Source organism: Narcine bancroftii, chromosome 2 (genome assembly GCF_036971445.1).
Source record: "Narcine bancroftii isolate sNarBan1 chromosome 2, sNarBan1.hap1, whole genome shotgun sequence".
NCBI classification, from domain to species: domain Eukaryota; kingdom Metazoa; phylum Chordata; class Chondrichthyes; order Torpediniformes; family Narcinidae; genus Narcine; species Narcine bancroftii.
In genome coordinates this window covers 372,348,170-372,409,117 of record NC_091470.1, presented here as the reverse complement: position 1 = coordinate 372,409,117, position 60,948 = coordinate 372,348,170, and the positions used below count along the sequence as shown (strand labels likewise).

General features: G+C 42.8%; 1 protein-coding gene across 1 annotated transcript; it reads left to right on the top strand.

The window, feature by feature from the left end:
• The first annotated feature begins 13,789 nt into the window (after positions 1–13,789).
• On the top strand, positions 13,790–27,778 carry LOC138752241 (zinc-binding protein A33-like). Its single transcript, XM_069915212.1, has 6 exons — positions 13,790–13,845; positions 13,965–14,202; positions 21,357–21,584; positions 22,723–22,745; positions 24,378–24,514; positions 26,502–27,778. The coding sequence occupies exons 1-6, from the start codon at positions 13,790–13,792 to the stop codon at positions 27,119–27,121; spliced, it is 1,302 nt and encodes a 433-aa protein (XP_069771313.1). The 3' UTR covers positions 27,122–27,778.
• Positions 27,779–60,948: the final 33,170 nt, after the last annotated feature.

Genomic DNA, 60,948 nt, shown 5'->3' with positions numbered 1-60,948 from the left:
CTCACTGAATCTGGTCATTTTGTCGTCTTATCATTTTTATTCTCATTTTAGGGGGTGGAGGTCCGAGGCGAGCCCTCTCTATTGTGTTCCATGTACGGTTTCAAAATTTATTCAAATAATGTGACTTTATTTTTTAAATTATGTTATTTTTTCCAATGGAATGCATTTACTCATTTCCATTTACCATTGCTGTATACTCGTGCTCTCTTCCATTTTCCAAGTTGACATGATACATTTTTTTTGCTATCACTAAGGCTATTGTAATGAATTTTTTTTGCGCTTTATCCAATTTGAGGCCTAATTCTCTACTTCTTATGTTACTTAAAAGAAATATCTCTGGATTTTTTGGTATGTTATTTTTTGTAATTTTATTTAGTATCTGATTTAGTTCTTCCCAAAACGTATTCAATTTCATACATGCCCAAGTTGCATGTAATGTTGTTCCCATTTCCTTCTAACAGCGAAAACATCTATCTTTTTTTTTGAAATTTATTTATAGTATCTCCATACATTCATTTCAAATTGACTTAGTATAATATTACATAATAGATACTAAATAATTTTCAAATTTTCACCCCCCCCCACCTCCCCTAACCCCTTAGGAAACCACCTTGTGGTGGTTAATTCCCAAAAACCCAAATGGCTGTGGTATAAACCACAAGTGGCATATGACTTTCGGGAGAGAAGTACCACTCCCTCCCCCCCCCACAGGCAGACAAAATACACGTATAAACTGAAAAATCATCATTTCTTATATCCATAAAACCCTGGTCCATCAATTTAACCAATCTTATTCATAAACTCTTTTTTTGAAAATCCAAACTTGATATTAAATTTTGCACCCTTTCCACCCTCCCAACACTGAGTTAAACACTGTTTACAATCAATAAAAGTTTTTTTTTCAAGTCTTCCTGAATTTCATCCACTGAATTAAAACACCTCTGAACATCCCAGTTCCATTCTTCTCAGTCTCAAGTTGAATTTGTAGCTTACTTTCAAAAAAAGTTTTTTTCAAATCTTTTAAAATTTTCTTGAACATAATTCCTTTGGTCTTGATCTTCTAAAGCATCAATGTTATTCAGAAGTTCTTTCTTCTGTGTTTCCCAATTTAATACCAAATTTTCCACTTTGTCAATCTTCTCAATGTTAAGTTGAAATTATTGTTTATTATCAAGAAAAACTTATTCAAAATTTTTAACTCTTCTTGGACATTGCTCCTTTGACTTTAATTTTATAAATTATCAATTTTGTTCATAGTTTCTTTCTACTGAATTTCCACATTTAATAATAAAGTTTCCGTTTTTTCCAATTTTCTCAATATTAAACTGATCTTGTTGTTTAGTTTAAAAAAAACCTTTTCAAAACTATTAAAATCTGTTTGCAATGTATGCATACTCACAGATAATAAATTCACTCTTCCAATATTCCATCCAAAAAAAAAATCACTGATAAACCTTATTGCAGGTCAAGGAGTTCCATATATATGTTTATCTTCAGAAAATATTTCAAATATTTCAAATCAACATTCGTCGCCATCTTTCAAAAAGGAGTCCGAAATCAACTTTAATAAGTTCTGTTCTTGAGAAAATTCCAGCACCAACTCCGGCTCTGTCTGGGCAAATAGGTCAAATTTCTTCCAAAGTCAAAGAATGTAATTTTGTTCTGTATTTATAGATAATAAATTCATTCTTCCGATATTCCATCCAAAAAAAATCACTAATAAACTTTAATGTTATCTGGATTTTTAAAACTCACGGGCAACCAATGCCAATTACTGCAATTTATCTTCATAAAACACTTCAAATCAATATTCATCACCATCTTTCAGAGGGGTGTCCAAGACCAGCTTATCCGACAGTCCAATTAATGAGCTCCGTTCTTAAGAAAATTCCAGCCTTGACTCCGTGGTTCTGTCTGGGCAAGTAGGCCGAGTTTCTTCCAAAGTCGGAGAGTGTAGTTTTGTTCTGTATTTGAACTCTATTTTCCTTAATCTTTGTTGCCATTTTAAACTAAAAACAATTGATAAACAAAACAAAGACTTTTAACAGAAAAGAAATATTCTTAAAATGGGTATTTATATAACTGGCTGGGGGAGGCCGGGAATGCACGTCCGCTCCCTACACCATCTTGCCACGCCCCCCCCCCCCCCCAAAAACATCTATCTGATAATGTTGATTCCAATTTTTTTAATTTTTGGGGCGTGACATATACCCTGTGTAACCAATTATATTGTATCATACGTAACCTTGTGTTTATTATATTCTTCATAGTTCCAGAATGTAACTTTTCCCATGTTTCATTTTTTATCTTTATGTTTAAATCCTTTTCCCACTTTTGTTTGGGTTTATAGCTTATTTCATCATTTTCCTTCTCTTGCAACTTAATGTACATGTTTGTTATAAATCTTTTAATTATCATTGTTTCTGTAATCACATATTCAAAGCTGCTTCCTTCAGGTAATCTCAATCTGTTTCCCAATTTATCCTTTAAATAAGCTTTCAGTTGATAATATGCAAACATTGTTCCATGAGTTATTCCATATTTGTACTTCAACTGTTCAAATGCTAATAAATTATTTCCCAAAAAACAATTTTCTATTCTTTTAATTCCTTTTTTCTCTCATTCTCTAAAGGAAAGGTTGTCTATTGTAAAAGGGATTAGCTGATTTTGTGTCAATAATTATTTTGGTATTTGGTAATTTGGTTTTTTCCTTTCTAAGTGAATCTTCTTCCATATATTGAGTAAATGATGCAATACTGGTGAGCTTTTATATTGCACCAGCTTTTCATCCCACTTATAAAGTATATGTTCCAGTACCTTTCCCCTATTTTATCTAGTTCTATCTTAGTCCAGTCTGGATTTTCTCTTGTCTGGTAAAAATCTGATAAATACCTTAATTGTGCGGCTCTATAATAATTTCTAAAATTTGGTAACTGCAAACCACCTTGATTATACCTCTCTGTTAATTTATCTAATGCTACCCTTGATTTCCTCCTTTTCCACAAGAATTTCCTTATTATTCTCTTTAGTCCCTTAACGAATTTTTCTGTTAAGGGAATTGGTAACGTTCGAAATAAGTTTTGTATCCTTGGGAACACGTTCATTTTAATGCAGTTCACCCTCCCTATCAACGTTAGCGTTAATTCTTTCCAATGTTCTAAGTCTTCCTGCAATTTCTTTATTAGTGGCTGATAATTTAATTTGTACAAGTGGCTTAAGTTATTTTCTAACCTGATCCCTAGGTATCAGATTGTTTGTGATTGCCATTTAAATGGTGATTCTTTTTTAAATTATGTATAGTCTGCGTTACTCATTGGCATCACTTCACTTTTATTTGCATTGATCTTGTACCCTGATATTTCGCCATATTCCTTCAATTTCTTATGTAATTCTTTTATTGATATTTCTGGTTCTGTTAATTATACTATGATGTCATCTGCAAATAAGGTGATTTTATACTCCTTCTCCTTTATTTTTATCCCTTTTATTTTATTTTCTATTATCAGTTCTGTCAAAGGTTCTATTGCTAAAGTGAACAATGAGGGGGATAGTGGACATCCCTGTCTAGTTGACCTACTTAATTTAAAATGACTCGATACATATCCAGTTACTGTTACCTCCGCTAGTGGTCCATTATACAATGCTTTAATCCAATTTATATATTTTTCTGGTAGATTGAACCTCTGTAATACTTCAAATAAATAATTCCATTCTACTCTGTTGAAGGCTTTTTCTGCGTCTAAAGCAACAGTCACTGTTGTTTCTTATTTCCTTGAATTGCATAAATTAGATTAATAAGTTTACAGACATTATCTGCTGTTCGTCTTTTCTTAATAAATCCAGTTTGATCTTGTTTTACTATTTTAGGTACACAATCAGCCAATCTGTTCGCTAATAATTTCACTATTATCTTATAGTCTGAGTTAAGTAGAGATATTGGTCTATATGATGCTGGTGTTAATGGATCCTTCCCCATCTTTGGTATTACTGTAATTATTGCTGTCTTACATGAATCATTCAGAGCCAGCTCTTCAGCGCTTGACGTCCTGCTTTGCGGAAACTTTGCGGAAACTGCCAAAATGTTTGGCCTGGAAGTCAGCCTGAAGAAAACTGAGGTCCTCCATCAGCCAGCTCCCCACCATGACTACCAGCCCCCCCACATCTTCATCGGGCACACAAAACTCAAAACGGTCAACCAGTTTACCTATCTCGGCTGCACCATTTCATCAGATGCAAGGATCGACAATGAGATAGACAACAGACTCGCCAAGGCAAATAGCGCCTTTGGAAGACTACACAAAAGAGTCTGGAAAAACAACCAACTGAAAAACCTCACAAAGATAAGCGTATACAGAGCCGTTGTCATACCCACACTCCTGTTCGGCTCCGAATCATGGGTCCTCTACCGGCACCACCTACGGCTCCTAGAACGCTTCCACCAGCGTTGTCTCCGCTCCATCCTCAACATCCATTGGAGCGCTTACATCCCTAACGTCGAAGTACTCGAGATGGCAGAGGTCGACAGCATCGAGTCCACGCTGCTGAAGATCCAGCTGCGCTGGATGGGTCACGTCTCCAGAATGGAGGACCATCGCCTTCCCAAGATCGTGTTATATGGCGAGCTCTCCACTGGCCACCGTGACAGAGGTGCACCAAAGAAAAGGTACAAGGACTGCCTAAAGAAATCTCTTGGTGCCTGCCACATTGACCACCGCCAGTGGGCTGATAACGCCTCAAACCGTGCATCTTGGCGCCTCACAGTTTGGCGGGCAGCAACCTCCTTTGAAGAAGACCACAGAACCCACCTCACTGACAAAAGGCAAAGGAGGAAAAACCCAACACCCAACCCCAACCAACCAATTTTCCCCTGCAACCGCTGCAATCGTGTCTGCCTGTCCCGCATCGGACTTGTCAGCCACAAACGAGCCTGCAGCTGATGTGGACTTTTTACCCCCTCCATAAATCTTCATCCGCGAAGCCAAGCCAAAGAAGACATGAATCTGGCAAGTTTTGTGTTTCTTCTACTTGGTTCATTACTTCCAGGAGAGGAGGAATTAATAACTCTTTAAATGTTTTATAGAATTCTATTAGGAATCCATCCCCTCCAGGTGTTTTATTGTTCAGCAGCTTTTTTAATATATCCTGTACTTCCTCTATTTCAAATAGTTTTATCAGTTTGTTTTGTTCCTCTTCTTGGAATTTTGGCAGTTCAATTTTAGCTAAAAACTCTTCTATTTTATCATTTTTCTCCTCGTTCTCAGTTTGGTATAATTGTTCATAAAATTCCTTAAAGTTTTCATTAATCTCTATTGGGTTATATGTAATTTGTTTGTCCCTTTTCCTTGATGCCAATATAGTTCTTTTAGCTTGTTCTGTTTTAAGTTGCCAGGCTAATATTTTATGTGTTTTTTCTCCTAGCTCATAATACTCTTGCTTTATTTTCATTGTTCTTCTCCACCTTGTACGTTTGTAATGTTTCGTATTTTATTTTTTTGTCCGCCAATTCTCTCCTTTTCATTATCTCATCCCTTTTTACTAGTTCCTTTTCTGTACTTACTATCTCCCTTTCCAACTGCTCTATTTCCCGATTCTAATCCTTTTTCATCTTAGTTACATAACTTATTATCTGCCCTCTAATGAAGGCTTTCATTGCATCCCATAATATAAACTTGTCTTTCACTGATCCTGTGTTTACTTCAGAAAAAGTTTTAATTTGCGTTCAATAAACTCTCTAAATTCCTGCCTTTTAAGTAGCATGGAGTTTAGCCTCCATCTGTATGTTCTCGGTGGGATGTCCTCCAGTTCTATTGCTAATAACAGGGGTGAATGAAAAGATAGTAATCTAGCTTTATACTCAGTGTTCCTGACTCTCCCTTGAATATGGGCCGACAACAAAAACATATCAATCCTCGAGCAAGTTTTGTGCCTACTCGAATAATATGAAAATTCCTTCTCTCTTGGGTGTTGCCTCCTCCATATGGCGAGCTCTCCACTGGCCACCGTGACAGAGGTGCACCAAAGAAAAGGTACAAGGACTGCCTAAAGAAATCTCTTGGTGCCTGCCACATTGACCACTGCCAGTGGGCTGATCTCGCCTCAAACCGTGCACCTTGGCGCCTCACAGTTCGGCGGGCAGCAACCTCCTTTGAAGAAGACCGCAGAGCCCACCTCACTGACAAAAGGCAAAGGAGGAAAAACCCAACACCCAACCCCAACCCATCAATTTTCCCCTGCAGCCGCTGCAACCGTGTCTGCCTGTCCCGCATCGGACTTGTCAGCCACAAACGAGCCTGCAGCTGACGTGGACTTTTACCCCCTCCATAAATCTTCGTCCGCGAAGCCAAGCCAAAGAAAGAATATCCATAAGTTTAATTTCCTGCATTGACTTAACCATAAATTTGGCTACTTTATTCTTTTTACTTATCTTTTGCCCAGTTTTATCTCACATTGGGTCCAATTAAGGTTAAAATCCCCTCCTATCAATATATTTCCTTGTGTATCTGCAATCTTCAAAAAAATATCCTGCATAAACTTTTGATCCTCCTCGTTAGGTGCATATATATTGAGCAAATTCCAGAATTCTGAATATATCTGACACTTTATCATTACATACCTCCCTGCTGGATCTATTATTTTCCTTTCTATTTTGATTGGTACATTTTTGTTAACTAAACCTCCAGCTTTTGAATTATATGATGCTGCCGTTACGTGCCCGACCCAGTCTCTAATAAATGTGTTTCCTGCACAAATGCTATATCTATTTTTTCCTTCTTCAATAAATTAGTAGGCTCTTCCTTTTAATTTGGTTTTGTATTCCATTAATGTTTATAGTCATATCGTTCAACATGGCCATCTTATATCTTCCATCCACCTCTTTGTCACCTCCATCCCCCTTTTCCCCATTTTCATCTTTTAGTTTTCTCTTATTACACTTAATGTACGTCAACACATTTAAGACATAAAGTACCCCCGCAGTTCCCACATCCACTAAAACTTAACCCCAAAAGTTTCCTCCCCCTCTCTGAGTTGCCCCATATTCCTTGCCGGGCAACCACAACTCCCCTTTTCATTTGGATTGCGATCTTGTCCGCAGTGTCAACCGATTTTACAATGACGGTTATTCTCCCTCCACCCAGCCCTCTCCAGAAAACACTTTTTTTAACACATTTAACAAAGCTCTCTCTCTTCCCCCCCCTTTTTCCTTTCTTTCCCTTCTCTTTTCCCTCTTTAGTTCTTTACATATACATTATTTTTACATCTTTATATACACTTTATAGACGTTCTTCATTCTTGTAACATCTCTTCAACTCTTCTCCTGTCCTGCAAATGTTCTGCAAATTCTTGCACTTTCTCTGGATCCGAGAACAGTCTGTTTTGCTCCCTGGGTATAAATATTTTAAGCATGGCTGGATGTCTTAATATGAATTTGTAACCTTTTTTCCATAAAGTTGATTTCACTGCATTAAATTCTTTCCTCCTCTTTAAGAATTCAAAACTTATGTCTGGGTAAAAAAATATTTTTTGACCCTTGTATTCCAATGGTTTATTATCTTCTCTAACTTTATTTCTTGCCCGTTCCAGTACATTTTCTCTTGTCGTGTATCTCAAAAATGTTACTAAGATGGATCTTGGTTTTTGATGTATCTGTTGTTTCGGAGCTAATGCTCTGTGAGCCCTTTCTACTTCCATTTCTTCCTGCATTTCTGTCATTCCCAGGACCTGCGGGATCCATCCTTTTATAAATTTCTTCATATCTGTGCTTTCTTCACCCTCCTTCAGGCCCACTATTTTTATGTTGTTTCACCTTCTATAATTTTCCAACATATCAATTTTCTGAGATAACAACTCTTGTGTCTCTTTAATTTTTTTGTCACTTTCTTCCAATTTTTCTCTTGTCATTTACTTCCATTTCTACAGCCGTTTCCCGCTCTTCCACATTCTCTACTCTTTTCGCTATTTCTGTCATTACCAGTTCTAACCTTTGCATTTTATCTTCTGTTCTTTTCCTTTTAATTGCATTAAACTCTAATAATAACCATTCTTTTAGTGATCTCATTTGTTCTTCACAAAAGACTTTATCTATATTCTGTCCATCAGTTTTACCTTCTAGTTCTCTGTGAAGATCTTGGTCTTCTTCTTCCTCTTCTTCTGTGTCTGTACCTGTGTTTGTCTTCTTCTCTTCTTTGTGTCTGTGTCTCTTCTGTTTTTCCTGATGAGCTGCTTGTATCTCTTTGTCGGGCCTCTTCTTGCTGGGCCTCCTGTTGCTATTCCTCCCCTCCTGGGCTGTTGTGCTTCCTGACGTTGATCTTCTTGTCGATCATCCCTCCGTCTGTCTTCCACGTCTGTTTCATCGCACCCTCTTCTGGTGTCTTCCTTATCCTCCACCTGAGAGCCTTGGTGTCGGGCATCCTTCAGCTGCTCGGTCTGTGACAGCCCGCTCCTCTGCTGAGCCCCCCTCCAACCGGTGTCCCCTTTCTCCTTTGATTGCACACTGCGCACTTTTGTTTGGCTCTGAGAGCCATTTTTGCAGTGCACTGGCTGGTGGGTCACAACTCTGTTAGGCAGGTACTGATCTTGAGGGTCAGGTGCTCCTCGTCACCACAGCGTCCTGTTCCTTCCTGCAGGTAAGGCCTTCTTCTTTCTTCTCTGGCGACATTTTTAACTTATTTTTTTCCAATTGTTCTTACTTTCTCCTTCTTGGAGGCCATCTTCTTTCTCTTCTCTGTAACTTTATCTTCTATTTTCTTGTACTCTATTTTTGTTACGCTTTGCTTTTTCCTAACTTTTTTTTCCTATTTTCCTGGAGAGGGCTTGTTTTCCCGACCGGCCACTACTCCATCACATGACTCCTCCTGGTGGTGCGGATCCTTGATGATTGTTGCTGCTCACTGATGGCAGCGTTCCCTGTATGTGTTCTTATTTTTTAATTTTTTTAAATTTTTCACACTATGAACCACACTGACCAAAATACACACAAACATTTCCCTCTTGAATATACACAGTGTCACTTTCCCCCCCTTCCCTCCCTCCTTCACCCTCCCTCCCCACCCACTCAACGTTCAACATATACAATACAATAAAACCATTAAACAACGTCATCACACAATGAACATAAACAAGAAAATTGTGTCATCTACTTTTACAGACTGGATCAGTTCATTTCGTCTTCTTCTCCTTCTGTCATTTTAGGGGGTGGAGGTCCGAGGCGAGCCCTCTCTGTTGTGTTCCATGTACGGTTCCCAAATTTGTTCAAATAATGTGACTTTATTTTTTAAATTATATGTTAGTTTTTCTAATGGAATACATTTATTCATTTCCATGTACCATTGCTGTACTCTCAGGCAAAGTTGACATTATACATTTTTTTGCTACAGCTAAGGCTATCATAATAAATATTTTTTGCGCTTCATCCAAATCGAGTCCAAGTTCTTTACTTCTTATGTTACTTAGAAGAAAGATCTCTGGATTTTTTTGTATGTTGCTTTTTGTGATTTTATTTAATATCTGATTTAGATCTTCCCAAAACTTTTTCACTTTCGTACATGCCCAAATTGCATGTACTGTTGTTCCCGTTTCCTTCTTACAGCGAAAACATCTGTCTGATACTGTTGAATCCTATTCTTTTAACTTTTGAGGCATGATATATAGCCTGTGTAACCAATTATATTGTATCATGCGTAACCTCGTGTTTATTGTATTTCTCATAGTTCCGGAGCATAGCTTTTCCCATATTTCATTCTTTATCTTTATGTTTAGATCTTGTTCCCATTTTTGTTTGGGTTTACAGCTTGTTTCCTCGTTCTCTTTCTCTTGCAGTTTGATGTACATGTTATAAATCTTTTAATTATCATTGTGTCTGTAATCACATATTCAAAATTTCTTCCTTCTGGTAACCTCGGCCTGCTTCCCAATTTGTCCTTCAAGTAGGTTTTCAGTTGGTGGTATGCAAACATTGTACCGTGAGTTATGTTTATGTGTTCTTGATGGTGGGGAGGGTTTTGCCTGTGATGTCCTGGGCTGTGACAACTACCTTATGGCTTTACACTTAGGTGTATTGGTATCCGTTTTGAGTTTTGTGTGCCTGATGGCTGGTTGTCATGGTGGGGAGCTGGCTGATGGAGGACCTCAGTTTTCTTCAGGCTGACTTCCAGGCCAAACATTTTGGCAGTTTCCGCAAAACAGAACGTCAATCGCTGAAGAGCTGGCTCTGAATGGGCAACTAAAGCGGCATCGTCTGCAAAGAGTAGTTCACGGTCAAGTTTCTCTTGTGTCTTGGTGTGAGCTTGCAGGCGCCTCAGATTGAAGAGACTGCCATCCGTGCGGTACCGGATGTAAACAGCGTCTTCATTGTTGAGGTCTTTAATGGCTTGGTTCAGCATGGCTGCACCATTTCATCAGATGCAAGGATCGACAACGAGATAGACAACAGACTCGCCAAGGCAAATAGTGCCTTTGGAAGACTACACAAAAGAGTCTGGAAAAACAACCAACTGAAAAACCTCACAAAGATTAGCGTACACAGAGCCGTTGTCATACCCACACTCCTTTTCGGCTCCAAATCATGGGTCCTCTACTGGCATCACCAACGGCTCCTAGAACGCTTCCACCAGCGTTGTCTCCGCTCCATCCTCAACATTCATTGGAGCGCTTTCATCCCTAACGTCGAAGTACTCGAGATGGCAGAGGCCGACAGCATCGAGTCCACGCTGCTGAAGATCCAGCTGCGCGGGGTGGGTCACGTCTCCAGAATGGAGGACATCGCCTTCCCAAGATCGTGTTATATGGCGAGCTCTCCACTGGCCACCGTGACAGAGGTGCACCAAAGAAAAGGTACAAGGACTGCCTAAAGAAATCTCTTGGTGCCTGCCACATTGACCACCACCAGTGGTCTGATATCACCTCAAACCGTGCATCTTGGCGCCTCACAGTTCGGCGGGCAGCAACCTCCTTTGAAGAAGACCGCAGAACCCACCTCACTGACAAAAGGCAAAGGAGGAAAAACCCAACACCCAACCCCAACCCACCAATTTTCCCCTGCAACCGCTGCAACCGTGTCTGCCTGTCCCGCATCGGACTTGTCAGCCACAAACGAGCCTGCAGCTGACGTGGACATTTACCCCCTCCATAAATCTTCATCCGCGAAGCCAAGCCAAAGATTGGTATCCCCAGACCAGACCGTGATGTAGCCAATCAACACACTTTCCATCACACCTTTGCAGAAAGTTGCCAGGGTTTTTGGTGCCGTATCAACCCCCCCCCCCCCCCCCGCAAACTCCTGAGGAAGTAGAGGCAGTGACATGCTTTCTTCACAATGCCATTGGTGTGTTGGGTCCAGGAAAGATCCTCTGAGATGGTGACTCCCAACAACTTAAATTTGCTCACCCTCTCCCCCTCTGATCCCCCAGTGATCTCTGGATTGTCAACCTCTGGTTTTCCTTTCTTGAAGTCAACAATCAGCTCCTGAGTTTTGGTGACATTGAGTGTGAGGTTGTTGTTGGACCGTTCAGCCATGTGTATCACTGGCAGATTTGTAGATGGTGTTACTGTCGTACCGAGCTGCACCGTTGTAGGTGTAAAGTGAGTGGAGCAGAGTGGGGTGAAGAACACAGCCCTGTTGGGCTCCAGTACTGATGGAGATTGTGAAGGAGATATTCTTACCGATCCTCACTGATTATGGTCTGGAGGGGAGGAAATCCACAATCCAATGACACAGTTACTAGGTGTTATCAAACTGCTTGTAAAATGGGGTTAACAGGCAATTTGCCCGGTTCATGCCCCATTCATAAACTTGCAATTAAAACAAGTCATAGTTTTGAAGATGATTAACCTTTTTTCAAAAATGAGGTAACTCTATTCAATTCACTGCTAAATATCAACTTGAAAATGTAAAACAAGGCTTCCAAATAAACTGAGTAAGATGTTGTTACTGTAATTTAATCATTGAGTAATGACAGATCACACAGCACCAGCCCTCCCCTGTGGCAACTTAATGTATATATACACGTGTGACTGTGCTTCCTCGATCCTGTTAGTCAAGATCCTTATATTCCTGTCAAGATTGAAAGAAACTTCCCTAACCATTTGCCATGAGTCTGGTGTCTAGTCAGGGGAGTATTCCCAGCAGCTCTGGGGGCAGTTCGGATGTGCAATGTGTGCTGCATAGCCAGAACCTCATCCTCTTCTGCAAAGACTGTGTGGAGTGCGTGTGCCCTCGATGTCTGGTGGGGAGCAGGCATAAGATGCACAATTTCTTGTCCTTTGAAGATGCCTGCAAGGAGCAACGAGTAAGTACCTGAATTTTCTGAGATTATTCCACGGTCTGTACGATAGAACCAGAAGGTGGAGTACGTGATTAATCACAGCGTTCTTGGCGGTGTGGTGGAACAGGGACCAGGACCATAAATCCCTCAATATTGCCACGCAAGTTAAGATGGGGTACGGTGGGATGGAGTTCAAGAACTGAGGTAGCGTTGCACTCTGTTTGGGTTGCTTCATTACAGGAAGATTAGAGAAGGTGCAAGAGGAAATTTACCAGGATGTTGCCTGGATTGGGAGAACATCTTGTTAGGTGTGATTGACAGAGGTCGGACTTGTCTCTCTGGAGCCAACAAAGGTTGAACGGAAAGTTAAAGGAGGCGTACATCATTATGAGGGGCTTAACTTTTTTCCCAGGTGAGAATAGCAGAGGGCATTTGTTTCAGGTGAGTGGAGGGGGGATGTCAAGGTAAGATTTTTACTTGCCTTGGGTGCCTGGACATCGTTGCTGGGGGTGGTGGAGGCTGGTGCAATGGGGATATTCAAAAGGCTCTTGGACACATGGATGTAAGAAAAATAGAGGATTATGGTTGTGGGATAGTGAAGGGTTAGATTGTTGTGGAGTAGGTTTCCATGGGTCAGCACAACATTGTAGGCTGAATGGCTTGCACTGTGATGGAATGTTCTGTTTTTGATGAGTACTTGCTGCAGGGTGAAGGGATAAGCAAAGTCTGTCGGTAAAAGGTACCTCTCCTTGCTCAACGTCCTTGTGGAACAGGGCTGTTGATGGGAATCTGTGGGAGTTCGTCTGCACTGTTGATGTCTCTGGGCAAGAATGGTGTTTTTGTCCAGTAGCCGTGTCCTCCAACTAAGTGGGTGAGGGCAGTTCCAAGGAAATCAGCCAGAGTGGGGCTGGCATGTTGGTGCAGCACCATTCCAGCGCCAGTGACCCAAGTTTGAATCCACAGCTGTCTGTAAGGAATTTCTACGTTCTCCCTGTGTGTGTGTGTGTGTGTGTGTGTGTGTGTGTGTGTATGGGTTCTGGGGGCTTAGATTTCCTCCCACCCTTCAAAAACATTCGGAGGTTGTAGGTTATTTGGGTGTAAATGGGTGGGATAGGATTATGGGCCAGAAGGGCCTATCACTGTGCTGTATGTCTAAAATTTAAAAAGTCTACACTGTGCCTGCTGTGGAGAGGGGACAGCGCTGCTTTAGTCAGTAAACAGGTAGCCCAGGGTCCAGTGGTATCCAGCTTCCTCCTGTTGGTTCAGCAGTGAGGATAATGTTCACATTATGTACATCAAACATTTTTCCCAAAATTCTTGCATCTGCTGCGCAGGTATTTTCTACAAAAAAAAATCATAAAAACAATGAATCAGAATTTATTGTCATGAACGAGTCATGAAATTTGTTGTTTGGATCAGCTTCACAGGGCAAACATTTCTATAAACCACCTTACAACAATAAATAAAAATAGTCCACGAAAAGTGAAAGTGAGGCAGTGTCTGGGGTTCATTGATCGTTCCGGAATCTGATGGCGGAGGGGAAGAAGCCGTCCTTGTGCCGCTGGGAGCTCGTCTTGAAGCTCCTGTACCTTTTTCCCAATGGTAGCAGACTGAAGAAGGCACGGCCTGGGTGGTGGAGTGTTTGAGGATGGAGGCAGCTTTTTTAAGACTCCCTCTCTTGTAAATGTCCCTGATGGAGTGAAGTCTGGTGCCTGTGACAATTCTATTTTTACTCTGTACTCACGGCTTCACGCAAGAAGAGCAGACACTGAAGTTGGTGATTGACACCTGCCTGCAGACCTTCTCTGCTCGTTCCTCACTCCCCCCTGTACTTTTTACACCCAAGTTACAGATTTTAAAGAAAGTGAAGGATTTGAAGAAGATTCATGACAAACTCAAGATCAACACAGACCACGTCCCTCTGAGCCTGAAGGATGTTGAGGTGAGCAGACACAGGATTGTTCCCTTTCTCCCCCGATCCTGGTTACAGATCACTTTTGATAATGAACTTTAGACAACTATATAATAATTACTGCACATAAACAGGCCATTTGGCCCTTCTAGTCTGCACTGAACCAAGTCCTCTCCTCTAGTTCCATCAACCTGCACCTTGCCCATAACCCTCCATTCCCCTCACATCCTTAAAAGACAAAATGGACCCTGCTACCACTACTTCTCCCGGAAGCTCATTCCACACAGCCACCACTCTCTGAGGAAAGAAGTTTCCCCCTCATGTTACTTCTAAACTTTTGCCCCTTAACTCTTAATTCATGGTCTCTTGTTTCAGTCTCTCCTCCCCTCAAGGGAAAAAGCCGATCCACATCAACTCTATCCATCCCCCTCACCATCTTAAATACCTCGATCAAATCTCCCCTCAAGCTTCTACACTTCAAGGAATAAAGACCTAATCTGTTCAATCTTTCTTTGTAATCTAGATTCTGAAACCCAGGTAACAATTTTGTAAAATCTTCTCTGCACTCTCTCCCTTGATGATATCCTTCCCATAATTCGGTGACCAGAACTGCCACAGTATTCCAAATTTGGCCTCACCAATGCCTTGAACAGTCTCAAGTTCACTTCCCAACTCCTGTATTCTATGCTTTGATTTATAAAGGCCAGCATATTAAAAGCCTTCTTCACCACCCTATCCACATGAGATTCTAGCTTCAGGGAATGATGAACCATTATTCCTAGATCTTTCTGCTCCATTGCATTCCTCAATGACCTCCCATATACTACAATGTCCTGTTTTGAATATTCCTTCCAAAATGAAGCAATTCACACTTTTCAGCATTAAACTCCATCTGCCATCTTTCAGCCCACTCCTCTAAGCAGTCCAAATCCTTTTGCAATCTTTGAAAACCTTTTTCATTATTCACAATTCCACTTATTTTAGTATCATCTGCATATTTACTAATCCAGTTTACCACTGTGGTGAATCTCTGCTGAGCTGCCAGTCTCCCTTTTGCCTAGCCTTGCCTTACTGACATTGGCTGTGCATTATCTCTGCTGTTATAGACACTCCCCTGGGGTATAACTGTGTCTGCACCTATTGTCTTTCATTATTGTACCATGAGTTTCTACTAATAAAAGCCATGATTATTGTTTGACCACATCGTCTTTGTCTACTTCATCAACTGGCACTTCAATTTTATTAGCAGAAATGGATGGTACAATACCGAAGAAAAGAACTTGTTCAAAATCTCCCCCATCTCATTTGGCTCCACACACAGTTGTCCACTCTGATTCTTTAAGGGATCATTTTTATCCCTCACTCTCCTTTTACCATTAACATATTTATAGAAACTTTTTGGATTTATTTTCGCCCTGTTTGCTGAAGCCACCTTGTACCTTCTTTTAGCTTTTATTTCTTTCTTGATTCTTTTTACATTCAATGTATTCTCCATGCATCTCCTTTATTCCTTGTTTCTTGTATTTATTGTAGGTCTCCCTCTTTTTTTGAACCAAGTTTCCAATATCCCTTGAAAATCATGGCTCTCAAACTTTTGACCCTGCCTTTTAACCTAACAGGAACAAAGATTTTGTACCCTCAAATCTCACCTTCAAAAGACTTCTATTTCTCTTCTACTTCCTTCCCACAAAACAAGTTGTCCCAATCCACTCCTTGTAAATCCTTTCTCATCTCCTCAAATCTAGCTTCTCCCCCACTTAAAAACTGCAACCTGAGGTCCTGACCTGTCCCTTTCCATAATTACATTGAAGCTAATGGGACCATGATCACTGGATCCAAAGTGCTCCCCAACACATACCTCTGTCACCTGACCTATCTCATTCCCCAACAGTAGATCCAACACTGCCCCTTCTCTCGTCGGTACTTCTATATATTGCTCTAAAATATCCTGCACACATTTTACAAATTCCAATCCATCCAGCCCTTTCACAGAATGGGTTTCCCAATCTATATTTGGAAAAATTAAAATCTCCCACTATCACACCCTGTTCTTATTACTAATATCTGCTATCTCCCAACAAATTTGCTCCTCTATTTCTCGCTCCTCATTAAGTGGTCTATAATACACCTCTATAAATCTGACTACCCCTTTCCCATTCCTCAATTCCACCCATACAATCTCCCTGGACAAACCCTCTCATCTATCCTGCCCAAGCATCACTGTAATATTTTCTCTGACAAGTAATGCTACACCACCCCTCTTGCCCCTCCGATTCTATCACACCTAAAGCAACGAAATGCAGGAATAGTTAGCTGCCAATCACATCCCTCCTGAAACTGTGTTTCACTAATCGCTACCACGTCATACTGCCAAGGGCCTATCCACACCCTCAGCGCATCCACCTTCCTTACAACACTGGTAGAGTCGCTGACCAAATGTCATTTGACCTGCATGTGGTTAAATATTTCCCATTTCCTGCCTAAATTACGTGGAGGGCATGAGGCAGTTCTTCTTATCAGGGCATCAAACCAGGAAACCGTTTGTGCTGGATGGGGCAGTAAATAGCATTTGCTGGAATTCTTGTCACCAAAAACAAATACGTTGGCCAAAATTAGTTTCATTTCCACCCTTCAGAACCTGTGGAACTGCACTGAGGAAGTCGTCCCCACCACACTCGGCCACTCACACCCAAACCTCCATGACTTTCATCCAGATTCGATCTCTGTGCTAATTGGCAAAATATCACCATCGCACCTGCAACTCCACAAGAACCTTACTCTCCCCTTGTCCAGAGTATATTCCCTCAGTTTCCCCAACACCACATCCCCTCTGTCTCCCCCAACACCATCCCCTCCCCAACACCGTTCCCTCCCCCAACACCGTCCCCTCCCCCAAACGCCGTCCCCTCCCCCCAACACCGTCCCCTCCCAACACCGTCCCCTCCCAACACCGTCCCCTCCCAACACCGTCCCCTCCCCCAATACCGTCCCCTCCCCCAACACCGTCCCTTCCTCCCAACACCATCCCCTCCCCCAACACCATCTCCTCCCCCAACCCTGTCCTGATCCCCCAAACCCCAACCCCTCCAACCCCCAACTCCATCCCCACCCCCAACTCCGTCCCCACCCCCAACTCCGTCCCCACCCCCAACTCCGTCCCCACCCCCAACTCCTCACCCTCCCCAACTCCTCACCCTCCCCAACTCCTCACCCTCCCCAACTCCTCACCCTCCCCAACACCTCACCCTCCCCAACTCCTCACCCTCCCCAACACCTCACCCTCCCCAACTCCTCACCCTCCCCAACTCCTCACCCTCCCCAACTCCGACCCCCCTCCCCCCAACTCCACTCTCTCCCCCTGATGTCGCCCCCTTCGCTCCCCCCCACTGTCACCCCCCACCATCATCCCTTTGCTTTCCCAGATATGATGTTATGGCCATCACGGAGACATGGCTTAATGATGGGTATGAATGGGAGCTGAATGTCCAAGTGTACACAGTGTAGAGGAACGATAGGCATGTCAGTAGAGGGGATGGTGTGGCCCTGACGGAAAGCAATGAATTAAATCACTAGAAAAAAGGGACAAAGGGTCAGAAGTAGTAGAATCCTTATAGGTTGAGTTAAGAATTAACAAGAGTAAAAGGACCCTATTAGCAGTTCTACTCAGGCCCCGAACAGCAGCCGGGAAGTGGACCACGAGTTACAGCTGGAAATAGAAAAAGCGCGTCAGGAGGAAAATGTCACAATAATTATGGGGGATATTAACATGAAAGGGGATTGGGAAAGTCAGGAAGGTTCTGGATGTCAGGAGAGAGAGTTTGTGAAATGCCTACGGGATGGCTTTTTGGAGCAGCTTGTCGATAAGCCCACCAGGGGATTGGCGGTTTTAGATTGGGTGATGTGTAATAAACCAGAGGTGATTAGGGAATTAAAGGTAATGGAACTCTTGGGGAATAGTGATCATAACATGATAGAGTTCAGTTTCAAATTTGAAAAGGAAAAGCTGATATCAGGTTTATCAATATTTCAGTGGAACAAAGGGAATTACAGTGGGATGAGAGAGAAACTGGTCCAAGTTGACTGGAAAAGTATGCTCAATGGAGGGATGGCAGAGCAGAATTGGAGGATATTTCTACAAGAAATCAAGAAAGTGGAGGATAGATATATTCCAAGGAAAAAAAATTATGAATGGAAAAATGGGACAAATGTTTTTGACAAGAGAGGTTACAGCTAAAATAAATACAAAAGGGAGGGCAGACAAGGAAGCAAAAATTAGTGGGAAAACAGAGGACTGGGAAACTTAAAAACTCACAGAAAAGGACAAAGAAAGGCATGAGGAAAGAAAAGATTAATTATGAAAGGAAGTTGGCAAATAACATACAAAAAGGATACTGAGTTTTTAAAAAATATGATGAGTAAAAGAGAGACACGGGTAGATATGGGACCGATTGAAAGTGATGCTGGAGAAATTATAATGGATAACAAAAAGATGGCAGAGGAACTAAATGAATATTTTGTGTCAGTCTTCACTGAGGAAGACAAATGGAAATATACCTGATAGAGGCCTCAGGGAGTAGAATTAAGTAAGGTCAGGATTACTAGAGAGATAGAGCTTAGTAAGATGAATGGACTAAAGGTAGATAAGTCTCCGGGACCAGATGAAGTGACCCCACTGGTTCTGAAGGAGGTGGCTTTGGAGATCGTGGAGGGATTGGAAATGATTTTCCAGAAATCAATAGGCTCAGGCATGGTTGCTGAGGGTTGGAAGGTTGCAAATGTAGTTCTGCTGTTTAAGAAAGGAGGGAGGCAGAAAAAAGGAAATTATAGGCCTATTAGTCTGATGTTGGTGGTTGGAAAGTTATTGGAGTCGATCCTCAAGGAAATACATCGAGGTGCATGACATGATAGGTTCAAGCCATCATGGGTTCATGAAGGGAAGATCCTGCCTGACCCATCTATTGGAATTTTTGGGGAAATCTCAATTAGGAAGGACAAGGGAGAGGATGTGGATGTTGTGTATTTGGATTTTCAAAAGGCCTTTGATAAGGTGCCACATAAGAGGCTACTTAATGAGATGAGAGCACATGGAATGACAGGAAATATATTAGACTGGGTGGAGCATTGGGTGATAAGCAGGAAGCAAAGGGTGGGAATAAAGGGATCCTGTTCTGGTGGGTTGCCTGTTACTAGTGGAGTCCCGCAGGGGTTGTTGTTGGCACCGGTTCTTTTTACAATGTATATCGATGATTTAAATTATGGACTGAATAGTTTTATGGTGAAGTTTACAGATGACACCAAGATAGGTGGTGGAGTAGGAAGTGTGGAAGATACCAAAAGGTTGCAGAGAGACTTGGACAGTTTAGGAGAGTGGGAAAAGAAACGGCAGGTGAGATACAATGTTGAGAAATGTACGGTTGTACATTTTGGAAGAGGAAATAAACAGGCAGATTATTATTTGGATGGGGAGAAAATTCAAAATTGGAAGTGCGAAGGGACTTGGTGGTCCTCGTGCAGGGAAACCTAAAAGTTAATGACCAGGTGAAATTGCTCATTAAGAGGAATAGTGTATAAGAGTGGAGAGGTGTTGATGAGGCTCTATGGGGCACTGGTGAGACTTCATTTGGAGAACTGTGTGCAATTTTGGGCCCCCTATCTTAGAAAGGATGTGATGTTGTTGGAGAGATCCAGAGAAGATTTACCAGGATGGTTCCTGGACTGCAGGGGCTAATATATGAGGAAAGTTTAACAGCTCTTGGACTGGATTTGTTGGAGTATAGAAGAATGAGAGGGGATCTCAAAGACATTTCAAAAGCTGAAAGGATTGGACAGAGTCGATGTGAATAAGATGTTTCCCTTGGTGGGTGAATCCAAGACAAGAGGGCACGATCTCAGAATGAGAAGGGACCCATTTAAAAGAGATGAGGAAAAATTTCTTTAGCCAGACGGTGGTGGATTTGTGGAATTCGATGTCACATACAGCCGTGGAGGCCCGATCATTGGGGGAGTTTTAGGAGGAGATTGATGGGTATCTAATTAGTCAGGGGATCAAGGGATATGGGGAAAAGGCCAGAATTTGGAACTAGATGTGAGAACAGTTTAGCTCAGATTGGAGTTGCAGAGCATTCTTAATGGGCTGAATGGCCTACCTCTGTTCCTTTATCTTGTGACCTGCTGAGTTTATCCAGCATTGTGATTTTACTTTTACTTTTTCATAGCCCTCCATGTGTCTGTCCAAATTCTTAAATGTTAAAAGTGAGCCCACATTTACCACTTCAGCTGACAACTCGTTCCACATCCCCACCACACTCTGTGTGAAGTTCCCCCTAAACTTTTCCCCTTTCACCCTTAACCTGTGTTCTCTGGTTTTCTACTCTCAGTGGAAAAAGCCTGTCTACATTTACTCTGTCTACCCCCCTCATAATTTTAAACATCTATATCAAATCTTCCCTCATTCTTCTATGCTCTGGGAAATAAAGCCCTAACCGGTTTAACCTTTCCCTGTAACTCAGTTCCTGAAGTCCGGACAACATCCTAGTAAATCTTCTCTGCTCTTTTTCTGTCTTATTGATATCTTCACTGTAGTTGGGTGACCAAAACTGCACGCAATCCTCCAAATTTGGCCTCACCAATGTCTTGTACAACTTTACCATAACATCCCAACTCCTGTACTCAATACCTTGATTTATGAAGGCCAATGTGCCAAAAGGTCTCTCTTTCCAACCCTATCCACCTGTGACACTGCTTTCAGGGAATTTTGTATCTGTATTCCCAGATCCCTCTGTTCTACCCCACTCTTCAGTGTCCAACCATTTCCCGTGTACGTCCTTTCTTGGTTTGTCTTTCCAAAATGCAACACCTCACATCTATCTGCATTAAATTCCATCTGCCATTTTGCAGCCCATTTTTCCAGCTGGTCCAGATCCCTCTGCAAGCTTTGAAAAGCTTCCTCACTGTCCACAACGTCTCCAATCTTAGTGTCATCTACAAACTTGCCGATCCAATTTACCACGTTATCATCCAGATCATTGCTATAGATGAGAAACAATAATGGTCCCAGCACCAATCCCCAAGGCACCACTAGTCACAGCCTCCAGTCTGAGAAGCATCATCCTGTGAAGTTTGTGCTCTTGGCTGCGATCATTGAAGTTTCTCATTCAATGTTTCTCACTGATTATTTTCTGCAGCGTATTGTCTCAAAAACAAAAACATCTGTTATGGAAAAATACATTGGAATTAATGAGCTGCTGGAAAATGACATGAAAACTACAATTAGCTTCATCGAAGCTGAAGCCAGGTTAATGGAGAACATGATTATGGTGCAGTGTGTGGATAATGAAGAATACAAGAACGCAATCAGTTCCATAATGACACTCGCCGCTGATATAAATGATGACAATATCCAGACACTACAGGTAAACACACAAACCTGCTGGAGAACCCCAGCAGGTCACACAGCATTCCTTCTGGAACAATGATATTCAGTACTGTACAACTTACATTTCGGGCCTGAGCCCTTGGTCAAGGTGTGAACAAAAAGCAGGCAGGCATCTGAATAAAATGGTGCAAGAGTGGAGGAGCACAGGCCCACAGGCAGGAGTTCAGAAATGGATATGAGTGGGAGGGCAGGAGAAAACTGCTGGGAAGTGATCTCTCAATAATGAGAGAAGGGGGTTGGGAGTTGGAGGACAGGAGACAGAGGACAAGGGAAAGAGAGAGACGGGTTGGGGCCTAACCGAAACCAGAGAAGTCGATGCTGCTGCTGTCTGGTGGAGAGTGCCCAGATGGAATATTAGGTGGTGTTCCTCCAAAGTGTGAGTGGACCCAGTTTGACAGTGCATGAGGTCCCACAGACATGTCAGGGTGGGACTGGGGTGCAGAACTGAAATGACAAATACTCCTCCTACTCAGGTGTGTGTGCCTTGCTGAGCAGGAATGAAGCTGTTGAAGGGAGGTTAATACTTTTCCTTCCAGGGTCTTTTGTAACACCACACTTACCCAGAGTAAACTCCCCCCACCCCACCCTAACAAATAGCCCAGAGAAATCATAGATAGTCCATCAAGTCCATGTGAGGGCCCAGGGAAGCAAAGGGTAAACTACCAATTAACTACCATCATGATGAGGGGCAGATCAGGCTTGCAGGGCAAATGCCTCCTCGTGTTCCCATTTCTCAAGTTCTGTAATTTCATCCTTCCCTTTCAATTCCAGTCGTTTCCCCTATTACTGACGTTGGACAATCAGGTAGGTCATTCCTTATTTTCTCTCTGCCTCACTTCTTAAACAACGGCCAACTTCTCATCTGCAGGAACAATTCCAGAATGACTCGAATATTATAACTAGAACATTTCCGTAGTCACCCTGAGCTCCAGAATAAAGCTCCGATACCCTGTTTCATCCCCAAGGCAGAAACAGCACGAGTTAATAGTGAGCAAAGCTCTCTTTGCACTGTTCCGCATCTAAAAGAGCAAGGTTATTATCAAAATTGTTCAGCTTAGTTTGTCCTGCTCTATTCTGTTGACAGTCTATCTAATTAACATTTATTTATATTCCAGGAATTCATGAGTTGGAAGATATGGTAAGAATTTCAATTATTTTTGGCTACCATTTTTCACACAGTAATCAGGTTCTTGAACCTCGCTTTACTAACTGTAAAACTCCACAGGACAGTCTGTGCTCTTGTAACACTACTTTTTTCTTCCATGATGGTAACTAAGTATTTATTATCCATCTTTTGTATTTGTCTTTTGTATTTATTATCCCTTTTTAAGCTTGATGTAACAGTCAGTGTAACACTTTCCAGGCCCAGCGATCAGGACCCGGGTTAGAAACCAATGCTGTCTCTAAGGAGTTTGTACATTATCCAGTTCTCGGTGCAAAAACACGCAGACACACAACCAGACAGAATAGACATGCACACAAACCATACATATGCAGGACAAGTATTCGTCTATAACAATAAATATTGTACAAATGAGAGCCTTCGAAGGTCAGTGTGAGCAGTTCCTTTGGTCATTCAGTGTTCTCACTGCCCGTGGGAAGAAGCTGTTCCTCAGCCTGGTGGTGCTGGCTCTGATCCTCCTGCATCTCTTCCCCGACGGGAGCAGCTGAAAGATGCTGTGTGCAGGGTGGAAGGGGTCCTCAGTGATTTTGTGTGCTCTCTTCAGACAACGATCCTGGTAGATCACATCAGTTGGGGGAAGGAGGCTCCAGGGATCCTCTCTGCAATTCTTGTTCTCCCTGTGGATTGACCTCCGATCCATTTTTCTGCAGCGACTGTACCCATATTGTGATGCAGCCGGCCAGGACGCTCTCGGTAGGGCTCCTATTGAAGGTTGACATGATGGTGGCTGACAGCCTTGCCCGTCTCAGTCTTCTCAGGAAGTGCAGTCGCTGTTGCACCTTCCTGACAAGTGAGGAGATGTTGAGTGTCCAAGGAACTTGGTATCTCCACTCTCTCCACTACAGAGTTGTTGATGTGTGGTGGAGGGAGTCGTTCCTGGTCCTCTTGAAGCCCACGAATATCTCCTTCTTGGTGTAAGCACCAAATCCCAGATGGACATACTGAGATGACAGATGGATATCTAGACCATAGATCATTGAACTACATGGTCCTTTGGCCCACGATGTAAACCAACTCTACCATCAACGTAACCTCTCACAACCTCACAGCCCAGGCTGAGGTGGGGATTTGAAGCAAAAAACATTGTGCCAAGGGAATTCAGTGACTGAGCTGAATATGTTGGGCCTGTCAATGCATTGGGCTGAAAACCAAACATCCAGATGGTTGATGAAGAGGGGAAATGGCCAGTATTAGAAGGTCGGGTAGGCTTCACAGGGGCCTGCAGGAGATTGGTGAAGCAAGGAAGAATGAGCGGATGGAACCAGATTAGCCCACTGCTGTACTCGTTCTACACCCATGACCATGTGGCCAGGCACAATTCCAATGCCATCTACAAATCTGCCGATGACTTGTTCATGACAATAAATTCTGATTCTGTTTCTGAGTGTGGAGTTGGGAGATAGACAGGAGATTGATGGGTGCCAGAAAAAGAGAGGAACAAAGTCTCCACTTCACCTGGCTCATCTTTTTTCCCCTGCCCCTTTCTCCCTCACTCACTTTCTGGCATCCATCAATCATTTTCCCCCATCTTCCAAATCCACCTGAATTTAGTGGTTTGTAAGCTGTACTCTTTTCATTGCTGTTTAGTCTTGAAGCTATTGAAGATTTGCAAATGTTATTTGGTAAAGAATTGTCAGTAGAGAACAGAAAACTAAGATTCCTGGAACGTTCTGTAGGGGAGCTGCACCAGGCTGTAAAGAAGCTGATTCCACGAATATGGGAATGTAAGTGTGAAAAGTTGGCTTTGAGGTTTTTTCTAAGATTAGAAAATAAGTAACATATGTGTTTTCAGCATTGAGACTTGACCCACCTGAAGCAATAATGCTCTTGAGAGCAAAGACCAGGCTGGCTTTGTGCAGGAGAGGCAAACAGAGGACAATATTGGCAGATTGCTGAGTGTAATGCATCTGGCACAATTTAGAAATGAGAGGGGATTGGCTGTTTTTTTGGACACAGAGAAGGCTTTTTACAGACTGGAGTGGGATTTTTTTAAGGTGCTGGAGAAGGCGGGGTTGGGACCATCTTTTCAAAATTGGATCAGGACACTATACCACGTGCCCAAGATGAAAGTTGTAACCAATGGGCAAGTCTCTTCACCCTTCTCACTTACCAGATCTAGGAGACAAGTGTGCCCGCTGTCACTGGCTCTCTTTGTGCTGGCAATGGGACCTCTGGCAGAGGCTGTTTGTCAGGATCCAGATATTAAAGGTTATGGAGGAGCACAAAATTAACTTATTCACTGATGACGTACTGATATATCTGACAGACCTTGTGACTTCTCTGCCTTGACTGTATGGGGTATTGGAGGACTATAGGAAACTTTCTGGGTACAAGGTCAATTGGGAAAAGAACAAGGTGATGCCACTCACTGAGGGTAACTATAGTCAATTTAAAGAAAATAGTAATTTAAAGTGGCCACAGGAGGGGATCAAATACCTAGGAGTTAATAACTTGAATAATCTATACAAGTTAAACTACACCCCATTGCTGGAGAGAGTTGAGGAGGACCTAAAGAGGTGGATGTCCCTGCCATAATGTTGGTGGGCCGGGTTAACTGCATCAAAATGAATGTGCTGCCAAGATTCCAGTATCTTTTTCAAACATTGCCTGTGCCATTGCCCCGGGGTTTCTTTAAACAGCTGCTACATAAGGTGAGAAGGTTTCTCTGGAGGGGTAAGGTGCCAAGGGTTTCTCTGGAAAAATTAACATGGGACTATAGTCTAGGCGGATTGAGAATGCCAGACTTCAAAAAATATTATTGGGCAGCTCAGTCGAGATACATCGCCTCCCTTTTTCAGGGAGGTACCATCCTGGGCACAAATTGATCTGCACTTGGCGGGTGAAAGATAGCAGAGGATTTTATTTACAAATGGGATGCCAAATTGCTGTCAGGGAAGAAGGGCAGCCCCATACTAAAACAAGTGATTAGTATTGGAACCAAAATTAACCAGTATCTGAATGCTAAAGTGGAGCTGTCACCAAAAACCTTTGGACATTAAGGGAATCAAAAGGGCAGCATGATTGGCGTAGCGGTTAGCGCAACTCTGTTACAGCGCCAGGAACCAAGGTTTGAATCCCCCCGCTGTCTGAAAAGGAGTTTGTATGTTCTCCCTGTGTCTGTGAGGGTTTTCCTCATGGGCTCTGGTTTCCTCCCACTGTTTAAAACGTAGCAGGGGTGGAGGTTAATTGGGTGTAATAGGGTGGCATGGGCTCGTGGGCTGAAGCGACCTGTTACTGAGCCGTCTGTCTAAATTTAAATTTAAAAGATATGGAGCTAGTATTATGAAGTGGTCCTGAAGTTAAAGACCAGCTACTGGACAGGGAAACTAGCATGAGGCATTCTTTTGCTTCTGTGACTTACGATCAAGAACAGTATGTAGCAGAATTGCATCGTAATTGCTTCAGATTTTTCGATATTGAAGTGTATAGTGAACGAATAGTAAGGAAGTGAAACACAAAAGTCTGCAGACACTGTGGTTGAAAAAAAATGATGCTGGAGAAACTCAGCTGGTCAAACAGTGTCCTTTAGATCGTAAAGATACATAAACGATGTTTCAGGCTTGAGCCCTTTGTCAAGGTATGAGCAAAAAGTGCCTGTTTCGGTGGTTCTGTATCTTTGCTATAAAAAGGACACTTTGACCTGCTGAGTGTATCGTGAATAATCGGTTTCAAGTTTTAATCACTACAAACTAATGTTTCTTTATGTTGCAGTTCAAAGGAATATTACGTTCAATGAAAATACAGCGCACAGAAATCTTGTTATTTCAAGGGAGCCGACTTCAGTGCAGTACAGTTCTACGTTCATTACTCTCCAAGATAATTCGGAGAGTTTTGAAAACTCTTCTAATATTCTCGCAAATGAGAGCTTCGCATCAGGCAAGCACTACTGGGAGATGAGTTTCAAGAACAAGACTGGGGGGAACATTGGTGTAACCTACTCCTCCATCAGCAGGAAAGGGAAAGGCAAAGAAACAACTCTCGGCAAGAACAAGCATTCATGGTCCATATGGTTGGTTGACAAAGAATTCTATGCATTCCATGCTGATGAGTCCATTTCACTTAATCTGAACAATGCAGACCAAAACTGTGAACGTTTGGGAATATTCTTAGATTATGAAGAGGGCCGCTTGTCTTTCTACAACATTTACCAAGGCACCCACATCCACTCCTTTAAAACAAAGTTCCGGAAACCAGTATTCCCTGCATTCAGTCCTGTTTCATCCAGAGATCTAAAAGATGATGAGCCCAATTATGTTGATCCACTGTTGTTAAAATCAAGGAAATTCCCAACACAAACTGCGCAGAATTACAAGAAGATGAGTTGTAATTGATCTTCATTTTCACCTTGGAAAAGTTATTTGGAAATATAAAGTTTATGTTTATTTTGGCCTTTGAGTATTTGATGAATGTTTCAGTGGAATTGTGTGTTCTTTATGACCAGTTACCATTTCTTTGGGTATTTTGGCTTAATGGTGAGCATTTTATACTCACCAACACTAAAGTCTTTAAAAACTCTCATATTTATCCTTTCTTGTTGAGGTCCAAGTTCATAAAGGGGAGTAAAATATTGGAACCGCAAAGTCGTTTTCAAATTTTTTGGCTTGCAAAGCTTCAGCGAGCAGAGGTTGAGGACAACGAGCTTATTTCCAGTGAGGAAAGGCCAGATAAAATTTAAATTAGCAAGAGTTAATGGAGATAGCAGCTAGGCCAATGGAATGCTCTGACTGCAGATTGTGGGAAACCTCAGACAGCACAATTGTTCCTGATGACTACATCAGCAAGAGGTGCATCCAGCTGCAGTTCCTGACAGTCCATTAGAGAATTGGAGCTGGATAAAATTCGGATCATTTAGGATAGGAGCTTAAATGAGAAAGTCATCTTGAAAAGTCAGAAGGCAGGTAGCTGGGTAACTGGTAGTAGAGGGAAGGGGAATAGGCAGACAGTGCAGAGCATCCATGTGGCCATTCCTCTCAACAATGTCTAGTTTTGCATGCTGCTGGTGGGGGGGGGGGGGGGGAGAAACAATCTCCCAGGGACAAGCATGAGTCGTCATGTCTCTGGCACAGAGGCTGGCCCCCTGGCTCAGAAGAGAAGGGGGTAGGAGAGTGATGGTGATTGGAGACTCATTGGTTAGACTAGTGGATAGTGGGTTCTGTGAATGAGATTGAGGATCCTGGATGGTATATTGCCTCCCAGGTACCAGGGTCAGGGAGGGATGTCTCTGATCGAGTTCACAACATTCTGGAAGGGGAGAGGGAGCAGCCAGATATCGTGGTCCACGACATAGATAGGAGTAGGGATGAAGGAATATAGGAAGTTAAAAATGAGGACCTCAGGGGTGGTAATCTTGGGATCGCTGCCTCTGCCCACATGCCGGAGAGGGTAGGAACAGGAAGTTGTAGCAGATGAACGTGTGGCTGAAGAGTGGGGGCAGGGGCAGGGTTCAGATATCTGGAACATTGGGATCTCTTCTGGGGATGGTCTGACATACATGTATAAACAGGATGGGCTGCACCTGAACTGGAGGGGGACCAATATCCTGGCGGGCAGGTTTACTAGAGCTATTGGTCATGGTTTTAACTAGTTTAGTAGGGGGATGGGAATCAGAATGTGAGGGCAGAGAATAGGGTAGAAGGACAAAAGCTTGATGAACAATCAGGGGACGGAACATAAAGGGACCCAGTTAGCGGTGGTTGAAATGAGTCTATTTCAACGCTAGGAGTATTAGGAATAAAGGGGATGAACTTAGACTTTGCTCAGTACGCGGAACTACAATGTTGTGGCCATTACTGAAACGTGTCTGGAGGAAGGGAAGGATCAACAGATCAGGCACCTGTGTGACAGATTATGTTGTGTTTGTATTGTATATAGATATGTTTTTGGGAGATATATTGGGGCAGGTTTTTTAGTGTAGGAAACATACAAATACTTTAAAACAAATCTCATTTAAAATACTGGAGCTTTGCTCATGCTAGGCAGGCTGGTGCCAAAGCCTTTACAAAAGCTTTGGGGTGCCCAAGAGACTTCACTAATGGATTGTTGTTTACAAAAGGCAACAGATGAAAGAACTTGTCAGAGCCATCTTCTGTCTGGAGAGGAACTTGCTGTTCTAGGAAGGTCATGTGATTTTGCAAGCGGAGAGAGTAAAACAGGCTTTCTCTCAGAGAGAGAGAGACGGATCAGTTCTGCAGTTTTACAGTCAGCAGCAGCAACTGGGACTGGAACAGGACAAGCTGGCAAGCTTGTGGAAAACCCCATTTGGAAGATGGTTTGTGAGTGCTTAATTCAGCCTGGTCAAAGCTGATGTAGTTCATGCAAGAGGAGAGGACTGGCTGTTTAATGTTTCACTTGAAATAAGAGAAACAAGAAAGCACTCTGTGGTGACCTGTAAGAAAGAGGTTATCATCTGGAGAACCCTGAGGGGGAAAGTTTCTTTGGAAAGACACTGAAGTGGCTGATTAAAAAGGAATCAGTTGTGGGTTTCCAGTGTACAACAAATCTCTCTCTGAAAACTGTCAAGAACCTTCCTGAGTGGTAACCAACCATTTACCTTTCAAGTACCAAAGCCTGATGAACTTTATAAATGTTAAATTCTGTGCACAGTATAAGAATTGCCTGCAACCAGTAAACTTGGAGGAATGAGAATGGACTGTGAATTAAAGAACTTTTCTGAACTTACACACACATTATATACATGTGCGCTGAGAACTAGAAGGGGGTTAAGTTAGGGTAGTTAAGTCAATAGTGATAAGTTAAAGTGTGATTCTATTTTCATGTTTAAAGATAATTAAAAACAACTTTTGTTTAAGTAACCATTTGTCTTGGGTTTTGGGGTTCTCTGGGCTTGTAACACCTGGGTTTGGGTGTTTTAAAATGAATAGGATGGGAGGTAGAAAAGAGATGGGGAGAGTAGCATTACTGGTCAGGGATAGTATCACGTCTATAGAAAGGGAGGAGTCTGCAGAGGGAGGGTCCACTGAGTCGGTGTGGGTGGGAATCAGAAATAGGAAGGGAGTTCTCACTGTGCTGGGAGTCATCTATAGGTCCCCAAATAGCCCTCGGGAAAGATCAGCAGGAAGATTTTGGAATGGTGCAGGAAATACAGGGTTGTAGTTATGGGTGATTTCAACTTCCCTAATATTAACTGGCACCGACTGCTACCCCCTTGAACCACTGCCCATTACCCCCATTAACCTACACCCCTGCTACCCTCCTGAACCACTGCCCATTACCCCCCATTAACCTAAACCCCTGCTAGCCCCCCAAGCCACTGCCCATTACCCCCATTAACCTACACCCCTGCTACCCTCCTGAACCACTGCCCATTACCCCTCATTAACCTACACCCCTGCTACCCCCCCTGAACCACTGCCCATTACCCCCATTAACCTATTCCCCTGCTACCCCCTGAACCACTGCCCATTACCCCCCATAAACCTACACCCCTGCTACCCCCCTGAACCACTGCCCATTACCCCCATTAACCTATTCCCCTGCTACCCTCCTGAGCCACTGCCCATTACCCCATTAACCTACACCCCTGCTACCCCCTGAATCACTGCCCATTACCCCCATTAACCTATTCCCCCGCTACCCCCCTGAGCCACTGCCCATTATCCCCCATTAACCTGCACCCCTGCTACCCCCTTGAACCACTGCCCATTACCCGCATTAACCTACACCCCTGCTACCCTCCTGAGCCACTGCCCATTACCCCCATTAACCTAGACCCATGCTACCTCCCTGAGCCACTGCCCATACCCCCCATTAACCTACATCCCTGCTACCCCCCTGAGCCACTGCCCATTACCCCCCATAAACCTACACCCCTGCTACCCCCCTGAACCACTGCCCATTACCCCCATTAACCTATTCCCCTGCTACCCTCCTGAGCCACTGCCCATTACCCCCATTAACCTAAATGTTAAATTCTGTGCACAGTATAAGAATTGCCTGCAACCGGTAAATTTGGAGGAATAAGAAATGAGATTGGATTGTGAATTAAATAACTTTTCTGAACTTACACACACATTATATACATGTGCGCTTAGAACTAGAAGGGGGTTAAGTTAGGTTAGTTAAGTCAATAGTGATAAGTTAAAGTGTGATTCTATTTTCATGTTTAAAGATAATTAAAAGCAACTTTTGTTTAAGTAACCATTTGTCTTGGTGAATATCTATTGTTGCTGGATTTTGGGGTCCTCTGGGTTATAACACCTGGGTTTGGGTGTTTTAAAATGAATTGGATGGGAGGTAGAAAGAGATGGGGGGAGTAGCATTACTGGTCAGGGATAGTATCACATCTATAGAAAGAGAGGAGGCTGCAGAGGGAGGGTCCACTGAGTCGGTGTGGGTGGGAATCAGAAATAGGAAGGGAGTTCTCACTGTGCTGGGAGTCATCTATAGGCCCCCAAATAGCCCTCGGGAAAGATCAGCAGGAAGATTTTGGAATGGTGCAGGAAATACAGGGTTGTAGTTATGGGTGATTTCAACTTCCCTAATATTAACTGGCACCTACTGACTGCAAGAGGGATAGATGGGGCTGATTTTGTCTGGTGTGTCCAAGGACTCCAGACACAGTCTGTGGACCACCGATGAGTGGAGAGGCCAGACTGGATCTGGCTGATGAGTGGAGAGGCCAGACTGGATCTGGCTGATGAGTGGAGAGGCCAGACTGGATCTGGCTGATGAGTGGAGAGGCCACACTGGATGTGGCTGATGAGTGGAGAGGCCACACTGGATCTGGTTGTGGGGAATGAACCCGGTCGGGGGTGGGGGGGGGAACCTCTCAATGGGGGACCATTTTGGTGAGAGTGACCACAAATCCATGAGTTGTAGCATAGCTATGGACAAGGATAAAAGCAGACAAAATGGGGAAGTGTTTAATTGGGGAAGGGCTAATTACGATGCGATGAGTCAGAAACTAGAGAGAATAAACCAGAAACAGATGTTCAAGGAAGAAAGCACAGAACGAATGTGGAGGAAGTTTCCATCACTCCCCCTCGTTCAGCAATGGTCCCGAGATAACTATTGCACTCAGAGACAAGTGAGGAACACAAACATTCTTTTAATAGCTTACAATCAATGGCCGGTAGGCATAGTAGTCCTCAGGTGAATCTGAGGTAAGGTGGGAAAACCAGGGTTTATATTGGGGTAGGTGAGGGTGGAGCAGGGGAGGAGTCAGTCATCAAAACAACACACAGACAGTGAATTCCAATTCACTGCGTTTACCCCTCCTTCAGAACAGAGACCATTCATTCAAAAAAACTAGTTTACAAATATTTACAAGTTAAGTCCGTCAGGTGGTCTAGTTATTCTGGTCGAGCACTGCAGTACTGGAGGACTTTGGGCTTCCTGAACTTCCCGGACCCCCTGTGGTACAGAGTCAGTGGGTCTCGAGGGCTCCGGCTCTGGTCGTGGAGTGGATTGGACCACTTCCCAAGCAGTGGGGTACTCAGTAGTTCCTGGCTCACTTGAGGCATCAGAACCTCATTTCCGGTGGGTGCCAGGTCTCTGATTGAGACGGTGTCCTCTCTGCTGTCAGGGTATACCACCTTGGTTCGGTGTGAAGGAGGTGCACCTTCTTGCTCCTCCTCACATGCGTTCTCAGCAGGACTGGCCCTGGAAGCAGGGAGAGTAGTCCCAGACATTGATTTCCTCTGGAACATAAGCTCATGAGGAATTGCGTTGGTTGCTGGGCAGAGGAGCGACCTTGTGGAGTGGAGCACCATGGGTATGACTTCTTGCCAATGTGAGTCTGGGAGGCCTTTGGACAGAGAACCAATTTCACAGCCTTCCATACAGTCGTGTTTTCTTTTTCAACTTGTCCGTTCCCCCGGGGATTGTAGCTAGTTGTCCTGCTTCAGGCAATGCCCCTTACGAGCAGGTACTGGCGTAGCTCTTTGCTCATAAATGATGAGCCCAGTCGCTATGGATATAGTTGGGATACCTGAACAGGGTGAAAATAGAGTGCAAGGCCCTGATGACCGTGCTGGTGGTCATGCTGGCGACAAAGGACATCCTTGTCTACAAGATCATTGTAAATGAAATGGAGCAGATATTTGCCCTTTTGTTACTACTTTAGCCTTCAGTCTTGTATATAGTGCTTTCATCCAGTTTACACAATTTTTCCAAGTCCAAATTTTTCCAATACCTTAAATTTAAAAATCCCATTCCAGACTGTCAAATGCTTTTTCTGTATCTAATGCCGCCACCACACTCAAATCTTCTCTTTTTTGCACCAAGTGGATAATACTCAACAATCTCGCAATGTTGTCAGTAGTTAGTCTCTTTTTAACACCTGTATGGTCAGTATTTATTAACTTAAGAAGTAATTTATTTATTCTGTTAGCCAAAATTTTTGCAACAATTTTATAATCCACATTTAATAAAGATAATGTTTGATATGAAGCAAGTTTCAAGGGGTCTCTGTCTTTTATTGGTATCACAGTAATTACTGTGGTTGAAAAAGATTCAGATAATGTATGTAACATATGCTTGCTGTATCATTTCCATAAATAAAGGAGTTAATAAATCCTTAAATTCCTTATAAAATGTAGATGGGAAACCATCCTCCCCTGGAGATTTATTGCTTTCCAATGTACTCATCACTTTTTAAAATTTCTGACTGATCAATCGGGAGAGTTCAGTTCCATCTGTTCTTCCAAAGATAATGGAGTTAAATTTGTTTGTGATAAGTACCTACTGATTTTACTTTACTCTTCTGAACTCTATACCTTAAAATAAAGGTTTTTAAAAGAATCATTTATATCTTGAGGTTTATAACTGATCATATTAGAGTCTTTCTGAATAGCATTTATTGTTCTTGAAGCTTGTTCTGTCTTTAATTGCCACACTCGTACCTTATGTGACCTTTTGCCTAGTTCATAATACCTTTGTTTAGGTCTTGTTATTGCTTTTTCTGTTCTACAAATTTATATTGAAGCTTCTTATTAACTGTCAATGGCTATCTTCCAAACTTATTGTTTGTAAGTCTTTTTCCATATCTGTTATTTCTTTTTCTAATTGATCCATTTCTCTCATATACTCTTTCTTTATGTTGGAAGTAAAACTTATTTTTTTTGTCCTCTTAAGTAAGCTTTCAATTCATCCCAAATCACAGACTTATCATTTACTGAATTTAAATTTACATCACAAAATAATTGAATTTGTGCTCTTACAAAATCACTAGTCTGATCTTTTCAGAAACAAAGTATTTAACCTCCATCTTTAAACCAACTTTTCTTTATCAGGCATTTCAATCTGCATTAACAGCGGTGAATGATCAGACAACATTCTCACTTTATATTCCATATTATGTATTCTACCCTGAAGCTGTGCTGAGAGTAGGAAAAAAATCTATTCCTGCTTGAATCCTGCTTAAAAAGGAATAGTCTCTTTCTGTAGGATGTAACCTCATCCATATATCTATTAAATTCAGATCTTTCATTAATGTCAAAGTTGTCTTAACTGCTTTACTTCTTAACATTCCTGTCGTAATCTTATCTAATAGTGGATCAAGTCAAAAATTGAAATCACCTCCTACTTGTACATTCTCATGTGCCAAATTAAGGAAGGTTTCCTGAATAAACTTCTCATCAGCATTAGGAGCATATACATTTAAAAGAGTCCTTAATTCAGAAAATATTTGACAGTGAACTATTACAAACCGACCTGCTGGATCTGTTTCAACATGTTGAATATCGATTGGAAGATTTTTATTGATCAATATTCCTACTCCCCTTGACCTTGAATTGAATGAAGAGGATACAACATGACAACAGTTTCTTTACAATTTCAAATGTTCTTTTTCTATTAAGTGTGTTTCTTGTAGAAAAGCTATGCCTACTGTTATGAGCCCAGAGGACCTCAAAACCAAGCAGCAATAGATATTCACCAAGACAAATGGTTACTTAAACAAAAGTTGCTTTTAATTATCATTAAACATGAAAACAGAATCACACTTTAACTTATCACTATTGACTTAAGTAACCTAACTTAACCCCCTTCTAGTTCTAAGCGCACGCGTATGTAATGTCTGTATAAGTTCAGAAAAGTTCTTTGATTCACAGTCCAATCTCACTTCTCACTCCTTCAAGTTTACTGGTTGCAGGCAATTCTTATACTGTGCACAGAATTTAACATTTATAAAGTTCACCAAGCTTTGGTGCTTTAAAGGTAAATGGCTACTGCTCAGGAAGGTTCTTGTTGGCCTTCAGAGAGATTTGTTGTTCACTGGACACCTACAACTCATTCCTTTTTAATCAGCCACTTCAGTGTCTTGCCAAAAAAACTTGCCCCCTCAGGATTTTCCAGATGATAACCTCATTCTTTCAGGTCACCACAGAGTTCCTTTTTGTTTCTCTTATTTCAAGTGAAACATTAGACAGCCAGTGCACTCCTCTTACAAGAACCACAAGGGCTTTGACCAGGCTAAACTAAGCACTCACAACTCATCTTCCAAATGGGGTTTTCCACAAGCTTGCCAGCTTGTCCTGCTACAGCCCCAGCTGCTGCTGCTGACTGTCAAACTGCAGAACTGATCCGTCTCTCTCTCTCTGAGAGAAAGCCTGTTTTACTCTCTCTACTTGCAAAATCACATGACCTTCCTAGAACAGTAAGTTCCACTCCAGACAATCTGTGGCTCCAACAAGTTATTTCATCTGTTGTCTTTTTGTAAACAATAATCCATTAGTGAAGTCACTTGGGCACTCTCCAAAGCTTTTGCAAAGGCTCTGCGGCTGTCTAGCAGTAGCAGAGCTCCCGTATTTTAAATAAGATCTGTTTTAAAGTGTTTGTATGTGACTTACTCTAGAAGATAAATTGGGGAAGGTTTGTTAAAAACATATCTATATACTGTCACACTACTCCTATTTTTAATGTGTGCAAGAATTTTCTTTTGCTTTATTGTTCCATTAACCCAATTTATATTAAAATTTAATTTTTAAAAATCATTTTACTCATCTTAATGTAATTTTATCACTCTGCATCCATCACCTTTCCCCATGAAACTCCTCTGCTTAACTCCACTACTTATTATCCATTGTGCCCCATTGCTACCTTCCTGACAATCCAAAGGAAAAAATACAGGAATATAATAGAGTAAGACATATTGCAGAATATAGGACTATATAATAAAAATATAAAGAGCCCCTCCCCTGACTTGCATTGCCAGTAGTAACAATACTCTTACCCTTCACTGTGTGGGCTGTTACAGAAGTCACATATAAAACATGAATCAGCAGGAGTTAGCATCTTCCTCCACCTTTCCAACCCTCATGAAATTTATCACATATTTTATTTTAAATGACATTTCTGAAACAAATTAACTCCTCACTTCAAGGTCTTCACCCAGCCTGTAATCTCGCAAACCCTGAACAAATTCCTCTGCTTCCAGACAGCTCACAAAGAATTTGTTTTGACTATTTGGCAAGGAGATTTTCAAGGTTGTAGGGTGCCTTTAAAATGAATAGGATCCTTTCTCCCATAAGGTCTTTTTCACAAGATTAACTTCTTTTCTCCTTTTTAATAAATCTTCATTTATGTCGGGGTAAAATAAAACTTTATTTAACTGGACCTTGTCTCTGTCAACATTTTTGAGCAGCAATTCTCCAAATTTTTTTCTCTATCTTGATATTGCAGGAATTTTATCAGAACTGAATGCAGGTTCTGGTCTGGGGCTGGTTTCCTTCTAAGGGCCCTATGAGCCTTTTGATCTCAATATATCCCACAAAGTTCTCCTGTCCAAGTACTTCTGGAATGCACTGTTGAAAACAGGCAAGGCATATCTTGTTGTTCCACCCCCTCTTTCACACCCACTATTTTAATATTATTTCTTCTACTACAATTTTCCAATGTACCCACTTTTTGACAAAGTTTTTGGTTTATCATGGCCAGAGCATCTCATTATTTTCCATCTGAGATACTCTAACTTCATCCGCATCTTCTTTAACTGTTTTCATTTATTTCATCAATGTTTCTTCAGCTTCTTCTTGGCCTCTGCCATTATTTATTTCCACTTTCATTTCAGCTCTCATATCGTTTCTCATACTTCTGATTTCCTTAAGGATGTCCACATGACTCATTTTAATTGGGAAATTAGTGGCCCGACTTGTGCCTTCTTGTTTATCATTTTCATCATCCTGCTTGCTGTCTGAAGTTAAGGGTTCCTGTTCTCGATGGCTGTAAGGGGTCGGTCTTGGGGCCCCTGCTGTTTATAATTTATATTAATGATTTGGATTGTGGTGTGAATTGTTTTGTGGCCAAATTTGTGGATGACACCAAGATAGGTGGCGGAGTGGGAAGTGCAGTAGAAACTGTAAGGTTGCAGAAGGAGATAGACAGATTAGGAGACTGGGCAAAAATATGGCAGATGAGATTTAACATAGAGAAATGTACAGTTGTACGTTTTGGCAGTGGAAATAAACAGGCAGAATACTATTTGGATGGGGTGAAAATTCAGACCTCGGATGTGCAAAGGAACCTGGGTGTCCTCGTGACTGTCAAGTTAATGACCAGGTGGGATTGGTAGTGAAGAAAGTGAATGCTATGTTGGCCTTCATTTCAAGAGGAATCGTGTACAAGAGTAGAGAGGTGTTGATGAGGCTCTATGGGGCACTGGTGAGGCCTCATTTGGAATACTGTGTGCAATTTTGGGTCCCCTATCTTAGAAAGGATGTGATGTTGTTGGAGAGGGTGCAGAGGAGATTTTCTAGGATGATTCCTGGAATGCAAGGGCTAATGTACGAGGAGCATTTGTACTCATTGGAGTATAGGAGAATGAGAGGAGATCTCAGAGAGGCATTTCGTATTTTGAAAGGTTTAGATAGGGTGGATGCGGGTGAGATGTTTCCCTTGGTGGGTGAATCGAGGATAAGGGGTCATAGTCTGAAAATTAGAGCTTATCCAAAGAAACAGATTAGGAAGAACTTCTTTAGCCAGAGGGTCGTGGATCTGTGCAACTCACTGCCGCATACATCAGTGGAAGCCACATCACTGGGAGTATTTAAACAAGAAATAGACAAGTATCTCATTAGTGAGGGCATCAAGGGATATGGGGAAAAAGCTGGAAATTGGAACTAGTGTAGAGTAGCTTAGTGTAGATTTACGGAACAGACTCGATGGGCCTCGTGGCCGCTTCTGATCCTTTGTCTTGTGATCTTGTGAAGATGAGACCTCTGCCTCCGACACCGACTTGGACGGGGCCGACTTCTGATTCCTTCTTCAGCATCATCCCTCTGACCAGGAATGGCGGACTTTGCTGGGGCTGAGAGCGCTATCGTCACAGGTCCTCCCGTCCGTTTTTCCTTTTCTTCCTTGCGTGGAACAGGTAGGTCAGCAGTGGTTTGATCTTTCCTTTCCCCCATGTTTGTGAGTGTGTACATTAGTTTCCAGGCTGTTTAATGGAGTTTATTTAGCTGGTGCATTACTTTTTCAGCACTTTTTTAACTGATTTCCAGGAGAGTGAGGTTTTTGCATCCTAACCCCACATCATCACGTGACATCCCTCCTCTCAGGAATCCTTCTTGAACACGCTTGACAAATTCACCTCCATCTGTCCCTCTTGTAGTCAGTAGGTGCCAGTCAATATTGGGGAAGTTGAAATCACCCATAACTACAACCCTGTATTTCCTGCACCATTCCAAAATCTGCCTAAATTGCGTTGTAACCAAAAGCAACCTTTAACAACTCCTCCAACATTAGTATCTCCTCCTCAGTGTCCCGAGGGCTATTTGGGGGCCTATAGCTCCCTTCCTATTTCTGACTTCCACCCACACTGACTCTTTGGACCCTCCCTCTGCAGTGCCCTCCCTTTCTATAGCTGTGATACTGTCCCTGACCAGTAATGCTACTCTTTCCACCCCACCCCCCACCACCATTAATGAAGCCCAGCATAGCACAGTCCTTCTTAACTGTCCTATCAATCTGCGTGACAGCCTTGAGAGGTCTATGGATTTGGACCCCAAGGTTCATCTGTTCTTCCACAATGTTATCCACATTGAACTCAATCAGCCACCCAACTTTGCATCCTGTCTAAATTCCGTTGTAACCTATAGCATCCTTTAACACTATCCACAACTCCTCCAACATTAGTATCATTAACAAACTTCTTTGTCCAGGTCATTTATAAAAATCTCAAAGAGCAGGGGTCCCAGAACAGATCCCTGTGACACTCCACTCATCACCAACCTCCAGGCAGATACTTTCCATCCACTACTACTTTCTGCTTTCTACAGACAAGCCAATTCTGAATCCATAGAGCCTTTCCATTAATCCTATTGCCTCATGACTCTCTAAACAAGTCTGTTGTGGGGGATCTTGTCAAATGCCTTGCAAAAATCCATGTAGATCACATCTACCACCCTACCTTCATCAATTTCTTTTGTTAATGCCTCAAAAAACTCAATTAGGCTCATGATGCACGACCTTCTCCTCAAAAGAGCCATGCTGACTACCTAAGAAGACTGGACTTCTCCAAATTCTCATAAATCCTGTCCTTAAGAATCCCCTCCAATAGTTTGCACGCCACTGATGTAAGACTCACTGGCCTATAATTCCCAGGATTCTCCCTATTACCTTTTTTAAACAAGGGGACCACACTTGCCATTCTCCATTTCTCCAGCACCTCCCCTGTGGTCAAGGAGGATGCATAGATCATCTCCAAATCCCAAGCTATCTCTTCCCTCACTTCCCACAGCAACTTAGGGTATATCTTGTCTGGTCCTAGATATTTATCAATCCTAATGTTTTGAAGAGGATCCAGCTCTTCCTCTTTCCTAATTTCAACAAGCCTGTTCTACTCAGAACTCGCCTTGACCAAGATCATTTTCACTGGTGAATATTGATGCAAAGTATTCATTTAGGACCTCCACAACCTCCTCTCCCACCAGGCACATTGCCTCCTTTATCAACCTTCACCATAATGCTACTCCCTCTCCCCTCTTTTACCTCCCATCCTATCCCTTTTAAAACATCTAAACCCTGGTACCACCAGACGAAAAATGAGTTGTTGTTCCTCCAATCTGCGGATGGTCAGGGTGGGGTCGTGCGAAAGGCCACGGACAGACACGTGAGCTTGAGAGAGTGACTCAGAATTAAAATGGTTGGCTACGGGGAGGTTGCTTTTGTTGCGGACGGAGAGGAGGTGCTGAGCGAAATGATCTCCTAATCTGCAACCGGTCTTTCCGATGTAGAGAAGGCCTCAGTGGGTGGACCGGATGCAGTAAATGAGTTCTTTGGAGGTACAGCTGAAGTGTTGCTTCACCTGAGAGGTCTGTTTGGGTCCTTGGACCGTGGTGAGGGAGGAGGTGTGGGTGCAGGTATTACACCTCGTACGACCACAGTGAAAGGTGCCGGGGGGGGGGGGGGGTGGGAGGAATGGGTGGGGAGGGAAGAGGGCACAGGAGCAGTCCCTACAGAAAGCTGAGAGGGGAGGAGAAGGAAAAATGTGGAGGAGACCTGTAGTAAGTGCCGGAAATTCAAGTGGATAATGTGTTGGATGCAGAGGCTGGTGGGGAGGTAAGTGAGGACGGGGGGGTGGGGGGGGAAATTCTATGTTTATTGTTTCTGGAGGCAGGGGGGGACTAGGGCAGATGAGTGGGGAATGGAGGAGATGCGGGTGATGGCCGTGTTAGTAGTGGTGGAAGAGAAACCACGTTTGTGGAAGAAGTGAAGGAGGAAATAGCAGAGGCTCTGGCGGTAATTTTCCAAATGTCATTAGATATGGGGATAGTGCCGGAGGATTGGTGCATTGCGCATGTGGTTCCGTTATTTAAAAAGGGTTCAAGGAGGAAGCCTGGCAACTATCGGCCTGTAAGTTTGACGTCTGTGGTAGGTAAATTAATGGAGAAAATTCTTAGAGATAGTACGTATAAACATCTGGATAGACAGGGTCTGATCAGGAGCACTCAACATGGATTTGTGGGAGGATGGTCATGGTTGACCAATCTGATTGAATTTTTTGAAGAGGTGACTAGGAATGTGGATGAGGGTAGCGCAGTGGATGTTGTCTATATGGACTTCAGTAAGGCCTTCGATAAGGTACCACATGGAAGGTTAGTTAGGAAGGTGCAGTCTTTAGATATAAATTTTGAGATAGTCAAATGGATTGAACATTGGCTGAAAGGTAGAGGCCAGAGAGTGGTAGTGGATAATTGTCTGTCAGGTTGGAGGCCGGTGACCAGTGGTGTGCCTCAAGGATCTGTATTGGGCCCATTGTTGTTCGTTATATACATTAATGATCTAGATGATGGGGTGGTGAATTGGATTAGTAAATATGCAGACGATACTAAGATAGGTGGAATAGTGGATAATGAAGAAGGTTTTCAAGGATTGCAGAGGGATTTGGGCTGCTTAGAAAAGTGGGCTGAAAAATGGCAGATGGAATTTAATGCTGATAAGTGTGAGGTGCTTCATTTTGGTAAGAAGAATCAGAACAGGACATACGTGGTAAATGGGAGAGCATTGAGGAATACAGAAGAGCAGAAAGATTTAGGAGTGACGGTACATCGTTCCCTGAAGGTAGAAACTCACGTGAATAGGGTGGTGAAGAAGGCTTTTAGTATGCTGGCCTTTATCAATCATTGCATGGAATATAGGAGTTGGGAGGTGATGTTGAGATTGTATAAGACGTTGGTGCGGCCTCATTTGGAGTTCTGTGTGCAGTTCTGGTCGCCTAATTATAGGAAGGATATAAACAGAGTGGAGAGAGTGCAGAGAAGGTTTACCAGAATGTTACCTGGGTTTAAGCATCTAGAGTCTAGGGAGAGATTGGACAGATTAGGTCTTTATTCTTTGGAGCGTAGAAGGTTGAGAGGGGATTTGATAGAAGTATTTAAGATTATGAAAGGGATAGACAGAGTGGAAGTGGATAGACTATTTCCGTTAAGAGGAGGAAAGATTAAAACAAGAGGACATGAGTTAAGAATTAAGGGGCAGAGGTTTAGAGGTAACATGAGGGGGAACTTCTTTACTCAGAGAGTGGTAGACGTGTGGAATGAGCTTCCGGGAGAAATAGTGGCGGCGGAGTCAATTGTATTATTTAAGAAAAGGTTGGACAGGTATATGGATGAGAAGAAGATGGAGGGTTATGGGCATTGTGCAGGGAGTTAGGACTAGAAAGGGGTGTTTGGTTCGGTGCGGACTAGAAGGGCCTAATGGCCTGTTTCCGTGCTGTAATTGTTATGTTATGTTACGTTATGTTAAGGCAGACATTTCAGAGGATCTGGACTGGAAGACCTCATCTTGGGAGCAGATGTGGCGGAGATGGAGAAATTGAGAAAAGGGGATGGGGTCCTTGCAGGGGACAGGGTGTGAGGACGAGTATTCCAGGTAGTTGTGGGAGTTAGACGGTTTGTAATGAATGTCAATGGAGAGTCTGTCTCCTGAGATGGAGACAGAGAGATCCAGTAAAGGGAGAATGTTATCGGAGATGGACCTGGTGAGTTTGAGGTCCAGATGGAAATTGGCCGCGAAATGATAAAATTGATGAGCTCATCATGGGTGCATGAGACAGCCCCGATGTACCAGAGGAAGAGTCTGGGGGGAGGGGGGATCTTGTCTGTCTAGGCTTGGAGCACGGTTTGCTCCACAAAACCCACAAACAGGCAGACATCGCTGGGACCCACGCGGGTACCCGTGGATACTTCTGATTCTAAAACTAAAGGACACAGATTCAATGTAAAAGCTTTGAAAGGGACCAGAGGGACCCCTCTTTAACACCAAAGTGGTGTGTATATTGAGTTGTCAGAGGAAGCTGCAGAGGCAAGGACAATTAGGACATTTAAATGACAGGGATATTAGAGGAATATTGGCTGAATGCAGGCAAATACAATGAGCTTGAACTGATAACTTGGTCGGCATAGAGAAGATGGGCCCAAGAGCCTATTCCATGCTGTAAAACTCAGACCCTAAAACTTGTGACCCAAGAATCATTTGTATTTGAACTAGAACTGAAACATTTTGGTCTACCAGAGCATATCCCCTTGGAATAGCATGGTTTGGATACGTATTCATGGTCTCGCACTCTAAAATATCACTCTAATTGGAAAAGATGAAATTGGAAAAATACTGAACATTGGCTCAACATCACCATCTAGTGTAAAAACCTATCCAGACCTATCTTGAGCTAATGTGGTGGTCCACCATCGGCCTACTGCAGGGGGCAACTTCTGTACCTGCAGGAGTGTAAGGGGACAGGACAACACCGGCCGGCTGTCAATCAGTCGGCCTGAATGGATCAAGCCCCACCCAGTCAGGTGTCAATCACCCTCTGGGCTATAAGCCTGCACCAGCCTCTCGAGGCCTCACTCAGAGTTACTGCAGCCACAACCCAGCCTGGCTCTGTGGAAGTCTTTGTGGATTAAAGCCTGTTGTACAGTCTTTACCTTGTGGTGCATTGATTCTGGCTAACAAGTGTGGAACGAGCGGCCATCTGAAGAGCTGAATGCCAGATCAATTTTAGCATTTCAGAATAATTTGGACAGGTACATGGATGGGAGGGATATCGACTGGGTGCAGATCAGTGGAAGTAGGCCAAAAAGTCTTGGCAGAAGGGCTGAAGGGGACTGTTTCTTTTCTGTAATGTTCTATTTAAACTCATGCCACTAAATTACATCAAAATGAATCTACAGCCCCATATGATATAAAAGATAGGGTATTCATTATTCAAACAAACCTACACCATAACAATCTAATCCTTTCCTACCCATAACCCTTCATTTTTCTTCTATCCATGTACCTGTTGATGAGTCTTTAAATGTCCCAATTGTACCAGCCGCCTCCACCATCATTAACGATGCTTTCCAGACAAGTGTTATTCTAATACTGAACTTTTATTAACAGACTCTCAGGCACCACTAAACTGGCCAGTGTGAAAGCATCTCCATTTGTTATACCAGTCGGGTGGAGCAGGAGAATCCTAGCAAAGATTTTGCCTGTAATGGAGAGCAGCGTGATTCCCCTGTAGTTTGAACAGTCTGATTTCTCGCCTTTGTTTTTGTACAGGGTGATGATGATGGCATCACGAAGGTCCTGAGGCAGTTTTCCTTGGTCCGAGCAGAGCTTGAAAAACTCATGCAGTTTGGCATGCAGAGTTTTGCCGCCAGCCTTCCAGATCTCTGGGGGGATTCCATCCATACCTGCTGCTTTGCCACTTTTCAGTTGTTCAGTTGCCTTATCTGTCTCTTCCCAGGTGAGGACCTCATGCAGCTCTAGCCTTAGGGACTGTTGAGGGAGCTGGAGCAGGGCAGATTCTTGGACTGAGCGGGTGGCACTGAAAAGAGATTGGAAGTGTTCTGACCATCGGTTGAGGATGGAGATCTTGTCGCTGAGGAGGACTTTGCCGTCTGAGCTGCGCAGCGGGCTTTGGACTTGGGGTGAAGGGCCGTACACAGCTTTTAGAGCCTCGTAAAAACCTTTGAAGTCGTCAATGTCCGCGCTGAGCTGGGTTCGTTTGGCGAGGCTAGTCCACCACTCATTTTGGATTTCCCGGAGTTTGCACTGAAGATGGCTGCATGCGCGACAGAAGGCTTGTTTCTTCTCTGGCCAGGACGGCTTTGCAAGGTGAGCCTGGTGGGCAGCTCGCTTCTTTGCCAGCAGTTTCTGGATTTCCTGGTTGTTTTCGTCGAACCAGTCCTTGTTTTTCCTGGAGGAGGCGCCCAGTACCTCTTCAGTGGATTGCAGTATGGTAGTCTTCAGCTGATCCCAGAGGGTTTCAGGGGACGATCCCAGAGGGTTTCTGGGGACGGCTCCTAGAACGCTCCCACCAGCGTGGTCTCCGCTCCATCCTCAACATTCATTGGAGCAACTTCATCCCTAACATCGAAGTACTCGAGATGGCAGAGGCCGACAGCATCGAATCCACGCTGCTGAAGATGCAACTACGCTGGGTAGGTCACGTCTCCAGAATGGAGGACCATCGCCTTCCCAAGATCGTGTTATATGGCGAGCTCTCCACTGGCCACCGTGACAGAGGTGCACCAAAGAAGAGGTACAAGGACTGCCTAAAGAAATCTCTTGGTGCCTGCCACATTGACCACCGCCAGTGGGCTGATCTCGCCTCAAACCGTGCATCTTGGCGCCTCACAGTTCAGCGGGCAGCAACCTCCTTTGAAGAAGACCGCAGAGCCCGCCTCACTGACAAAAGACAAAGGAGGAAAAACCCAACACCCAACCCACCAATTTTCCCCTGCAACCGCTGCAACCGTGTCTGCCTGTCCCGCATCAGACTTGTCAGCCACAAACGAGCCTGCAGCTGACGTGGACATTACCCCTCCATAAATCTTCGTCCGCGAAGCCAAGCGAAAGAAAAAAAGAGGGTGGAGCATCTCTACAGCCATAACCAATAGCAAGCAACTCCATACATGAAAAGCAGTCAGTATAATACACCTCTCCTCCCCCCTCAAAAATTGACCAATTATAATAAAATATTATAGCAAAAGCTAGAAGAGCAAGCAGGTTAAAAGTGTCAGAGGTAAAGGGTTACACCAGGATAATACCAAACCAGAATAACAGTAAGTAGTCTTGGTAATTATGTCTACAACTAGAAATGGTCATAACACAGTCTGTGGGGAGGTTTAAAAATACGAGCAAATCTGCGCAAAGGCACTGGAGCTTTATCTCCTAACGAAGGACTTTTCACACCAGCTGTGGAAGGGAGTGGGGGGCAACATTCTCATGTGGAGAGTATTGTTGTTTGGGCAATGGATCATGGTGGGGAGGGTGTCAGAAGGGCTAGCAGACCACAGACCGGGTGAAGTCAGGTCTCTAATGGCCTCTCTCCCATCAGGAAAAGCAACATGAGCATACTGCGGGTTAGCATGAAGAAGTTGAACACGGTCTACAAGCAGGTCAGATTTGCAGAGTCCAACATGTTTTCTTAATAAGACTTCTCCGGGCTCAGATAACCAAGTCACCAAGGTCGATGCAATCTTCAATTTTCTAGGGAAAGTAAAAATGCATTGATGAGGACTTTCATTAGTTGATGTACAAAGCAGTGTATTCATAGAGTGCAATGCCTCAGGCAGCACATCTTGCCAGTGGCTGGTGGGGAAACCTTTCGACTTCAATGCAACAGTGATAGCTTTCCAGATTGTACCATTACCACACTCCACCAGGCCATTACCCGGTGGGTTATAGCTTGTAGTACGACTAGTAGCAATTCCTCTATCAAGAAGGCATTGCCTAAGTTCTGTGCTCATGAAAGCTGCCCCTCTATCACCATGAATGAGGTTAGAATAACCAAAAATACTGAAAATCATATCAAGACATTGAATAACAGTGGTAGCAGAAACATTAGCACACGGTTTAGCGAAGGGGAAATGAGAGAATTCATCAATGATGTTAAGGAAGAAGACATTCTTATTGTTTGAGGGTCCTTTAAAATCCATGCTGAGGTGTTCGAAGGGTCTAGACGCCTTAATCAGCATAGAAGCGTGGTACGCAAAGGGTGGTAGGGATGTGGAATGAGCTTCCGGCAGACGTGGTTGAGGCGGGATCATTGGTTACATTTAAGGAAAGACTGGATCATTACATGGATAGGAGGGGACTAGAGGGGTATGGACCGGGTGCTGGTCAGTGGGACTAGGAGGGTGGGGATTTGCTACGGCATGGACTAGTCGGGCCGAACTGGCCTGTTCTGTGCTGTAAGTGGTTATATGGTTATAAGTGGGAGGTTTGTAATAGCGTGGTTGACACTCCACACAGACTGGTCAATTTTTTGATGTCTACTAGTGAGTATGGCAAATTGAGGGACTTGATAAATTCTAGTGACCCCTGGGTGACATAATTCATCATGAAGGCCTTTCAAATGGTCCAGCTGCAGACTTGCACGGGTCATGCGAGAAAGAGCGTCGGGGGGGGTCATTGAACTTTCCTGGGCGATAAAGTATATCGTAATCATAAGTAGAAACTCAATTCGCCAACACGTGATCTTATCATTTTTAATCTTCCTCTTCACATGTAGGCAACAGATTTTTTGATCAGTCAGTAATGTGAATTTCTTTTTGACTAATATTTTCTTCAATAGCGAATGGATTCTACAATGGTTCATGCCACCTTTTCAATAGAGGATTGCCTGACCTCCAGCCCACGTAATGTCCGAGAGAAAAAGGCCACAGGTCTACCAGTGTTGCTGCTAAGGCCCAATCAGACGCATCAGATTCCACTTGGAATGGTAACTCCTCATCAATAGCTGACATTGTCGCCTTGGTTATATCCTGTTCGATGAGTTCAAAAACACGGAGGGCTTCTTCAGACAGGGGAAAACTAGTTGTTTTAAACAGTGGGTATGCCTTATCTGCATAATTCGGCAATAGGAGAAAAAACCCAGGTAGCACCTGAGGGACTTTGGTGTCGCAGGTGGGGGAAGCTCCATGACTGGTCTCATTCTCTCTGGGTCAGGGCTGATTTTGCCTTGTCTCACAATGTAGCCCCGTATATCAGACGTTTAGTGCGGAATACACACTCGTCATTGTTAAGGGTCAAGTTCAGATCCTTGGCCACCTAGAGGAACTTCTCTAAGTTATGGTCTTGATCATTGGGAGTCCTTGCCACATAGAGTGACATTGACCAGATAAGGGGAGGTGGCCTGCAAGTTGTGAGCATCTACTACTTATCCATTTCTCTTTGGAAAACTGAAATACTGTTGGTAACTCCAAAAGTTGAAATACTCTTCTGTCTGCCTCAAAAGCAGTAAGCTGCCTTTCATCCTTGTGAATGGGCACCTGATGGTAGGCTGATTGCAAATCAATTGTGGAGTATATTTTGTATCGTGCAATCTGGTTTACCATGTCTGAGATATGTGACAGGGGATAAGCATCCAGTTGTGTAAACCTGTTTATAGTTTGGCTGTAGTCCATGACCATTCTATGTTTTGTGCCATTTTTAATGACTACTACTTGTACACGCCAAGGACTTGTACTGGGTTCAATTTTTTTTTCTCTCAACAAACTACTAACTTCATTCTTAATAAAGAGTCTGCCCTCTTTGCTATAGCGCCTACTCTTTGTAGCTATAGGCTTACAATCCAGGGTTAGATTGGTAAAAAGACACAGAGGTTTAATCTTAAGGGTTGACAACCCACAAACAGCCTCTTGGGGTACTGTGATCGATGGTTGTGGGCCATTAAATGCTGGCACAATACTTACCATTTGGCACTGGAAATCTAGCCCTAATATCATCGGTGCGTACAGACCGGGGAGCAGGTGTCATTTGAAATCTTTGTATTCGTTTCCCTGTACTTTCAGGGTTTATTCTGCAGCAATTTGTAACGTCTCGTCTTAATCCAGAACAAGCCCGAGAAATTTTGCACTGAGATGGATACAGATTAAGATTCAATGGAGCTTGCGGTGGTAGGGTGGATAGAGTTGTCAGTCCTGCCTGAATCAAGCAAACAGTCAACAGGCTTCCCATTTACCTCCACCTTCATTGTGGAATGCTTCAGCCCACGGGGTTCATCCTGGTTTATCGTCATTGTCGCCAGAACAGGGTCTTCCCATGGTGGCGATCTGTCAGAGTTCACCTTGTCACTGGCAGTTCCACTCGCGATTTTGGAAGAAGAGGTGTCAGATGAATCGTTGGCTCTCCAAGTCAACACAGCAGTCTCGCGGCAGCACCCCTGCTTATTAGCAGCTCTTGTGCGCTTCTTCTTCCCTCTTTTCAACTCACGGCGTGAGCTAAATGAGGACTCTTGCGCCCAGCAGGCTCTGCCCCAGTGCCCTCGTTTTCCACAGTTGGCACAATCGGCTCGTCACATGGGGCACTGTGAGCGTATATGCAGCGCCAGTCCGCAGAAATAGCAGCTTCTGTAGTGGCCTCTACAGAGCGGTTTAATGGCGCTTAGCAGTGGATCATTGCTGCAGGCAGGCTTTGGGGGTGCCGCTTCAGCACCTCTTTCCTTCTCAAGGGCTTTAGCGCTTTGTAGCACAGCCCTAAGGGTCTTCGATTGTTGTAGAGCAGCATTAAAGGTTAGGTCCGGGGTCTCGAGTAAGCGTTGCCTGATGTACCCCGACTCCAATCCACTATTGAATGCATCCAACATTAAGGATTCTCGGTGGTCTTCAGCCGTGACAGCAACACAGGCACATGCTCTGGATAGCCCTTTTAGTGCAAGCGCGTAAGCATCTTCGCTCTCTCCGGCCTGTTGTCTTCAAGTGCGAAGTTGATGACCTGCAAACAAAGTATCTTGTGGCCGATCATAATAGGTTCCGAGGAGATTCGGTGCATTCTGATACACAACTCTCTCCCTAACCATGGAGTAAGATACTTCTCTTAGGAGGGCCACAAGATGGTCCATCTTCATAGTGTCTTGCACAACATTGTTCACTCAGATGGATGGTTCAGGACACTAGAGCCAGTGGTGAAAAATTTCTCCAGCTTGGGTGGCACCTTGATCTATCTCGAGACTTTCTGGTTTCAGGGAAGTATCCATGATTTAGAGTCTGTTAATAAAATTGATATGCCATAGACATGGACCAGTCAAGTATTATATTAATACTCTTTCTTCTTCTTTGGCTTGGCTTCGCGGACGAAGATTTATGGAGGGGGTAAAAGTCCACGTCAGCTGCAGGCTCGTTTGTGGCTGACAAGTCCGATGCGGGACAGGCAGACACGGTTGCAGCGGCTGCAGGGGAAAATTGGTTGGTTGGGGTTGGGTGTTGGGTTTTTCCTCCTTTGCCTTTTGTCAGTGAGGTGGGCTCTGCGGTCTTCTTCAAAGGAAGTTGCTGCCCGCCAAACTGTGAGGCGCCAAGATGCACGGTTTGAGGCGTTATCAGCCCACTGGCGGTGGTCAATGTACTGGGCTTTTATTAACAGACTCTTAGCCACCACTAAACTGGCCAGTGGGAAAGCATCTCCATCTGTTATACCAGTAGGGTGGAACATCTCTACAGCCATAGCCAATAGCAAGCAATTCCATGCATGAGAAGCAGTCAGAACAATACACCCCCCCCCCCCATCCGATTACATCATCACATGCAGGCACCCACTATGTGTGTAAAATAATTTACCCCTGACTTCACCCCTAAACTTTCCTCCATTCACCTTAAATAGATATCTTCTTACCATAGTACCATAGAATATTTCAGTACTGAAAGCAGGCCCTTTGGCCCTTCTAGTATGTGCTGAACTATTTTTATGTCTAGTCCGTCTGACCTGCACCAAGTCCATAGCCCTCCATCCATCCATGTACATGTTCAAATTCTTCTTAAATGTCAAAATTGAGCCTACATTCACCATTTCAGTTGGCAGCTCGTTCCACACACCCACCATTCTGTGTGAAGAAGTTCCCCCTCATGTACCCCTGTAAATGTCTCCCCATTCACCCTTAACCCAGGCAAAACCCCACCATCAGAACATTTACAGGGAACGCTGCCATCAGAGAACAGCAGCAGTCATCAAAGATCCACATCAACCAGCTCACGCTCTGTTCTCGCTGCTGCCATCAGGAAAGAGGTGTCGGTGCCACAAGACCCACACCAGCAGGTTCAGGAACAGCTGCTCCCCCTCCACCATCAGACTCCTCGACAACAAACTCAATCAGGGACTCCTTTAAGGACTCATACTTGTGCACGTTATTGGTTTTCTTTATTCTCTCTGTATTACACAATCAGTTTGTTTACATTCGTTATCTGTGTTCTTTTATTTACATGTTCATGCTGTGTATACTTTTTTTTGCACTATCATTTAATTCTGCTGTGCCTGCAGGAAAAAGGAATCCCAGGGTTGTACATGATGTCATGTATCTACTCTACTCTGACAATAAATCTGAATCTAACCCATGTCCTCAGGTTAGTACCTCACCTGATCTCTGGAAAAAGCCCTACTTACATTTACTAATAATTTTAAATACCTCTAGCAAATCTCCCCTCCTAATCTCCTAATCTCCAGGTTATGTTCAGTTCTGCTGGAGTCGAGGACAACAGGGCCCAAAAAACTTGTGGCCCTCATAACAGTCTTGCCTTGTCAGGACTCAACATTGAAGTCACCCACATCAGGTGACCATGCTTGCAGTTGTCCCGATATAAGATCATCAACCTGAAAGTGTAAAATTGACCCTCCATCCAGGGCCACAGACTTACAGAAGTAAAACATGGAAGTCTGCAGACACTATGGTTTTTTTGTTTTTTTTTTATTTTTTAATTTTTTATTTTTCACACCATAAACCACATTAACCATGATACACACTTTTTCCTTTTCAAATATATACAGTGCCATTTTCTCCCCCTCCTCCCTCCTCCCATCCCACCCTCCCTACCTCCCCCCTCCAGTCCATTTAAAGTACAAAATCTAGGATACATTAAACCAGTCAAACAATGTTGTCATTCAATAAAAATAAACAAGAAATTCCACTGAGTCAATTCTTTTCATTTCCTTCTCCTTTCATTAATTTAGGTAGTGAATGTCCCCGGTAGGTTTTCGCTATTGTGTTTCATGTAAGGCTCCCATATTTGTTCAAATATTTCAATATTATTTCTTAAACTATATGTTATTTTTTCTAATGGAATACATTTATTCATTTCTATATACCATTGTTGTATTTTCAAATTATCTTCCGATTTCCAGGTTGACATAATACATTTTTTTGCTACGGCTAGAGCTATCTTAACAAATCTTTTTTGTGCATCGTCCAAATCAATTCCAAATTCTTTGTTTTTTATGTTACTTAGGAGGAAGATCTCAGGATTCTTTGGTATATTTTCTGTAATTTTATTTAATATTTGGTTTAGATCTTCCCAAAATTTTTCTACTTTCTCACATGTCCAGATTGCATGAATTGTTCCCATTTCTTTTTTTACATCGAAAACATCTGTCAGATACTGTTGGGTCCCATTTATTTAACTTTTGAGGTGTAATGTATAGCCTGTGTATCCAGTTATATTGTATCATACGTAACCTCGTATTTATTGTATTTCTCATCGTTCCAGAACATAACTTCTCCCATGTTTCATTTTTTATCTTTATGTTTAAATCTTGTTCCCATTTTTGTTTAGTTTTACCATTTGTTTCCTCATTCTCCTTTTCTTGCAGTTTAATATACATATTTGTTATAAATCTTTTGATTATCATTGTATCTGTAATCACATATTCAAAGTTACTTCCCTCTGGTAACCTCAGACTGCTCCCCAATTTGTCCTTCAAGTAGGATCTCAATTGGTAATATGCCAGCACTGTATCTTGAGTTATATTGTATTTATCTTTCATTTGTTCAAAGGATAATAATCTATTTCCTGAAAAACAATTTTCTATTCTTTTGATCCCTTTTTTCTCCCATTCTCTAAAGGAAAGGTTATCTATTGTAAAAGGGAGTAACTGATTTTGCGTCAATATTAGTTTTGGTAATTGATAATTTGTTTTATTTCTTTCTACATGAATCTTCTTCCAAATATTGAGTAGATGATGTAATACTGGAGAACTTCTATGTTGTACCAATTTTTCATCCCATTTATATAATATGTGTTCAGGTATCTTTTCCCCTATTTTATCTAATTCTAATCTAGTCCAATCTGGCTTTTCCCTTGTTTGATAAAAATCTGATAGGTATCTTAATTGTGCGGCTCTATAATAATTTTTAAAGTTTGGCAGTTGTAAGCCTCCTTGTTTATACCATTCTGTTAATTTATCTAGTGCTATCCTCGGTTTCTCCCCTTTCCATAAAAATTTCCTTATTATTTTCTTTAACTCCTTGAAGAATTTCTCTGTCAAGTGTATTGGCAATGCCTGAAATAGGTATAATATCCTTGGAAAAATGTTCATTTTAATACAGTTTATCCTTCCTATTAGTGTTAGTGGTAAATCTTTCCAATGCTCTAAATCGTCCTGTAATTTTTTTCATTAGTGGATAATAATTGAGTTTATATAGTTGGCCGAGATTTTTATTTATTTGTATACCTAGGTATCTTATTGCTTGCATTTGCCATCTGAATGGTGATTCCTTCTTAAATTTTGCCTATTCATAGGCATTGCTTCACTTTTATTTACGTTAATCTTGTAACCCGACACTTCTCCATATTCCTTAAATTTCTTATATAATTCTTTATTGATAGTTTTGGTTCTGTTAAGTATACTATAACATCATCTGCAAATAAACTGATTTTATATTCCTTGTCTTTTATTTTTATCCCTTTTATATTATTTTCTGTTCTTATCAATTCTGCTAGTGGTTCTATAGCTAACGCGAACAATAAAGGTGATAGTGGGCATCCCTGCCGTATTGACCTGCTTAAGTTAAATTGCTTTGATACATATCCATTTACTGTCACTTTCGCCAATGGCCCCTTATATAATGCTTTAATCCAATTAATATACTTCTCTGGTAAACTGAATTTTTGCAATACTTTGAATAAATAATTCCATTCTACTCTGTCAAAGGCCTTCTCTGCGTCTAAAGCAACTGCTACTGTTGGCGGTTTACTCCCTTCTACTGCTTGAATTAAGTTAATAAATTTACAAATATTGTCTGTTGTGCGTCTTTTTTTAATAAATCCAGTTTGGTCTAGATTTACCATTTTCGGTACATACTCTGCTAATCTGTTTGCTAATAGTTTAGCTATTATCTTATAATCTGTGTTAAGTAAAGATATTGGTCTATATGACGCTGGTGCGAGTGGATCTTTCCCTTGCTTTAGTATTACTGTAATTATTGCTGTTTTACATGAATCTGGTAAGCTTTGTGTTTTATCAGTCTGGTTGATTACTTCCAGAAGGGGAGGAATTAATAAACCTTTAAATGTTTTATAGAATTCTATTGGGAATCCATCCTCTCCTGGTGTCTTATTATTTGGTAATTTTTTTATTATCTCTTGTATTTCTACTATTCCAAATGGTTCTGTTAATTTATTTTGTTCCTCTATTTGTAGTTTTGGTAGTTCAATTTTATTTAGAAATTCATCTATTTTCCCTTCTTTCCCTTCGTTTTCAGTTTGGTATAATTGTTCATAGAATTCTCTAAAGTTTTCCTTGATCTCCTTTGGATTATATGTGATTTGTTTGTCTTTTTTCCTTGATGCCAATACCATTTTCTTAGCTTGTTCTGTCTTAAGCTGCCATGCTAGAATTTTGTGCGTTTTTTCCCCTAGTTCATAATATTTCTGTTTTGTAACATAAAACATAACATAACAATTTACAGCACGGAAACAGGCCATTAGGCCCTTCTAGTCCGCACCGAACCATACACCCCTTTCTAGTCCTAACTCCCAGCACAATGCCCATAACCCTCCATCTTCTTCTCATCCATATACCTGTCCAACCTTTTCTTAAATAATACAATTGACTCCGCCGCCACTATTTCTCCCGGAAGCTCATTCCACACGTCTACCACTCTCTGAGTAAAGAAGTTCCCCCTCATGTTACCTCTAAACCTCTGCCCCTTAATTCTTAACTCATGTCCTCTTGTTTTAATCTTTCCTCCTCTTAACGGAAATAGTCTATCCACTTCCACTCTGTCTATCCCTTTCATAATCTTAAATACTTCTATCAAATCCCCTCTCAACCTTCTACGCTCCAAAGAATAAAGACCTAATCTGTCCAATCTCTCCCTAGACTCTAGATGCTTAAACCCAGGTAACATTCTGGTAAACCTTCTCTGCACTCTCTCCACTTTGTTTATATCCTTCCTATAATTAAGCGACCAGAACTGCACACAGAACTCCAAATTAGGCCGCACCAACGTCTTATACAGTCTCAACATCACCTCCCAACTCCTATATTCCATGCAATGATTGATAAAGGCCAGCATACTAAAAGCCTTCTTCACCACCTTATTCACGAGAGTTTCTACCTTCAGGGAACGATGTACCGTTACTTCTAAATCTTTCTGCTCTTCTGTATTCCTCAATGCTCTCCCATTTACCACGTATGTCTTGTTCTGATTCTTCTTACCAAAATGAAGTACCTCACACTTATCAGCATTAAATTCCATCTGCCATTTTTCAGCCCACTTTTCTAAGCAGCCCAAATCCCTCTGCAATCCTTGAAAACCTTCTTCATTATCCACTATTCCACCTATCTTAGTATCGTCTGCATATTTACTAATCCAATTTACCACCCCATCATCTAGATCATTAATGTATATAACGAACAACAATGGGCCCAATACAGATCCTTGAGGCACACCACTGGTCACCGGCCTCCAACCTGACAGACAATTATCCACTACAACTCTCTGGCCTCTCCCTTTCAGCCAATGTTCAATCCATTTGACTATCTCAAAATTTATACCTAAAGACTGCACCTTCTTAACTAACCTTCCATGTGGTACCTTATCGAAGGCCTTACTGAAGTCCATATAGACAACATCCACTGCGCTACCCTCATCCACATTCCTAGTCACCTCTTCAAAAAATTCAATCAGATTGGTCAAACATGACCTTCCTCCCACAAATCCATGTTGAGTGCTCCTGATCAGACCCTGTCTATCCAGATGTTTATAAGTACTATCTCTAAGAATTTTCTCCATTAATTTACCTACCACAGACGTCAAACTTACAGGCCGATAGTTGCCAGGCTTCCTCCTTGAACCTTTTTTAAATAACGGAACCACATGCGCAATGCGCCAATCCTCCGGCACTATCCCCATATCTTAAATTATTGTCTTCATTATATTCTTCTCCACCTTATATGTTTGTAGTGTTTCATATTTTATTTTTTTATCTGCCAATTCTCTTCTTTTAGTTGTATCTTCCTTCATTGCTAATTCTTTTTCTATATTTACTATTTCCCTTTCCAACTGCTCTGTTTCCTGATTATAGTCCTTCTTCATCTTGGTTACATAACTTATTATTTGCCCTCTAATGAACGCTTTCATTGCATCCCATAGTATAAACTTATCTTTCACTGATTCTGTATTTATTTCAAAGTACATTTTAATTTGTCTTTCAATTAATTCTCTAAAATCCTGCCTTTTGAGTAACATGGACTTTAATCTCCATCTATACATTCTTGGAGGGATGTCCTCTAGCTTTATTGTCAATATTAAGGGTGAATGGTCCGATAATATTCTAGCTTTATATCCTGTTTTTCTTACTCTATCTTGCATACGAGCTGATAACAAAAATAGGTCTATTCTTGAGTATGTTTTATGTCTAGCCGAGTAATATGAATATTTCTTTTCCTTTGGGTGTTGTTTCCTCCATATATCCAAAAGTTGCATTTCTTCCATCGATTTAATTGTAAATTTGGTTACTTTGTTCTTTCTGTTAATTTTTTTCCCAGTTTTGTCCATATTTGAATCCAAATTCAGGTTGAAATCCCCTCCTATTAATATGTTCCCTTGCGTATCTGCTATCTTCAAAAAAATATCTTGCATAATTTTTGATCTTCTTTGTTAGGTGAATATACATTGAATAGATTCCAAAACTCCGAATATATCTGACATTTTATCATTACATATCTCCCTGCTGGATCTATTATTTCCTCTTCTATTTTAATTGGCACATTTTTACTAATTAATATAGCTACTCCTCTTGCTTTTGAATTATACGACGCTGCTGTTACGTGTCCTACCCAATCTCTCTTTAATTTCTTGTGCTCCAACTCAGTTAAATGTCTTTCTTGCACAAATGCTATATCAATTTTTTCTTTTTTCAGTAAATTTAGCAGTTTCTTCCTTTTAATTTGGTTATGTATTCCGTTAATATTTAAAGTCATATAGTTCAGCGTAGTCATTTTATACTTTGTTTATCTTCCCTTTCCGTTTCTCCATCATCACCTTTCCTTCTTATCCATTTCTGCTTTATTGTTTTGAACACTTTATAAGACAACATTTCTAAAACATCAAACATTTTTCCTATTCTCCTATTAAAACTTCTTTAACCCCAATCTCCCCTCCCCCTCCTGAGTTGTCCTTTATCCCTTGTCGGACAACCACATCTCCCCTCTCCATTTGGATTTGCGAATTCACTCACAAACGTCAGCTGATTTTGCAGTGACCGTAACTCCTCCCCACCCAGCCCCCCCCAGAAAAGATTTCAATTTTCATATGTAACAAAGGTCACTCTTTTAATTCCCTCCTTATTCCCTCTATTCCATTTCCCTCCCTTATTAATTCTTGTCTATACTCTATATATTTTCTTCTAAATACGGATACATTCATGTATCTTCTTCTTTGGCTTGGCTTCGCGGACGAAGATTTATGGAGGGGGTAAAAAAGTCCACGTCAGCTGCATTCATGTATGCACACTATATATATACACACATATACCTCTTTACCACATACATATAGATCGTGGTCATTTTTACTCTTATTACATGTCTTCATCTCTCTGCTTGTTTTGTAGTTGTTCTGCAAATTTTCGTGCTTCCTCTGGATCCGAGAATAGTCTGTTTTGTTGCCCTGGAATAATTATTTTAAGTACCACTGGGTACCTTAACATAAATTTATATCCTTTTTTCCATAAGATCGTTTTCGCTGTATTGAACTCCTTCCTCTTCTTCAGGAGTTCAAAACTTATGTCTGGATAGAAAAAAAATTTTTGACCTTTGTATTCCAGTGGCTTTTTGTCCTCTCTTACTTTCTTCATTGCTTTCTCCAATATATTTTCTCTTGTTGTATATCTTAAGAATTTTACTAAAATGGATCTTGGTTTTTGCTGCGGTTGTGGTTTCGGGGCTAAAGTTCTATGTGCCCTCTCTATTTCCATTTCTTCCTGTAATTCTGGTCTTCCCAGGACCCTGGGGATCCAATCTTTTATAAATTCTCTCATATTCTTGCCTTCTTCATCTTCCTTAAGGCCCACTATCTTTATATTATTTCTTCTATTATAGTTTTCCATTATATCTATCTTCTGAGCTAACAGCTCCTGTGTCTCTTTAACTTTTTTATCAGATTCTTCTAATTTCTCTTTTAAGTCCTCTACTTCCATTTCTACGATTATTTCTCGTTCTTCCATATTTTCCACTCTTTTTCCTATCTCTGATATGGCCACTTCCATTTTATTCATTCTTTCTTCTGCGTTCTTAATTCTTCTTTTTATCTCATTAAATTCTTGTAATTGCCATTCTTTCACTGATTCCATATATTCTTTAAAAAAAGCTACATCCATTGTCTTGCTTTTCTCTTCTTCTTCCACTTCTTTCTGTTCTTCTTCTTCTTCCTCTGGGTTGACCATCTGTTGTTTCCTTGTTTTCTTTTTACCCTCTTCTTTCTTGTTCTCGTTATTTTCTCTGTTCTGCACCTGCTGCTGTGCTGCAGGTGTCTCTCTCAGGTGTGGAGATCGACTCCGCAGCTGATCCCCCCTCCCGTCAGTGGGTTTTTTTTCATGCGCGGTTGCGCATTTTTTCTCGGCTCTGCGAGCCATTTTTGTAGTCCCGAGCCCGGGACCTCCACTGACCTGTGGGAGCGGGCTTCTCTCTCCGCGGCGGGCCTCTTCGGACAGGTAAGGCCTTCACCTTCTTCTTCCGACGTCTTTCCTTCTTCTTTTCTTCCCGTTGTTTGCAGACACTATGGTTGAAGTAAAAGCACAGCGCTGGAGAAACTCAGCAGGTCAGTGTACTTTATATAATAATACATAACCCATTTTTCAGGCTTGAGGCCTTTATCAAGGTATGAGTAAAATGTAGGCCAGCGCCTGTACTGGGCACTTGCCTACATTTTGCTCATACCTTAATGAAGGGCTCAAGCCCAAAATGTTGTGTATCTTAACTTTGATGAAGGCCTCAAGCTTGAAACGTTGGTTATATATCTTTATCTTCGCTCTATGAAGTACACGGTTTGACCTGCTGAGTTTCTCCAGCAGACTTACAAAGCTTCGGATGTGCAAAGAACATGGAATATTCCAGCACAGTACAGGCCCTTCAGCCCATAATGTTGTGCCGACTTAGATCTAACAATCTAACCCTTATCCATCTCACACCCATGACCCTCTATATTTTTTACATCTATATCCCTATCAAAGAGCCTCTTAAATTGTACTGGCCTTCACTACCACCCCTAGCAAAGCATTCCAGGCATCCACCATTCTCTATATAAAAAACCTACCCCTGATGTCCACCCACAATTTCCACTACTTACCTTAAACAGATGTCCTCTGGTATTTGCTGTTACTGGCTGCCCACTTTGACTACGCCTAACCTCTCATCCCTCATCACTCCAAAAAGAAAAGCCTCAGCTTTCTCAACTTTGCACCATAAGAGAAGTTCTCCAATCCAGGCAACATCCTGGTAAATCTCCTCTTCACTGTTACATATTAGATCAGCAACAATGGTAATAACCAAGACAATGGTATTTTCAAAACATTTTTTATTATTAATAACCTAACACTTCTTACTTAACTCCACTATGCATAAATGTATTAAAACCCAAGTCCATGCCGAGACGCTCGAAAGGACAGTTCAGTTTAAGCTTGTTTTGATAGATGATTTTAAAGCTGTGGTGCAGTGTTAGCCAGAATCAAACACATACAAGGTAAAGCCTGTACAACAGGCTTTAATCCACAAAGATTTCCACAGAGCCAGGCTGGCTGTGGCTGCAGCAACTCCGAGTGAGGCCTCGGGAGGCCAGCGCAGGCTTATATCCTGGAAGGTGATTGACACCCGACCGGGTGGGGCTTGATCCATTCAGGCTGACTATTTGACAGCCAGTCAGGTGTTGTCCTGTCCCCTTACAATCCTGCAGGTACAGAGGTTGCCCCCTGCAGTAGGCCGGTGGTGGACCACCACATTCACCCCTTTCTTTCAAATTGTCTCGGGGGGGCAGTTACAAGGAATCACACCCACTAGGTACATACAGTATGTACAGGTTGAGACGATTCAGCGGCCGCCGGGGTCTCTGTGACCGTCGTAGGACTGGCTCCTGGTCAATGGTCAGAGGGGAAGTGGGGGGGCTGGTGGCAGGGGTGTGTGTGGCTGGTGTGGGGCCACGCGGAGGTGGGGCCGGGGTCGCCGTATGCGGGTTGCATTGGATGGGAGGGGGGGCGGGTTCGTCTCCTGAAGCGGGCCCCTGGTGGTCAAGGAGGCCCTGCGTGCCCCATAGCTGCCTGGGGATGGGGAATGTATGCCCGGTCAGCGTTGTCCTGGGTTGGAGGGTGGTGTGGTGTGGTGGGTGCTCCTGCTGGTGCCAGGTCCCTGGTTGAGACGGTGTCCTCCCTGCCACTGCCGAACCTAACGTAAGCGTAGTTATGGTTTGCATGAAGGAGGAAAACCTGCTCTACCAGGGCTTCAGCCTTGTGTGTCCGTACATGCTTACGCAGAAGCACTGGTCCCGGGGACGTGAACCGTGCTGGGAGTGACAATCTAGTCACCGACCTCCTGGGAAATTAGAATAGACGTTCATGAGGGGTCTCGTTGGTAGCCGTGCACAGCAGTAACTGAACGGCATGGAGCGCCTCAGGCAGGGTGTCCTGCCAGTACTCAACGGCCCACCTTTTTGACCTGAGAACCAGGAGGACTGCCTTCCAGATCACCCAATTCTTGCGTTCCACTTGCCCGTTGCCTCTTGGGTTATAGCTTGTCGTGCGACTGGTTGTGATGCCCCTCGCCGTCAGATACTGGCGCAGCTCATCGTTCATGAAACTAGACCTCCAGTCGCTGAGGATGAAGGCAGGGTAGCCAAACATGGTGAAAATCTGCCCCAAGGCCCTGATGACGGTGGCCATGGAGGTGTCCAGACAAGGGATGGCAAAAGGAAAGCGTGAGTACTCGTCCACTACTGTGAGGAAGTAGACGTTTCGGTTCATGGAAGGCAGGTGGGCTTTGAAGTCCATGCCGAGACGCTCGAAAGGCCGAGTTGCCTTTACAACGTGGGCCTGAGGGTGGGGGGGGGGGCGGAAGAAGCGGGGTTTACACCCCGCACAGACCCAACAGGCCTCGGTCATGTCCCTGACGTCCCTGATGGTGTACGGCAGATTTCGGGACTTGACGAAATGGTACAACCGGGTGACCCCCGGATGGCAGAGGGACTCATGCAATGCCTGCAACCTGTCGTCATGCATAGACGTGCAGGTGCCAGAGAGGGCATCAGGGGAGTCGTTGCGGGACAGTGGCGCTGTCCGGCACATGGGGGTTCCGTGGGGGAGGTGGGGAGGTTATAGAGGGCCACTGAGCTGCTGGCAGGTTCAGAGAGCACACTTTTGCAAAGTGGCCTTTCTTGCCGCATCGGGAACATTACTGGTTCCTAGCTGGGCAGTTTCGGCGCAATCGTCAATCTGACCCACACCAGGACCCACAG

Coding starts and splice junctions, on each gene's coding strand:
- LOC138752241 (XM_069915212.1), top strand. CDS start 13,790: ATGGCGGAGGGGAAGAAGCCGTCCTTGTGCCGCTGGGAGCTCGTCTTG. Junction 13,846..13,964: donor GAGCTCGTCTTGAAGCTCCT/GTACCTTTTTCC, acceptor GATGGAGTGAAG/TCTGGTGCCTGTGACAATTC. Junction 21,585..22,722: donor ACAATATCCAGACACTACAG/GTAAACACACAA, acceptor TTTATATTCCAG/GAATTCATGAGTTGGAAGAT.